Here is a 68,619-nt window from a genome sequence, read left to right as displayed (position 1 = left end):
GGGGACGCCGAGCGTTCTGGGGTGGAATCGGCCTGCAGGACGCCAGCCGCGTCCCGCCAGCCAGCCGCCCCTTGAGAAGTTTCAGGTTGGCCGGTTTCCTTAGACCTCCTCCGTCCCTGGAATTCTCCAGGCAAGAATACTGAAATGGATTGCCATGCCCTCCTCCAGGGGATCCTCCGACCCAAGGATTCACCCCCGTCTCTTAAATCTTTGGCAGGCAGGTTCTTTACCATTAGCGCCACCCGGGAAGATCCCGGTTAGTTCCAGGTGGAAAGCTCACCGGGTCCTCAGGGGTCAGCTGTACCCAGTTTGCAAATTATCCTGGGAGGAAATAGCCTAGACCGTGACCGGGAGACAGGCGGGCAGCCACTGGGGACTGGGTCAGCTGGGAGCGGGTGTGCTGCCCCGTGTCTGCACTCCCCAGGTGTAGCTTGAGGCCTGGCTGTCACTCTGGAGCCGGTCAGGACCGTGGGCAGCTGCAAGAGGCATCAGCCCTGTCTGGGTCACTGCTTTGTCCACCTGCCCGCGCAGTCCCAGCGGCCGGGCCCCCTTAGTTCCAGACCTCGGGGTCTGTGACTCGTACCCACCGTCAGACCACTGCCAGCCATGCTCAGCAGTGTTCCGCGGCTCTTATGGGCAGCCTGCCGCGCCTTAGCATTTTGCTTCCAGACCCAGCACGTTGCTGCCACTTACTACCTGAAGGGCCCTGGGCCGCTTTTCCAAACCTTGGCTGTGTTAGAACGCCTTCTATTCCTCTGTATTCCGGGCTTGTCTGGGTCCCGCCCCTGCCCAACCTGGATGCCCCCTGCCTGGGGGGGCATTTCAGGGCAGGGCGAGTGCCCGCTGGAGAGGAGCTGCTGTCTTCACTCAGCACCCGCTGTGTGTTGAGGCCCTGGTGGCCCCACACCACTGACCTCCTGCGAGGATGGTGCCATCAGCACCCGCACGTCTAGCTGACAACATGGGCCGAGGTGTGTAATGTGGACATCAGCCCTCCAGTGGGCAGCAGAGGGCTTCGAGCCAGGCTGCAGGGTGAGAGGTTGGGGGAGTCTACGGTCTTGCTCCACAGCCAGGGCTTCTGCACACGACCCCCCAGCCTTGGGCCTCCCGGGACCCTCGAGTCTGGGCACATGGGAGGCTCCATTCAAAGTGGTCCAGAGCCCTGGTGACGTCACCTCCCCATTGCCAGGTTCCCGGTCCCCATGGGCAGCTGACTGCATGCAGATTCCTGGGCAGAGTCTGACTCTGGGGGTCCAGGGTCAGGCCTAGGAATCCGCATTCACAAAGCCTTTCGGGCACCCACTCACCCCCGTCTTGACAGCCTACGTTTGCCCTGGGTGGAGAGTGGATCACTCCACCTCATGCAAAGGACTTTGAGGTGATGACACTGACCAGGGAAACCTTCAGAATAAGGTGGAGGCTGCCTGTGAGGGAAGGCAGCCAGAGGGTCTTCACAGGGTCTAGAGGACCAACCGGGGAGGACCCTGGAGGCAGCAGCTTCCTCCTGGGACTGGTGCAGACCGGGGTTCCCGGATTGCATTTACCGAGGCTGTTTCTCCTGGGGCCTGCTGGTGCTTCCAGGACGCCCATCCCTCACCGGACCTGAGTTCCCTGGGAATGAACTCACTAGACCATCCCCAGCAGTCATCCCTAAAGGCCCCCGCATGGAATCAGGGGCTAAGCCCAGAAAAGTCCCAGAAGTAAGAGAGGGTGAGATCACCCAGTCCTGCCTGTTTCTCAGAAGCTGCGGGAGAGGCGTGGCTTGCGGAGTGAGCTCCACCCCCTCCACCTGTAGTTGCCTGGGTTGTTGGGAGGAGGGTACCCAGACCCGGAGGGTGAGAAGTGTGGGGTCCCCTCCAGCCCTGGTGAAGCCTGGGGCCCCTATGAGTCTTTTCTCTGCAAATGTCCTGGTGGAATTGCTAGATTAAATACCGGACTCCGGTTGGATTGGAATGTCAGATAAAAGGTGAGGGCTTAAAAGTGTAAGGATGCCTCAAACATTTTTTAGGACATGGCGTATTCATTGTTTCTGTGATACTGCCCTGGGTTTTACTTGCTACATTTGGCAACTGCAGGAACAGGGGAGGGGGGCTCTTGTCATCTGCCCAGGAATGAAGCACCTTCCAACGTGTTTTAGTGACTCTAGTTCTTGGGATGCCCTGTGGGAACAAGGAAGGAGCTTGTTTGGGCACTTCTGTGTTGAACAAGGGCTTCCCAGGAGGCGCTAGAGGTAAAGAACGTGCCTACCAGTGTGGAAGACACAAGAGATGGAGGTTTGATCCCTGAGTCGGGAAAATCCCCTGGAGAAGGGAATGGCAACCTACTCCAGTATTTTTACCTGGAGAATCCCATGGACAGAGGAGCCCGGCAGGCTACAGTCTATAGCGTTGCAGAGTCAGACATGACTGAAGCAACTTAGCACGCACACACAGCACATGTGTGTTGAACAAAGTTGTAGAACGCTTCCCCACCCTCTTGAAAGGAAAGCCTGAGGGGGGGCCATGGAGTTTGTGAACACGAGGGCTTGTCGGGGGCAGGGGTGGGCATTGAGTCATCTACGGCGGTTCTGCAGGTCTGCACAGGATGCGGAAGAGAAGGTCCAGGGGAGGGGAGAAAGTGGGGGAGAAGGGCCAAGGACAGAGGAGAGGAGGCCGGGGCCTCAGCAGCCCTTGGTCCCAGCCGGACCAGCTGGCGTCCACGCTGGGCACGCCCCGGTCCCCGAGTCCACTTACAGTCCCCGGAAGCACTCCACCACAGGGACTGAGGACCGCCTCGGGCTGGGTGGGAGCCTCAGCCCTGCTGCTGCCCTGACTGCAGTGCCTTCCCTGCGGGCCAGGCGGCTCAGGACAGCCTCAGTTTTCCCGCTCTCTGGTGAGGCCTGCACTTGGGCTGGGGAACGTCAGAGTCAGGAGCCAGGTGGCTGGAAGAAGCCTGAGGCCAGCTTGGGCCCCCGAAGCAGCTGTCTCCCTTTCCCGGGAAGCCCTCGGTGTGGCGGCTCCGCCTGTCTCACAGCTCGGGGTTCTAGGCCCCTGCAGGTGGGGCAGGCCCGTACGTGGGGGCATTCTTCCCTCCCCTAGCCCCATCCCGCAGAGGCCGGGCCTTGGTGGGACGAGAACTCGGGCTGGACTCAGGACTGGTCTTGGAGACATCGGCGGGCTGCCTGGGGCCGGGCTGACGGCCGTGGGCTGGCCTAGCCCCTGACCCCGTTCCCTCCAGCTCCCAGACCTCCATCTGTCTGCTGACCAGCTGGCCCCCGCGGCCCTTCCAGTTTCCTGGGAGGTCCTCGGTTGGGCAGTGGAGAGCGGTGACATTCCCAGCAACAGCGACAGGTGCCAAGGACCCATTGCTTTTTGGGGACAGAAGGCCTTGGTGACCCGGGAACCTCCTGGGGCCATCACGAGTGTTTCAGAGGCAGTGCTGGGGTTCCGAGGGTCGGCTTCAAGGCCTTTGCTCACGGCCACCCCTCAGCAGGGGCCTTCGGGACCCAGCAGGCCCCAGCTGGTGGAGGGCCCTGTTGGCTGGCTCCCATCCTGCTGGCCTTGGAGTGGCCGGCGGGTTGTCCCTGGGTGGGGGCTCCGGCCCCTTGCCTGCGCTTTGCTGTCTGCAGGGAGCTCCAGGAGGAGGGGGCGCGGGCTGTCTCCTCCTCTCTGCCGCGGAGGGCCTGCGTCCCACCTCCTGTAAACCTGAGAAGCGGAGCCTTCTTGCTTGTCCAGTCTGGGTCTCTGGGGCCCTGTACGTAGGTCACCTAACGGCCAAGCCTCAGTTTCCTCCCCGACGGGACTGGAGTTCAGAGTTTGGCTCCCAGGGAGGGCTCAGTAGTGGGTGACTGTTACTGTCCCCTTTGCCAGATAGACAAACGGAGGTTCAGGGCGTTTCGAGAGTGCCTGCAGGAGGCACCCCGGGTGCTCTGGGCAGCAGGGTCTGGAGCCCAGGCTCCTGGGCCCCAGAGATGCCAGGAGGTACCAGAGGATGCTGGGGGCTGGTGGCCGTGCCGGTGGGGGAGGCATCAGATTTGTGGGGTTCCTGATGCACAAAACCTCTACCCAGGTGTAGCCTGGACGCTTTTCCTGGAGTTAATTCTTTCAAAAAGTCCGCTTTTTTTTCATAATACGTGGAAAACCTCCTCATTGCCTGTGCATTTAAACCACACGGGAGCAAAGTAACCCTACTCTTGCCAACCACCCACTCTGATCAGCACACTCTCTTGCATTTTTGCTGATTTCATATTTCCTATTAATTGCTGCACGTGAAATGGCCTCTCAGTGACTTGGGGGGCGCCCGGGGCAGGACCAGCACTAATTATTTATTTTTTGTGTGTGAGTTTCAGTTTCTCATGACTTTTCCTGGCAGTAGAGGACTCATCTAGAGGTTTGCTGTGCAGGGGAGGAGGAAGGTCCAGGTGAGTGGCTGACTTTCCAGGGTCTTCTCTGAGTGTTAATGGCCCAGATGCTTTCAGACAGGATGTCCTGTGTGGTTCTGAGACCCTGTCGCTCAGTGTCGTGTTTCTGAGGATGGGGCGTGTCGCTCAGCCACAGTACAGAGTTAGTGCAGTTTCTTTCTGCCCCACCAAGAGCTGTTACGAAATTGCTGCCGTCATGCAGTTGATGGTGGGAAGGAGGAGCCTGCTTTTCCCTCTGCTGGGTCCAGAGCCCCGGGCAGGCAGGGTGGCTGTCCCCCCTGGCCGTCCCTCCCGGGGATGCCCCCAGGTCGCTCGGCCGAGCCCGCAGGAAGGGTGATGCCGGTCCAGGGGGCGGGTGACCTCTTCTTGGGGGCTGCTATTAATAAAGTGACCGCTGACCCCGGACGTGCGGAGAGTGGAGGGGACCGTGCGTTCCCAGGGCTGGCGCTTGGCCCGAGGCCGTTCGTGCGTGACTGGCTGGCCTCTCGGGCGCTCTGGTCCTGCCCTGGCCCCCATGGCCCCGATGGACAGGAAGCTCCTTGTGGACCAAGCATGGGGCTGCCCTTCCTCCCAGATATAAATATCCCAGGACCAGCTCCCTGCGAGCGTCCTGAGGCCCCGAGGGGGGGAACCAGGCGGGACCCGGACACAGGTCATCTGCTCTCCGCAGGCCGGCTCACGGCCGCTCCAGAACTTTCCCAGGCTGCCGCCAGCTCTGCTTTAGGCTGCAGAAGCAGCCGGGCAGAGGGCTCTGCTTTGTTTCTCCTCAGTCATCTGTGGGACAGAAGGGGGGACGGTGCCCACCTCCAGGAGTCCTGCCCTTGGCTGGGGGGACAGGGAGGATGTGATGGGGGTGTCTGTGTCTCGTGTCCTCTGCATCCGGGCCCGAGCCCTCGGGCTCCAGAAGGGGGAGACAAACGTTCAGACAAGTCACTGCCAGGCCGGCCTGTCCAACGAGCGGCCGTGTGGGCCGGTTCCCGCTGCACTTGGTGCTGCGCCTCGTCTTCTCATGGGTCCACGCACCGACCTACTGCCTCTGTCCACCCTGAGCCCCGTGGCCGCCCCCCGTGGCCGCCCCCCGTGGCCCTGGCTGGGCACCCGGCTCCTCCCCAGAGGCTGCAGGGGTGTGGCCCTGGAGCCTGGGAAGGAACACAGCCCTCCTCGTTCTTGGCCCTGGTGGGTCCAGTTTGGCAGGGATTCTGGGGGACTCAAAATGATGAAACATCTATGCACCCGTTGCGTGGGGGCACCAAAACTCACCCTGTAAGTGAGACTGGAAAGAATTTAGTTTTTAAAAAAAGGCTGCTACACAGAGCAAGGCTGAGCCAGGCGTAGGGGAGGGCACATGCTCCCTGCTGCTCTCCTTCTCAGGCCCATCGAAACCACCCTCACCTCTGCATGCAGCTGTGACCAGGGGGTACATGGAGGATTGCTGCCCTGGGACCTGGGCTTTGCTCTCTCCAGGTGACAGAGGAGAAAGCTGAGATTCAGGGATTTGAAGGCACCTTTTGGCTTCCCTGGTGGCTCAGATGGTAGAGAATCCGCTGGCAATGCAGGGGACCTGGGTTCAGTCACTGAGTCGGGAAGATCCCCTGGAAAAGGGAGTGGCTACTCACTGCAGTATTCTTGCCTGGAGAATCCCATGGGCAGAGGAGCCTGGTGGGCTGCATACAGGCCACGGGCTCGCAGAGCCGGACACGACTGAGCGACTAACACGCTTGGGTAACCACAGTCCAGGTCAGCCCCTGCCGCCTGCCAGGGAACTGAGGCGGCCCTCCATGGGGGTGCAGAAACACCCCTGTGCGAAGTTCTGCTTACGGTTCTCCCCCCGGGCCGGTGAGCAGAGGGCCTAAAAGCTCTAAGTCCTGTGGGAAAGAATTCCGCTCCCCCTTCACCCACCCAGTAGACACTCTGCCTGCAACAGACCCAGGTTCAATCCCTGGGTCAGGAAGGTTCCCTGGAGAAGGGCATGGCAACCCACTCAGTATTCTTGCCTGGAGACCTCCATGGACAGCAGAGCCCGGTGGGCTACAGTTCGTGGGGTTGCAAAGAGTTGACACGACTGAGCAACTAACGCTTTCACCCATCCGGCACTTCCCAAACCCCCATCCCCTGGAGTGGTGCCCGCAGCCCCCGTGGGTCTACAGCTGCACAGACACGCACTTTGAGAAGTGCTGCCCTGTGGAGGAGAAAGGTCGAGTGCACCGGTCTCTCCTGCCTGCAGGTCCGTCCCCTGGCAGGCCAGTGAGGACGGGTGTCGCGCTGGGACCACCAGGGGAGTTGCCCCGGAAGGTCCAGCCCTGTCCTGTAGGTGTCAGGGCGAGACCGCCCCCTCTCTAACCTCTCTTCTCAGCTGTGGGTGGAAACACAGGGGAAGCCCTCACCCTTCATTCAGGGGGTCAGTGCTTGCTGAAGATCCGCTGTGTGTCTTCCCCGACCCAGCCCCACAAGAAGACATTCCTCAAAGACATGTGGCCCCACACTCTGGACCTCCAGGCCTGGGTGGGGGCCAGGGAGCCGGCAGTGAACAAATGATTCCTGGATTAGGTTCAGAAGAGCCTCAGGGGCTGAGGGAGCTTGTCTAGGGAGTGGGCAGGGAAGGACAAGACCTGGAGTTGGAGTCACAGTTTGCCCAGGAAAGAAGGAGAGCGCTCTAGGAAAAAGACACAGCCTGTGCAAAGGCCCTGGGCAGGAAGGAGCAGGGCCCGGCAGGACCGGGAGGGAGGAGACACGCTCAGGAAGACCCAGAGATGGAGTCCGGGCGGCTGCAGAGGCATCGGGGAGGGGCCGGGGGCTGGGTTGGATTCTCAGGGCATAAGTGGGCAGCGTGGAGGATGTGGCCCCCAGGGTCGCCGCAGTCATCAGGTGGGATGCGGGGCTGGCCTGACTGGGAAGAGCAGCCTCTCCGCCTCAGTGCTCCTCCCGGGTCTCACAGCCCCTGCCCTGTCCCTCCGTCCTCCGTCCGTCCTTGTCCGGGGCTCCAGGTGCTGCGCTTACGGAGGCTGGCGGGGCTCTGCCTGTGTGTCTCCGGGGGGAGGGCCAGCCCAGAGCCTGCTCCTCCCAGTGGACTCCACTGGCCCACACGTGGGAGATGCTGCGCTGGAGAGAAGCGTACGTCAGAAATTTGAACTCGCAGCTCTGGGTACGCACGCTGGATGGCGGGGACCAGGCTTGGGCCAGCACTGTGCCTGGCTTGGAGGGGGCTGGGGGGTCCCCTGGGGGTGATGAGCACGAGGCGTCTCCCTGGGGCTGCCCCGGGTGACGCAGGTGGGGAGGTCACCGCTGTCGCCTCGCCCCACTTCCGGCATCTCCCTCCGCCCAGCCTGGGGTGGAAACAGCAGTGTCCACGCACGGGGTCGGCTCTGCACCATCTCAGGCCTCCCCAGAACCCCGAGGTTGGGGTGTCCTCCCCTTTGAGGATGAGGAAGCAAGCACCAGAGAGGGGAGTCACGGTAGAGCAGGGGTGGGTGTCATCCTTGGGGTCACGTGCCCCAGCCTGGACTTCGCGTGCACAGTGAGGGCTCAGCCCCAGAGGCAGGCGTGACTGAGGAGGTCCCACGGGGGCTGGGGTGGGGGGCGGTGGTGGGGGGCTCCTGGATGGTGCTGGCCCCAGCCTGTCTCCTTGAAGCCTCCTGCCCTGACCCAACGACCCCACCCTTGCCCCAGCGGCCTCTGCTATTTCCGGCCTCTCTGAGCCTCGGCCGGTCACGTCCCTGGTTCCCTGCAGGCTCCAGACTCAGCCTGCTGCCCACAGAGGCGACGAGAGCCACACTGGGCCCCTGGGCTTGCTGCAAAGACAGGGAGGTGGTCCCTGGGTACCTCCCACTTAGCTGGGCCGGACGCTGGAGGGTATTCGGAGCCTAAGTAAAGGCAGGCGGGTGTGGTCCTTCTCTCTGGGGCTATCTGTCCAGGGTGGCGCACGGCTGCCTTCAGCTCAGACTCTGGGGTCCCACCCACCGTCCTGAATCTCCGTTTTGTCCTCGGGGGCAAGCGAAGCTGTATGCCTGGGCTCTGGCAACTGCTGTAACAAGACCCCACAGACCAGGGGCCTGAACACCACCGAGGCATACCTTCTCCGAGTCCTGGAGGCCTGAGGTCTGAGATCCCGTGTCATAGGGCATCGCTCCTCCAGGGGCTCCCAGGCAGGGTCCTTCCCACTTCTTCCAGCTGCTGGTAGCTGCAGATGCCCTTGGCTTGTGGCCGCATCTCCTCCTCCGTCTCCACGTGGCCCCTTCTCTTGTCTCTCATAAGGACTTCGGTCACTGGTTGTAGCTCCCCTCCCTCCCCCCATCCCCCCGGAAATCCAGGATGATTCATTTTGAGATCCTTAACGTAATTACATCTGCCAAGACCCTTCCCCCAATAAGATCGCGTATGTCTCCAGGATTCCAGGGACACATCTCTGGGGCCGTCAGGAAGCCCACTGCCCTCTCCAGCCTCGGTTTCTGCGTCTGTGAATGGGCCCCTCTTGAAGGCCGGGTGGGGCTGAGCAGAGCCCGGACCCTCCGGGGCAGCAGCTCCTCCGCGGGGGTCTGTACCTGGGCTTTGGCCCTGCTCTGTCCCCTCTGGACCTTGGGGGAGCTGTTCCTGCATCTTCGACACCGCAGGGCTCCTGCTGGGCGTTGGTGTCATAGGTCTTTCAGACTCTGAGACAAGCCTGTTTCCCAGAAGAATGGAGCTATGTTTCCGGTTCCGGGGGCGCAAAGTTCCGCAGAATCTGGGTTCATTTTGTGCTTTCCGTCGGACCCAGAAGGACACGTGGAGGCTGGAGAGGCTGTGAGGGCAGCTGGCCCCCCAGCCCCACCTGCCCCAGGCCAGCTGCAGCCCCGCAGCCCCTCCAAAAGACCGCGCCTGGAGAAGAGGGCAGACGCCGCCCAAGGGTCCGTCTTCTGGTCTGAGGGCAGGACGGGAGGGGCTGGGGCCAGGCAGGCCTCCCCCAGGGCCCCTTGGCCCCGAGGGGCTTACTGTGGGCCTTGTCCTTGCCAGCGGGCAGCTCCCCCAGCCCGCAGCCCCTTGGCCAGAGCGAACCCCACGGTTCTGCCCACGTCCCTGCAGGCCTGGCTGCTGCACCCGCTGGTCGGCTGGCTGACGTGCTGTGTCCACGCGTCCCTTCTGCCCCGTCCTCTTGTTTATTTAGCCTGGAGTAACCCTGGTGTTGCCTTTGCTCGACTGGGGAGCAGCATCCTCCGCACTTGGCCCATGACCTTGGAATGCTGGGCCCAGTTCTCTCCTTCCATTCTGGGCTGGTGGCCAGAGTGGGCCCGGGGGACCCGAACACGCGGCCCTGGGCTGACCACGGCCGCCAGCAGAGCATGGACTGAGCGTGGCTGGGCACTCCTCTGTAAGAGGGAGTGACCCCACCGGATGTGTGCACAGGAGGCGTGATCCTGAGTGTGCAGGCGCTTCTGTGGGAGTGAGGGCGCGTCTCGGGATCTGGGGCACGGGTGGGCCCTCAGCTGGGAGCTCCTGGGGTGAGTGGACATGTGGTGTGGGTGGGTGCGCCAGCTTCTAGAAGGAGGAGGCCAGTCATAACACGGGGACAGAGGAGGCAGGGACACGGGACAGGTGGTGTCGGGGGCCGACTTCAGCCGGGAGGTCAGAGACGGCATCTCGGGGTTCAGGTTCCATCTGGAGGTGAGGGCAGAGCCAGACATCAGGGCCCTGGAGAAAGCGAATCCAGGCCCCGGCCGGCACGTGCCAAGGCCCTGCGGGGGGTGAGCTTGCCGGACGGACAGAGGCCGAGGCTGGAGCGGGGAGTCGGGAGCTGCTGTCCCCGGGCTGGCCTCCCCAGCCCTGACACCCAGCCTGGGCGCCTGACGTCTGCCATGTGGCCCTGAGTCCGTCCATCTCACTGGCCCTCACGCGCCCCACTCAGCGTCTCAGTCCAGGGAGAAGGTTGGATGGACCCGTGTGCCTGCTTCCCTCTTGCCACCCGGTGGCCCTACCCCGCGGCCTGCCCGGGTCACTCCTGCGGGGTCTGCTGGCTGACGGCCACCCCGTCAGGCCACCTCCCCCCGCAGCGTCCCCGCCTTCACGGCTCGGTCGCACCCAGAATGCTGTCCTCCTGCCGCTCTGCCTGTCGCCCTGCCCCTCTGTTCCGCGTATCCAGGGTCCTCTCGCCGCCCTCAGCCCTGGACCCACGTGCCCAGGAAGCCCTCCCCCGCTGCCCGTGTGGCGGGGTGACACGTGCGGTCCAGCCCCAGGCCCTCCCTGGCGGCCCGTTCTGGCGCTGAGAAGCCGCTCGGTCACCTGGAGGTTTCAGAGTCCACCGCCTGTAACTGAGCCAGTGACGTGGCCTCTGCTCCGGGAGACCAAGTCATAGCCACGCTCCAGTTTCACCCTCAGAGACCCCAAGCAGGGGGGTCAGGTGTCACCCCCTTCCCAGGTGCTGTCCGAGGCCAGTGACCTATGAAGTTCAAGCGGTCAGCTGCAGGCCAGGGGACCTTCTGCAGCTCCTTCCTGGGTTCCATGGAGAGCTTTGGAAACAGGCAAGTTTTGGAGTTTGGTTGTGGGAAAAAACTCAGGTTCAGTGTGCAAGAGATAGAACCGAAAGAAGAGAAAAGTGAGGAAAAAATCGATTTTGCCACCCAGAGAGCACGGCCTGTGGCACAGGTGTTTAAGCCTTTCCCGTGTGTGTGTGTGTGTGTGTGTGTGTGTATCACGTATCCGCACTGAAGTGCCGTTAGGATCGTGCCTCTCTACGATGTCCGTCTTGTGTTCCTTGTATCCATGATGAGCTCTACCACAGGCCTTTAAATAACCATGAGGTGTCACATTATACAGGCTTCCCTAGCGGCTTTGCAGTAAAGAATCCTGCCGCTGCAGGAGATGTGGGTTTGATCCCTGGGTTGGGAAGATCCCTGCAGGGCACGGCAACCCACTCCAGTATTCTAGCCTGGAGAATCCCATGGACAGAGGAGGCTGGCAGGCTACAGTCCACGGGGTCGCAGAGACGGACACGACTGAGCAACTAAACCATCATCGCTGTCACATTACATAAAAACACCATAATTTATTTACCCCGCCCCAGCCCTCGATTTGACTGTTTTTGCCATAACAAAAGCCAGAATTCATTCAAATAGCCTAAGGACCCACTCCAGTGGAGCGAGCCAGAAGTGAGGTGCCCAAGTCAGCAGGTGCCCACACGTGACCGTGTGCGTGTGTGTGAGTGAGATGGTGTGTGTGTGTGTGAAAATTGCCCTGTTTCCTTCCAGGACAATAAATAGGAAAACAGAGTGCCTTTTCCCTCCATTTTATTAGTTTTAGATGTTAACAGTCATGCTGATTTGGGAGGGGTAAGTTCAGTTCAGTCGCTCAGTCGTGTCCGACTCTTTGTGACCCCATGAATCGCAGCACGCCAGGCCTCCCTGTCCATCACCAACTCCCGGAGTTCACTCAGACTCACATCCGTCGAGTCAGTGATGCCATCCAGCCATCTTATCCTCTGTCGTCCCCTTCTCCTCCTGCCCCCAATCCCTCCCAGCATCAGAGTCTTTTCCAATGAGTCAACTCTTCACATGAGGTGGCCAAAGGACTGGAGTTTCAGCTTTAGCATCATTCCTTCCAAAGAAATCCCAGGGCTGATCTCCTTCAGAATGGACTGGTTGGATCTCCTTGCAGTCCAAGGGACCCTCAAGAGTCTTCAACATCACAGTTCAAAAGCATCAATTCTTCGGCGCTCAGCCTTCTTCACAGTCCAACTCTCACATCCGTACATGACCACAGGAAAAACCATAGCCTTGCCTAGACGGACCTTTGTTGTAATGTTGTAATGTCTCTGCTTTTGAATATGCTATCTAGGTTGGTCATAACTTTCCTTCCAAGGAGTAAGCGTCTTTTAATTTCATGGCTGCAGTCACCATCTGCAGTGATCTTGGAGCCCAAAAAAATAAAGCCTGACACTGTTTCCACTGTTTCTCCATCTATTTCCCATGAAGTGATGGGACTGGATGCCATGATCTTCGTTTTCTGAATGTTGAGCTTTAAGCCAACGTTTTCACTCTCCACTTTCACTTTCATCAAGAGTAAGAGATGTCTTTTTAACATTTGCATCTTGTGAACTTAAACAGTTTGAAATGCTTGTTGACTGTAAGTAGATGGGTATTCAGGCGCTTTGCCCACTTTTCGCTGATGGGATAACCGTCCTCATTATGTGCTTGTAGGACCCTTTTTTTCTTTCAATTTTTTTTAATGAACTGGAGAGTGCGTTTTGTTTTTGTATTTATTTATTTTTCGGCCGTGCCAGGAGGCCTGTGGGATCTTAGTTCCCTGACCAGGGATTGAACCTGTGCCCTCTACATTGGAAGCGCAGAGTCTTAACCACTGGGCCACCAGGGAAGTCCCTAGGACCTCTTCTGTTCTAATAATGGAGAATGCTTTCCGGCTGTACACGCAGCAAATATTTCTCCAAGTTTGTTTTTCTTTTGTCCTTTGGGTTTGTCTATAACTTGTCTGTGTTTGAACGTTAATGTTTCTGGACCCACTCAAGTGGCTCTCTCCTCAATAGTGGGGGCTTTCAGCGAGTGGGAGGATGCCCCCGTGTCATCAAGCTCTTCCTGGAAGTGCATTTCGTGGTGGGACAGTCTGGGGTCATCCCTCTTGGCTCACGTCAACCTAAACAGGACATTCTGTGCAGTAACAGAGATCACATTTTGTTTGTGTGTGGGAAAATCAGAGATATGTGAATGGGTGTGTGCGTGCGAGCCTGTGTAGGGAAATGGGGCAAGACTTACCCAATTAGCAAGTTTTAAAAAACGCCCTTTGCCCAGTCTTAAAACTCCACTTCCTTTTCAGCATAGAGCATGGCCTGGCCCTTCCCAGAGCCCTGAGCCCTCCCGAGTCATGGGGGAGCCCCTGGACGGGGAGGCAGCCAGCCAGGGGAGGGTTGACTGAGGGCAGCACATGGCCGTCTAAGGCATCCAGGCTTCCCCCAGCACCCGGGGGCTCCCCAAAGGCAGGCGAGGACAGGAGTCCTTGCGCCCTTTCCAGCACATTGCATCAAGTGGGGTAGAGGTCGCATTTGCTCCAGACAAAGCCTATGCTGGCCAGCAGGCTTCCCAGCACAGTGTCCTGGGTGGTGGCCACTGCCTGGGTTTCTCTCCACACCCACTTCACAGATGGGGAAGCTGAGGCCTGGGGATGACTGTTCAGGAGGCAGACACCCTCTTGCTGCTCAGCTGTGGTTTTGCCTCCGGGAGACACGGGGCAGATGCCTCCAGGCTAGGGCCTTGTTCGCAAAGGTCCCATCAGAACTGAGAATAGAGCAGCTGGCATATGGCAGGTGCTGTGATGACAGAGGAGGAAGGAGTCGAACGCGCTTTCCACTGTGGCTGTTTTCACGTGAGTGATGCCCCTGAGGCCCCGGCCTGGGCAGGAAGGGATGAAGTCATGGTCTCGTGATGGGCCTGCTGGGACACATACTCTGCCTCCCGAACAAACCTTCAGCCACCTGGGAAGGTCAGATGGCCAACCTCCCAGGAGGCCTGGGAGTGGGCCTACCTGATGTGTCCCCACGGTTCCCCTGGGTGATGAGGAGGAGGACATCATGGCCCTGGACTCCTGGGGACCAGCGGCCTCAGGACAGAGCCCTGGCCCTGGGGTCCTGAGACCGCTTTCTGGTCCTGGCATGCCTTCTCCAGCCTCAGTCTTCTCTTCTGTAAGATGGGTCTGAAGCTCTCCCCATCAGTGAGAGGCAGGCAGACTCGGTGTCTGCATCAGCCCTACAGACGCAGAGCGTCCGGTCACTTCCCTGCACATCCCACCTGCCGCTTCCTGGTTCTCCCGGGCCCCAGAGGTCAACTGATGCTCCTGGAACATCAGAGAGCCTGGTGCTTGGACCGCTGGACCCAGAAGGTGCGCCCTTAGGATTTACGGCCGGCCATCTCGAATGGGCACAGACTGGCTCTGAGACCCGAGTGCCTGCCTCATTCCTAACAGCCCAGACAGCAGACGGGCAGCTCCAGGCCAGCCCAGAGGCTTTCTGGTGAGGGGTGCTGGGTGGAGGCCCTGTCGGCACCGGCCGTGGGACCATGTGCCGACCCCTTGGCGTGGTGGCCTGGACCTCTAGCGCGGTCAGACCCAGCCAGGTGGGCAGTGGAGAGGGCAGTGTGCGGCAGAGGTGTGCCCTGGTCCAGCCTTCTCAGACAGGAAGGGGGTCACCCCAAAGTCCTCCAGGGAGTCAGGAGTCCTGGCCCCCAGCTGGTGCTGGAGGCAGTGAGAGGGGCCCCGAGCCCAGGCCCCCCAGATGCTCCTCGGGCTGGCAGAGATGGGGGCGGGCCAGACCCCGCCCGTCTGCAAAGCTCTCAGGCGCTTGGAGTGCTTGATTCCCCCGCTCCCCTCCCCTCCCTGCTCGGAGTCCAATTAATCAATAGAAGAATTCTCTGCTGTCGCACCTCTCTGAGCCCCGCAGGCTCCTACAAGATTGATTAACACAAACATCAATTTCTCGGGCTGCACGCCTCCGAAAACACGGCACTTTTTCAGATTGAATTGCTACTGTGTGCCCGGTGTAAATAGAGGAGAGGGTGTAGAGTGGAGGATTTGTGGCTGCCCCCGCGGCTGTGCCCTCGCAGGCGGCTGTTACTGCAGGTTGGAGGGGGTGCAGGGTGGCGGGGAGAGGAGTGGGGAGGGAGGGGAGGGGAGGGGTGCTCAGGAGCTGGCAAAACCCAGGAGGTGTGACAGGGTCATGCGTCGGGGTCGTGAGTTGGGGTCGTACACTGGGGTCGTGGGTTGGGCGGGAAGTGCTGTTTGTTGGCTTCTGGCAGTCTGCCCTGTGGGGGGTGGCAGCCCCAAGGGGCGTTCTGGCCTTGCAGTCGCTGGTGGGGTGGCCAGGACAATGGCACCGGGCTCCCGCGCCCTCCCTGCTTCCTGCACCCCCCCGCAAAGCAGGCCTTCTGAACGGAGGGCTGGGCCCCAGGAGCACAGGGCCCTAAGGCCTGGCCAGGCTTAGCCTGAGCCTCAGGAGCCAGGAGGCCTCAGTTGCAGCAGGGAGCCTGGGAGCGGGAGCCCAGGCACGGGCCCTGCCCCTCGGGCAGTGGGGTTGAAGACCCAGAGCCTGGGAAGCTGCTTCCCGCTGTTTAGTGCCCCCGCCCCCAGGCGTGCCCTCTCGCTCCAGCCTGGTCCCCAGTTTGCTCCGAGCTTCTGGGCTCCTTGTCCCTGCGGTGGAGACACCACGGGACCCAGCATGGGAGTTGCAAATGTGATTTTAGATTTCCAGCAGCTGCATGAAAAACAATAAAAAAGCTGGTGACATTAGCTTCAATAACATGTTTTATGTAACCTGAGTTACCTCATCTTCCCAAGTGGCACAGTGGTAAAGAATTTGCCTTCCAATGCAGGAGACGCAGGAGACTCGGGTTCGATCCCTGGGTTGGCGAGACCTCCCTGGAGGAGGAAGTGGCAACCCTCTCCAGCACTCTCGCCTGGAGAATCCCATGGACGGAGGAGCCTGGCGGGCTGCAGTCCAGGGGGCCGCACGGAGTCGGACGCGACCGAGCCGCGCACGTCGCCTGTGGACGGCATCTCAGCGCGCTTTCAGCCTGTGATGACTCGGAAACGGCGACTGGCGCGCCGGTTGTTCGGACTTGGTCTTTGGGCAGGTCGGGCTTTGCCTCCCGCCTGGCGTCCTCCTCCTGGCCAGCCCGTGACGGGCGCTCAGTGGCCAGCATGGCGAGGGCCGTGGTGGACGCTGCTGCTCTGGCCCTGGCCCTGGCCTCCCAAGAGAGCGCGCCCCGCTTGGTCCTGGCGATGGCAGGTCAGGGAGCTTCGCAGGCGAGGGGCGGGCCCAATCCCAGCTTGGTGAGGGTGGGGGCAAGTCTGTTGTTGAGGGAAGGTAGGAGGCTTGTGCATGGAGAACCCAAGTTCAAGGTTGGAATCCCGTCTCTGGTCAGCTCCAGGCTGGCCCCAGCCTTGGGGGCCCTGGGTCCTTGGAGGGACGGAGAGCAGGGCTGGCGGCTGGGTGTCGGGGGTGGGGGTTATGTTTATTTTGTCGTCGTTATTTTGTTGCTGCTGTTGGAATCCACCTGGAATCCCTGAGGTGGGCCCCAGCCCCCTCAAGTGGAGCTCGAGGCCCTCCCCTCACCGCCTAGATCCTGAGGGGTGGCTTGGCCTCCGTCTCACCTGTAGGCTGTCCCTCCCGCTCCAAAGGCCGGCTCCTTGCTGTCCCCTCAGGACCTGGCTTCCTAACAGTCTGGTGACATTTGCTGAGGGCGTGCTGGGTGCTGGGTGTGCCCTGGGAGCTTGAGATCTGGGGGTCCTGCCTTCCTCCCAGAGGCCCTTTTCTGTTGACAGGTGGGGCCCCCTGGGTTCCCCTAGGACCTGCCTGCTTGGCCCCTGCATGTCAGGAACTACAGGATTACATGCCCATCAGGAATCCAAGGAGCTGGGAATCTCGACTCGAGTTAGAAAGTGTGGGAAGGGATGCGGGTGGGCAGGGGAGCTTACTACTGGAAGTCCATGCCCTCCCCAGCTCGCCCTCCCACTCCCCAGATGCGTCCTAAGGACTGACCTGCGTCGAGGGGACTTGTATGTTGGCTGTGCCCAAGGTAGCTGTCAGGACAGGACTGAGTGAGGGCTGAGCTCGTGTAAGGGCTGGGTCTGTGGAACATCCTGGCAGGCTTCCCGGAGGAGGTGACTCCTGGGGGTTGAGTGTGCGTTACCTGGGGGAAGGAACCAGGCCCAGGAACTCACAGGTGAGGAGCGAGGGGACTGGGGCTGCAGGCCAGTGGATGGGGGACCGGAGGTCACAGGGGTGGACGCCCAAGAGGGCATGGCCTGGACCACGGGAGGAGGAGGCAGGAGGAGGGCAAGCTGGAGGAATGCTCGGAGGCAGGGGGCTGGCCCGTGAGGGGAACGGCGGGAAGGGGGCCAGTGCTTCCTCTGCCCCTTGCGGAGCCCCTCATTGTGTGCCCTGCGGGCTGAACCTTCAGAGGGAAAACCTTCCAGCCGTCTCCCTGTCTCTCTCTCCCTTGTTCCGAGGCACCTTGAAGCCTACCCCCCACCCCCACTCTGCTCTTAGCTGAAGAGAAGGCCAGGGATCAAGAGGACTTGAGTCCTTGGTGACCGCCCCCTGGGGGCCCAGGGCAGCTTCTGCTGCTGGGTTTCCCGTTATAATCGAGGTCAGTGGGCTCTTGAGAGTCCCCAGCGGGTGGCGAGCCCAGAACCTCGGATGACGCGCCTTCGCTCTTCAGGGGCTTCTGGGGGCTCCCTGGAATCAGGGAGCCTGTGGCCCAAGAACCTGAGGGTCCCTGTTACGTCCCCTTGGCCCCGAGGGGCTGCCTGAGCCGAGAATGCTCTCCGTTTTTTCTGAAGTTTTGGTTGTGCTGGGTCTTTGTTGCGATGCGTGGGTCTCCCTCTCGTTGCGGTGTGCGGGCTTCTTGTGGTGCTTCTCTTGGAATCTTCCTGGACCGGGGATCAAACCTGTGTCCCCTGCATTGGCGGGAGGATTCTAATCCAGGGAAGTCCTCTCTTGGCATAATAAATAAAGGACATGCTCACAACGGTGAAGAGCTGCCCACGAGGGGAGGGAGGGCTCCCAGGGCTGCTATCTGGCTCCTTCCTGAGCTGGCGCCCCCCGCACCCCGCCCCCCTGGCCCTGCCTGCCTGCACCTGTCCCCGGGGCTTTCTGGGTCCTGGAAGCGCTGAGTTTCCTGCCAGAGCAGCACCTCTAAGTCCCTGACATCCCACAGTGGGAACAACCCAAGGTGACCCAGGATGTACCTGTTCCCAGCCCCCTGTGAGCCACCTGTTCTAAACCTGCCTCCCTGAGGCCCTCGAACACTAGTGCCTGCCCTGGGAACGGAAATCAAATGAAGAAAAATGTTTATTTGTTCCTGTAGGGATGGATTTTTGTCCAGTGGGCACAAATGCTAAGCTCTGTGAGACTTTACACGTTTTCTAGTATAATTTTTCAAACAGATTTTAGAAGAGCCTGAGTCATCTCCGCTCTGCCAGGTAGGAAGGCAGGGACACTCCGGACTAGCCCCCCTTGGCTGAGAACTTGGCCCCCGTCCCCGCCCGGCTGTCCTTACCAGCAGTGAGAATCGCGGTGAACCGGTGAGGAGCAGACTCAGAGAAGCAGGAGTCACGGGTGGGAGGAGACCAGACTTGGGCTCTGGACTCGCAGTCCAGTGCTCTCTGAGCCAGTGTGCTGGGTCTCGGGTCCCTTCCCCGGGAGGCGCCCTGGTGACCGGGGCCGACAGTGCCGTTGCCTGGGGCATGCAGAGCCCTGTCAGCCTGCCCACGTCCGTTCCTTCATTCAGTCATTCAACAAACACCCGGAGCCCGTGGTGGTGCCAGGCACTGGGCCGCCTCCGTTAGAGGCAGCAACTCTTTAATACCCAGCGGTGTGGGGACTGCTGTGCCCCTGTGGCAGAAGAGGAAACTGAAGCTCAGCGAGGGCAAGGGACTTGCTCCCGGACAAACAGCTGGCGGGATGGGGCGGGGAACTGAGCCTGGGGAGGTCTTCTCCCCAAACCCCTGAACCTGTTGCCTTAAACATCCACCCTCTCTCTGTGGCTTGGCCCCAAGCAGCGAGACTCCTGCCACTAGCTCAGTGCCATCGGGGTGAGGACAGCCGCTCTGCAGAAGGGGGAGCTGCTGGCCAGGCGGGCAGGGGTCCCGCCACAAGGGGGCTGGGGAGACGACAGGCAGGGGGGCTCCGGGCTGCTGTGTCACGTCTGTGCTCAAGAGGTCTGGTTTGCCCCGAACCCCGGCTTCACGGAGCAGGAGCAGGCCCAGGAGGGGTGCACACTGCCCCTGAGTCACACAGCAGCTAGCTGGGCCGGGCATGGTTGTCTCGAGTGCGGGTGGAGGCAGGGCCACCGCTGCTTGTGAACTTGCAGGGGCGCAGGTGAATGAGTCAGGCCTGCTGCGGGCGCGGCGTGAGGGTGGGCAGGCAGGCGGGCGGGCGGGCAGCAGGCACTTGAGTTAAGTGTGGCTAATTTGGTTCAAGAACACGGACGCTGCTTGCGATTCCTGCATCTTGGAGAAGCTGGGAACATTGTGAGGGGTGCTCAGGCACAGCAAGCGGGGGGCGCGGGGGGCGGTGCGGAGGGGCTGCTGTGCACTGGGTCTGCTCTGTGTGCGGGTGGACGGAGGGCCCGGGCCTCCGCAGCCACGTCCCCCCCGGGCGCTGGGCTGGGCTGCCTGCAGCCAGCGCTAGAGGCAGTGTCTGCCCGTGGCCTCGTGCCCGGGGCGGTCCCGCATGCTCCCGCTCCCTGTTTCTCTCCCACTCTTCCCTCTGAGGGTCCTTGGGACCCTTTGCTGCAGTGCTTGCACCCGGAAAAACATCTCCTCTAGCAACAAAATACAAAGAAACTATAAGGAACTAAAAATAACCACGCGCAGGCACAGTTGGAGCAAATTGCGGACAAGATACAAGAGACCCAACGCCCAGTGTCCACTTCTGAACAACCGAGAGCCAGAGCAGGAACGGTGCCTGCCCCCTGCACATGGCACCCCAGAGCCGTGTACCTCCCGCCGACTGCTGAACACGACACCCCAGAGCCGGGTACCTCCCGCCGACCGTTGGCGTGGTGACTGCCCCCTGCACATGACATCCCAGAGCCGGGTACCTCCCGCCGACCGCTGGACACGGCACCCCAGACCCGGGGTACCTCCCGCTGACCGCTGGACCCACCCTCAGCCTCAGCCTGTACCAGCAGCTCCCTCCTTCTCCTCCTACTGTTTGTCCTCACCCCCCACCCCCACCTCCCCGGTTGCAGCAGGGGCCCCAGTAAAGCCTCGCCTGGATTTCTTGTCTGACCTCTAGTCACCTTCTGTAGGTTAGGGGAGGTCAAGAGCCCTGTTTGCTAACACCTGCCTTGCACGAGGAGCAACCTTGGGGCCCTGGAGCTGAGCCTGGTGTGTGACCCCCCCACCCCCGGAGGGGCCGGCCCCCCAGGTGGGCATCTGCGCCTGTGCTCAGGCCCCAGCTGGCTGCAGGGTGAAGCTGCCCATTCAGGACTTGGCCTTTCTGCTGAAAAACGTCCATGCCCTTGAGTCCAACTTCAATACCCATCCAGGTTCTAGACTGGAAGGAAAGAAATTGGGCGCCGGTGGGCAGGGTGCTTCTGAGCTGTGCCGGGGAACGAACTGGATGGTCTCGGGAGATCTCCATGAGCCGCACAGGCGCACCTGTGGCTTCTGCTCTAGCCCAGGGCCCTGCTGGCCTGGGGACCACAAGGAGTGTGGAGTAGAAGGAACCACACTCACTCTACCTTGAAAAGAACACCGCAGACTCGGGCTTGGCCAGCCTGCCGTCCTGGGGTAAAGGGAGGGCTTCTTGGCTGCTGGCACTGTGTTTGCCCGAGCTGGTGGATAAGGAGCCACAGAGGTGAGGAGTCCCCCTGGAGCACGGGTTGAGTGGCCCTTGGGTGCCATGTGCTGCAAGCGCATTGGGAAAGCTGCGGCTGTAATGCGCACAGATGGGGGTGCCTGAGAAGGGAAGCGCAGAAGCCAGGTGTCCGAGACGGCCCGAGGAATCCAGCCCATTTTCTCCCCAGTGAACAGCACTTTGGGGATTGGCCTGGGGCAGCGTAGAGTCTTAGCCTGGATATTGGACGTGGGATCCCAGAGTCCCAGATGGTGCTATTGTGCTTAAGTGTCCCCCGACACACACCCCAAACTCCTGGTCATCCCATTGGCCCAGGGCCACACAGCCAGCCTAGAGGGCTGGGTAAAGGGCCAGGGAAGGACCAATCATTTTGGATCAAATGCAAATGAAAACCCAACATAGCAGCTTTGTGTGATGCGGGTAAAACAATATCTAAGGGAAAAGTTGACAGCTTGAATTTGCTCAAGGAAAATTTAGATAGCACAAACTTTCTTAAAGGAAATTTTAGAGCTAAATGCTTACATTGGAAAAAAAAAAAAAAAACCAGTGATCTAAGCTTTCACCCTAAGAAACTAGAAGAGGCAAAGTCAAAGCAAACAGAAGGAAGGAAACAATGAGCAGAAATCAGGAAGAAGAAATCAACAGGACAGAAGACAGGAAATGGGAGAAATAATTCATGAAACCAAAATTGCCTCTACAAAAAGGATTATGCATAAGTGGCAAATCTAGTCAGATAGACTGACCAAGAGAAAAAGAGAGAAGGCACAAATGATCAGGCACAAACCTCAGTAATAGAAAAGGGGGCATCACTACAGGCCCTATAGACATTAAAGGCGCAGTGAAGAACATTGCAAGCAGCTTTATGCCCTACATTCTGCAGCTTAGACAGAGTAGGCAAATTCCTTGAAAGACGTAAGCGATCAGGGGTCACACAAGAAAAAGTCTCATACATGTGAGTACACGCTAAAGCGCTTCAGTTATGTCTGACTCTTTGCAACCCTATGGACTGTAGCCCACTAGGCTCCTCTGCCCCAGGGATTCTTCCGTCAAGAACACTGGAGTGGGTTGTCATTTCCTCCCCCAGGGGCTCTTCCCAACCCAAGGATTGAACCAGCACCTCTACATCTCCTGCATTGACAGGCAGGTTCTTTACCAGTAAAGCCACCTGGGAAGCATATATATGTGTATATAAAGTCCCGTATATACTAAACTGCTAGATGTTAAAAACCTCCAACAACAACAACCACCCCTAGAGTTAGAGGACTTTTCTGGTAAATCCTAACAAACACTTAAGACAAATAAGACCAATAATATTTTCTCTTTCAGAAAATAGAAAAGGAGGGAACAATTATCAACTCTTTCTATGAGGTCAGCATTACCCTGATACCAAAACTTGACAAAAACATTACAATAAAACTATAAAACAAGCCCATATCCCTCATGAACTTCGACATAAAAATTCTAGTGAAATATTAGCAAATTAAATCCAGCAGTATCCCAAAGGGAAAATCCATCCTGACCAATGAGATATGTCCTGGGAAGGTAAGTCTGTTTCAACATTCAAAACATTAATCAATATAACTCATCATATCAACAGATTAAAGAAGAAAAACCACATCACTTACATAGATACAAAAAAACACATTTGCTAAATTTGACATCTAGTCATGAAAAAAATTTTAGCAAATCGGAAAGAGAAGGGAATTTTCTCAATCTTATAAAAGGTGTCTACAAAAAACCTATGGTTAATGTCATAATTAGTATAAAATACTGAATAGTTAATGAAGAAATGGTCATGAAGAAAGTTAATGAAGTTGATGGTCCCCTAAGATCAGGACTGGGCTTTCCAGGTGGCTCAGCGGTAAAGAATTTGCCTGCAACAGAGGAGCCGCAGGAGACGTGGGTTTGATCTCTGGGTTGGGAAGATCCCCTGGAAGAGGGCATGGTGATCCACTCCAGTATTTTTGGCTGGAGAATCCCATGGACAGAGGAGCCTGGTGGGCTCCAGTCCATAGGGTCACAAAGAGTCAGACATGCATGAAGTGACTTGGCATGCGTCACACAAGATCAGGACCAAAGTCAGGACACGCAGTGACAGTATTCCTGTCAGTACTGTACTAGGGTAAGTACTGCCAGTAGACTGAGGCAAGTGAAGAAAAAAGAGATGGGCAAGGAAGACATAAAACTGCTTCTTTTTACATTCGACGTGACCTGAGTTTCTCTATTTAGGAAGCTGGTTTTTTGTTTTGTTTTTACTGATTAAATCCATGTAATTGTTATAGGTGCAGGAGTGGCCAAGAGGAGATGCCCCATGTCCAAGGTAAGAGAAACCCAAGTAAGACAGTAGGCACTAAGAGAGGGCATCAGAGGGCAGACAGACTGGAACCACAATCATAGACAACAGGCCGATCTGCTCACACGGACCACAGCCTGGTCTAACTTGAAACTAAGCCATGCCGTGTGGGGCCACCCAAGATGGACAGGTCATGGTGGAGAGATCTGACAGAATGTGATCCACTGGAGAAGGGAATGGCAAACCACTTCAGAATTCTTGCCTTGAGAACCCCATGAACAGTATGAAAAGGCAAAACAATAGGACACTGAAAGATGAACTCCCCAGGTCTGTAGGTGCCCAATATGCTCCTGGAGATCAGTGGAGAAATAACTCCAGAAAGAATGAAGGGATGGAGCCAAAGCAAAAACAACACCCAGTTGTGGATGTGACTGGTGATAGAAGCAAGGTCTGATGCTGTAAAGAACAATATTGCATAGGAACCTGAAATGTTAGGTCCATGAATCAAGGCAAATTGGAAGTGGTCAAACAGGAGATGGCAAGAGTGAACGTCGACATTCTAGGAATCAGTGAACTAAAATGGACTGGAATGGGTGAATTTAACTCAGATGACCATTATATCTACTGCTGTGGGCAGGAATCCCTTAGAAGAAATGGAGTAGCCATCATGGTCAACAAGAGAGTCCAAAATGCAGTACTTGGATGCGATCTCAAAAACAACAGAATGATCTCTATTCGTTTCCAAGGAAAACCATTCAATATCACAGTAATCCAACCAGTAATGCTGAAGAAGCTGAAGTGGAACAGTTCTATGAAGACTAACAAGACCTTCTAGAACTAACACCCTTAAAGATGTCCTTTTCATTATAGGGGACTGGAATGCAAAAGTAGGAAGTCAAGAAACACCTGGAGTAACAGGCAAATTTGGCCTTGGAATACAGAATGAAGCAGGGCAAAGACTAATAGAGTTTTGCCAAGAAAATGCACTGGTCATAGCAAACACCCTCTTCCAACAACACAAGAGAAGACTCTACACATGGACATCACCAGATGGCCAACACCAAAATCAGACTGAAAACATTATTTGCAGCCAAAGATGGAGAAGATCTGTACAGTCAGCAAAAACAAGACCAGGAGCTGACTGTGGCTCAGATCATGAACTCCTTATTGCCAAATTCAGACTTAAATTGAAGGAAGTGGGGAAAACCACTAGACCATTCAGGTATGACCTAAATCAAATCCCTTATGATTATACAGTGGAAGTGAGAAATAGATTTAAGGGACTAGATCTGATAGATAGAGTGCCTGATGAACTATGGACGGAGGTTCATGACATTGTACAGGAGACAGGGAGCAAGACCATCCCCATGGAAAAGAAATGCAAAAAGGCAAAATGGCTGTCTGGGGAGGCCTTACAAATAGCTGTGAAAAGAAGAGAAGTGAAAAGCAAAGGAGAAAAGGAAAGATATACCCATTTGAATGCAGAGTCCCACAGAATAGCAAAGAGAGATAAGAAAGCCTTCCTCAGCGATCAATGCAAAGAAATAGAGGAAAACAATAGAATGGGAAAGACAAGAGATCTCTTCAAGAAAATTAGAGATACCAAGGGGACATTTCATGCGAAGATGGGCACAATAAAGGACAGAAATGGTATGGACCTAACAGAAGCAGAAGATATTAAGAAAAGGTGGCAAGAATACACAGAAGAACTGTACAAAAAAGATCTTCACGACCCAGATAATCACAATGGTGTGATCACTGACCTAGAGCCAGACATCCTGGAATGTGAAGTCAAGTGGGCCTTAGGAAGCATCAGTACGAACAAAGCTAGTGGAGGTGATGGAATTCCAATTGAGCTATTCCAAATCCTGAAAGATGATGCTGTGAAAGTGCTGCACTCAATATGCCCACTAATTTGGAAAATTCAGCAGTGGCCACAGGACTAGAAAATGTCAGTTTTCATTCCAATCCCAAAGAAAGGCAATGCCAAAGAATGCTCAAACTACCACACAATTGCACTCATCTCCCATACTAGCAAAGTAACACTCAAAAGTCTCCAAGCCAGGCTTCAACAATACATGAACGGTGAACTTCCAGATGTTCAAGCTGGTTTTAGAAAAGGCAGAGGAACCAGAGATCAAATTGCCAACATCTGCCGGATCATGGAAAAAGCAAGAAAGTTCCAGAAAAACATCTATTTCTGCTTTATTGACTATGCCAAAGCCTTTGACTGTGTGGATCACCATAAACTGTGGAAAATTCTGAAAGAGATGGGAATACCCGACCATCTGACCTGCCTCTTGAGAAATCTGTATGCAGGTCAGGAAGCAACAGTTAGAACTTGACATAGAACAATAGACTGATTCCAAATAGGAAAAGGAGTACGTCAAGGCTGTATATTGTCAGCCTGCTTATTTAACTTACATGCAGAGTACATCATGAGAAACGCTGGGCTGGATGAAGCACAGGCTGGAATCAAGATCGCTGGGAGAAATATCAATAACCTCAGATATGCAGATGACACTATCCTATGGCAGAAAGTGAAGAAAAACTAAAGAGCCTCTTGATGAAAGTGAAAGAGGAGAGTGAAAAAGTTGGCTTAAAGCTCAACATTCAGAAAACTAAGATCATGGCATCTGGTCCCATCACTTCATGGCAAATAGATGGGGAAACAGTGGAAACAGTGTCAGACTTTATTTTTCTGGGCTCCAAAATCACTGCAGATGGTGATTGCAGCCATGACATTAAAAGATGCTTACTCCTTGGAAGGAAAGTTATGACCAACCTAGATAGCATATGAAAAGCAGAGACGTTACTTTGCCAACAAAGGTACGTCTAGTCACGGCTATGGTTTTTCCAGTGGTCATGTATGGATGTGAGAGTTGGACTGTGAAGAAGGCTGAGTGCTGAAGAATTGATGGTTTTGAACTGTGGTGTTGGAGAAGACTCTTGAGAGTCCCTTGGACTGCAAGGAGATCCAACCAGCCCATCCGAAAGGAGATCAGTCCTGGGTGTTCATTGGAAGGACTGATGTTGAAGCTGAAACTCCAGTAATTTGGCTACCTGATGTGAGGAGCTGATTCATTGGAAAAGACCCTGATGCTGGGAAAGATGGAAGGCGGGAGGAGAAGGGGACGACAGAGGATGAGATGGTTGGATGGCATCACCGACTCAATGGACATGAGTTTGAGTAAAGTCCAGGAGTTGGTGACGGACCGGGAGGCCTGGCGTGCTGCAGTCAATGGGGTCGCAAAGAGTCGGACACGACTGAGCGGCTGAACTGAACTGCCAGCCCCATGCCCCTAGTCCAGAGCCAGGTCCTGAGGTTGTGTCCATGGATGCTGGGGATCAAGCAGACCCAGTCCTGGAGGCAGCAGGCAGCGTGGCTCCTCGCTTCGCTGCCTGGCGTCAGCCTGTCTGTCCCCACCTCCGTGGGGTGCCGCCCCTCTGAAGGACCCTTGGTGTGGGGGCTGCGGTGCTCTGTTCCTGTCTCCTTTTATGGGCCTGTGCCCCACCTGGACTCAGGCACCTGTTCACCACAGCAAGCGCCAGGAGTCCAGGCTCCCAGCACCCGCAGCCTTCTGTTCCTCGTCTCTGGAGGTTCCTGCGTTTTCAGTCCCACCATGCCTGTTGGGTTCATCAAGTGGCTTTTATCACTGGAGCGGCGGATGGGAGAAGGGTCCTCCTGAGAGCTCGGTGCGCCCTTGTTCTGGGATGCAGCCGGCTCCGTGTCTGTCTTGGTTTCTGCAAGTTGGAGTAGAGGAGGTGGTCTTGCCCCGTGGAGCGAATCGGCCCCGCCATCCCAGGATGCAGACGCGGCCGTGGGCTCCGAGCTCATGTTTTCCTTCCCTCTTCATGTATCTCCTCTGACGCGGTTCTGCACGGGTGGCATGTGGAGGCGGTGATAAGATCGGGGCCTCTTTCAGCTTCGCTCAGACTCAGGGCCTCCTGGCCCCTCTCTGACCGCAGCCTTCCTCTCCCTGTCCACCACCCCCATGAAGCCCCTTGCCCTCCCAGTTTCAGCTCAGACATCGCTCCTGAGAGCAGCCCTCCCCCCCTACCCCCGCCAGATTGGCCCCTTCATACTCCCGCCCTCCACGCTCCCCCTTGGCCCCCGCTTGGCCTTGTGGCACCTGGGGGCCTTGCGGGCTCTGGGTCAACCTGCAGGCAGGCGGCGCTTGTCTGGAAGGCTGGCCCCTGCCCGTCCTGCTGCAGGACCACAGCGCATCTCTCTGGCGGGAGTCTGGACGGTCCAGGCCCGGGCTCCCCCGCCTCCTCGCCGTCCTCGGGCGCTACCTCTGTGGGCGAGAACTGGCTGGGACCGCTGATTTGGGTCCTTGTAGCCTCGACCGGGTCTCTGGCTGCGCGGTCTCCTTCTCCAGGGACCGCTCGCAGGCCTGCCCTCCCTGCCCCTCGGAGGGGAGGCCGAGGCAGCTCCACTCTGGCGCACGCCCCGAAGGGCCCTTTCAGGGGTCCAGGGTGACTTCCTGTTTGAAGATCTGCAAAGTTTATGGAATTTGAGAAACGCTCTGTTAATAAAGACAGAAGCAACCTTTGACCCCCTCCCCCCCTCACATCCTGTGACAGGAAGCAGTGATTCTGCCCCACCCACCAGAGGGCAAGAGCACATCCCTGGGAGGAAGGCCGTTGCCTTTTCACCCCATCCTCTATCTGGAAAGTTCTGTGCTCTCTTCCCCGGGTGGCGGGGGCGGCGGGGTGAGTAACACAGCTGCGAGAAGCCTTAGGACTTTTAAAATAAGGGCCAGAGCCCTGCAGAGCCAGGGGCTGGGGGTCCCCCTCTCTGGGCGGGGGGTGCCCTTTAGGAGGCGGGGAACTGGTGGGTCGGCAGGGGGCGCCCAGGAATACCTATCTGGAAGGGAGCTCAGGTCTCCACCCGGGGTGGGGGGCGGGGAGAGGCCATCAATCTGAGAGTTTTATTTACCTTGAACTACTCAGGCAAGCAGACACATTATTTAGGGACTAGAATAAAAAGCCATTCACTTTACTTCAATTGACCATTTAGTTCAATTTGTGTGTTACTGCAGGTAATTACTCCAGTAATAACGTGCCGTAATCCCCGCTGATTGGGAGCTGGCCCCTGCTCCATGTTAACACCGCGTGCAGTATACACTAATTACCCATGTGTTGCCATGGTTATTTGCGTGGACGCCGTGTTAATGACACCCTGGAAACAGAAAGCAATAGAGAGTTTTGAATTAAATCTTTGTGTTCTCTTAGAGCTAAAAGTGCATTTCGCATCAAATAATCATGAATAAAATGAGATCACCTCGGCGGAGTTGCCAGGAAGCTGATTAACTGAATGCAGAAATGTGACTTTACTCTGCTCGAGAATTAGCGCCTCCCAAACGTTGTCGGTTGCTAGGCAACCGCCACGATGACATCACTCACGCAGCCACGCTGCCCGAGATGTCATCTCTGCATATTTATAGCGTCTCCGTGGAGAGGCTGTGCATTATAGAAACGACATTATTTTTCTCCCGGATGATGGGTATGAATGGGGGGCGGGCTTCAGAGGGCCGCGCAGAAAGGGAATTTGGGAACACCTGTGAGCCTCTTTCTCTGGGCAGTAGATGCTTTATTTCCAGCGGTTTACAGTAAGGGGTCCACGTGAAGAGGCGTGTGTCACTGCACGTGTCTGAGAGCTCGAGCAACGGTGGGTCCACCTCCTGCCCGTGAGCAGGCAGCTAGACGTGCGCCCAGCCTGGGGGGCGGGGAGGGGTGGAGTCCCCCAGCGGGGGCGTGCGTCCCACCCCTGGCCCTGCTGGCCCTGGTTCCCTGCTCTAGCTTAGAGCCAACACCAGGAGGGAATAACCAGAGCAGGGACATGGTGCCATGTGTGGTGCTGAGCACCCTGTCATGGGGGGCATCCAAGGGGAAGCTGGACAGTGAGAGCAGAGAGGCGGAGGGGTTAGGGGCCCGAGGTCAGCCCGGCTGACCCCAGCAGTCTCTCCTGGCTGTGCTGTGCTCTGGTCCTGTGGCGGTGTCTCCGCGCTCACTTCCAGCCAGGCTGGCCACGTGGTCGAGGCCTCTGGGAGCTTGAGGTCTGGCAGGGGGCAGAGGTGAGTGGACCCCAGTGAGGCGTGAGCCTGACCTACCTCCTCCCAGTGGGAGGGGGCGAGCTTCCTGGAGGAGCTTTAGGAGGTCACGGCCAGAGTGTGGGTCTCCCAGGGCAGGCGGGCAGGCTCTGGACTTCACCTAAGGGCACTGGGGAGCCACGGCGGCTTTAGCAGGGGAGGGCCACGTCTCCATCCAACCTGAAAATCGGCTTGCTCCAGGGGCGGCGGTGTGAAACTCGCTGTGGGTAGCTCCAGGCACTGAAGTGCACCTGGTCTCAAGATCTGGGCCCTGGACAGGGCTTCCCTGGCAGCTCAGTTGGTAAAGAATCCGCCTGCAATGCAGGAGACCCCGGTTTAATTCCTGGGTCAGAAAGATCTGCTGGAGAAGGGATAGGGTACCCACTCCATTATTTTTGGGCTTCCCTGGCAGCTCAGCTGGTAAAGAATCTGCCTGCAATGAGGGAGACCTGGGTTCAATCCCTGGGTTGGGAAGATCCCCTGGAGAAGGGGAAGGCTACCCATTCCAGTTCGTTGGAAGGACTGATGTTGAAGCTGAAACTCCAATACTTTGGCCACCTGATGTGAAGAGCTGACTCATTGGAAAAGACTGGGAAAGATTTTTCCAGATGCTGGGAAAGATTGACAGAGAAGGCAATGGCACCCCACTCCAGTACTCTTGCCTGGAAAATCCCATGCACTGAGGAGCCTGGTGGGCTGCAGTCCATGGGGTCACGAAGAGTTGGACACAACTGAGCGACTTCACTTTCATTTTTCACTTTCATGCACTGGAGAAGGAAATGGCAACCCACTCCAGTGTTCTTGCCTGGAGAATCCCAGGGACGGGGGAGCCTGGTGGGCTGCTGTCTCTGGGGTCGCACAGAGTCAGACACGACTGAAGTGACTTAGCAGCAGCAGCAGCTGGGAGATTGACGGTGGGAGGAGAAGAGAACGACAGAGGATGAGATGGTTGGATGGTATCACCAACTCCATGGACACGAGTTAGAGTAAACTCCGGGAGTTGATGGACAGGGAGGCCTGGCGGGCTGCAGTCCATGGGTTCTCGAAGAGTCGGACATGACTGAGCGACTCCCTTTCATAGCTCCAAAGCCACCTTGTTCTTGCCTGGCCGTCAGCTGCCCTCCCTGTGGGCTCAGACTGAACAACCTACACCCCTGCCTCCTTCCCCCCACGTCTTCAAACTCCCCCTGCTCACTCCCGTCAACCAGCCCCTCATTCCCCTCACGTCTTCAAACTCCCCCTGCTCTCTCCCGCCAACCAGCCCCTCGTCAGGGAGGCTCTGTGTTCTTGCCCTTGCTCCACCGTCCTCCTCCCTCTGGGCAGGGCCTTCCCTGTGTGGTCCTTCTGTCTCTTTCCCGCTGGGAGCACCGGGTCCAGCCCCATCATGCCGCTCCCCCAGCCCTTTAAACACCATCCGCGTGGAGAAGGCTCCTGGGCTCCAGTCCACCCTAAGATCCAACCACCCACTCCGCTCCCCGATAGTGTCAGCCTCTCACAACCTTGACTGTGAGATTACCTAGCAGCCCGTCCAAACCGAAGCCTGCTGTCTTCCCCTTGTCCATCTGTTCCTTTAACACCGCTGTTCTCCTCCGTCCGGCCTGGCTGACGCTGCTGTCCTGGTGGACACCCTCAGACACTGTTCTCCATGCACCCTCTGCCTCGCTTCGCCCTCCATCCCACCCCAGGGCCTTTGCACCTGCCATGCCCCTTGGGAGCCCTGTGCGGGTGTTCTCACGGCTCCTTCCCTACCTCCCTGGCTCGTCTGCTGTGAAACGCCCACTGCACTTGCGAGAAACAATATTCTTTATTCACAGAGAAGCCACCTGTCTCCCTCCTGAGGGTGGCAACTCTGCTCTGCTCACGTCACAATAGGAGCTGGTGTGTCGGTGGTGGCAAGTGAGACACCAGGATCCCAGGGCCGGGATCCCCGGGCTCCCAGAACAAAGCGTGGACGGCCACCTGGGGTCCTACAGCAGCTCGCTTCTCCCGTCACGGAGTGAAGACCCTCAGACAAGCAGAGCAAACACCCAGCTTCCGGCTGCCGCCACCACGAGTCCATGACACAGAGGCCACCTCTCCCCACACGGAGGGACAGTGGCATTAGTTCAGAGCAGAGGACGGCCCGCCATGCGTCCTGCCCTCGCTTGTCGCTGACGGCAGAAGAGGCTGGTGCCCCTGGAGCCCGGTCTGGGGACCGGGGCTGGCGAGGCCCTGGATCTAACGCGGCCTCGCAGAGGTCCTGGGCGTCGGGGTGATACCCGGGGTCCCGGGACGGCTGCCGCGGTGGTCCCGTCGCCGACGCGGATGGAGCCCACGGTCCTGGAGATGCCGCAGAGCTGTGCACTCGGTCCCAAGGCCTTCGGCAGTGAGGTGGCTGTTCCCGGTGGATTTGGAGCCTGAGCCCGGACACCATCCCCTGTTTCATCAGCACGTCGCCCGTGAGCAAGTCCAAGCTGACGTTCAGGCCCCTGAAACGCTCTCCAGGGTGCGAACAAGCCTGTATTGCTGACTGCCCAGTGTCTTTGTCTTTAGAGGCAGCTCCAATACTCTCGGCCAACTCTCTCCTAAAACCCTCTGTGGCTATTCATCTAACAAGGAAAAACTTGGCGTCGCCTTCCAATCAGGGCAGAGACCCCTGCAGCCCCTGCCGTGAGGTCTGCAGTTCCTGGGGCCTGGCCTCGGGTACACTCCGTGGGGGGCCTCTCCCTCCAGGACCTCTCGAGTCTCCCCTCACCGCGTCTGAACCAAGTTGTCCTGCTCACGGGATATGTCCATCCGTCCCCGGCCCCTTGTCCCTGCTGCCGCAAGCCGCCCCAGCCACGTGGGCAAGCCGAGGCCACCCTCGCTGGACGCTGCTGGGGCTGAACCAGGCGTGGTCCAAGGGTCCGTGCTACCACGGCGGCCTGGCGGCGGGGAGGAGTCAAGACCAGCTTGGTGGATGGAGGCCTTAGAGGGTTTGCAGCAGAGGCTGGGCTTCGGGGTCTAACTCAGGAGCTGGGCCAGAGAGTGGTCCCTCAGAGAGGGTGCCAGAGGTGACCATGGAGGCACGTGGAGAGGACGGGGGTCCTCAGAGGGGTGCACGTGACCCAGGGTGGGGATGTGGGCTGCCGCTCATGAGGCTCTGGATTGGGGAGAGGGCTCTGAGACCAGGAGGGGAGGAGACAGCCTCATGCCCATTGCTTCCGCCCAGCTCGGGGGGCACACTCCTTGCTCTCCTCCGAGAGGCTCAGCCCACGGGCTCTGCACCCTGGTCTGCTTGGCCAGGAGGTGCCGGAGGGTCAGTGCCGCCCCCGTGCTTGCTGCGGCGGTGTCCCCCAGCTCTGGTCCAGAGACGGCCCTGCCTGGCTGGGCAAGGGTGTGCCCCCTGGCAAAGTGGTGACTCCACTCTGTTGGCTGCTGTGGGCATCTGGCAGGAAGCATCAAGGGCAAGTCCTTCTGGACCAATCATGCAGTGTGATGTGTGTGCGCTCACTCAGTCATGTCTGACTGTGCGACCCCATGGACTGTAGCCTGCCAGGCTCCTCTGTCCATGGGGATTTTCCAGGCGGGAATACTGGGGTGGGTTGCCGTGCCCTCCTCCAGGGGATCTTCCTGACCCAGGGATCGAACCCGAGTTTCCTATGGCTCCAGCATTGCAGCGGATTCTTTACCACGGAGCCGTTGGGGAAGCCCTAAAGCCTGGCAGAGGCGCCAAGACCTTGCATTCAACCAAACGGAGGCGAGGGTGTCCAAGACCCACTTCATAAATCACATGTGCTCTCTGTGCGGGGGACAATTAACAGCCCCCAGGGCTCCGGACCTGGCTGAATGGGGCTGGGGGGGATGGGGAGGCTGGGAACCTTGCCACCTGGCCTTGGACTTGCCCTCTGGGGCAGGCGCTGGCCGTGTTTGAGATGGGGCTCTACCCTCTGATGCTTGTTGACAACCTGCCACCTGTCAGGTATCCTGGGGCCGGGGCAGCGTGGTGTAGAGAGCCAAGTAAGAATTTGCCTCTTGCAGGCTGCAGACTGCTCAAGCAGTCTCACCTAGCAGAGCCTCGTTTTCCTGGTCTCTAACTGGGGAGGCCCTCTGCCTCCGAGCTGCCACGGGGCTCCTGAAGGCTGTGAGGAGACGGAGAGCGAGCAGTGCGCTCGGCCAGGCCGTGGGGACCCCCCCGGTGAGTGATGGCTCCTTCCCCTCCCCCAGCCCTGCTTGCCTCTTCTCCTGGGGCCCCCGGGAACATGTGGGTGCCTGGTCTCCGGCTCCCCTGTGGGGGCAGTCTCTCTGTGACTCCAGAAGTTATCCAGTATGTCGGCATTTTTGAGTGCCTACTGCAGGCTGTTTTCCAGGAGAAAGAAGGAGACCACAGAGATGCCGGTTCCAGGGATGTATCACCTTGGGGGAGGAGGTCGGACCGTCCGAGCCTTCTTACGGGAGTGAGCACACGGGCTGTGTGGGTGAGGGGTCCCCAGGGATATTCGGGGTGTGGAGTCTGAGTGGCATAGATCCAGAAGGCTCCCTCCAGGTGGCAGGGCGCCAAGGGAGCCCTTCACGCCTCAGTGTTCCCTTCAGCAGAATGGCAGTAGAGGTGCGTGCCTTGTTCTCAAGGACTGGGGAAACACAGGAAAAAGGAAGGTGGAAGGGGTCTACCCTCGTGGCCTGTGTGACGATGGTCAAGGGCGTGGATTCTGGAAGTGGCCCCACTCCCCAGGAGATGTGTGACCTTGAGCTAAGGAGCTTTATCTCTTTGTGCCTCTGTGTTCTGGTTTGAAAAACAGGGCTGATGATAAGCCCTGCATCCTGGGGTTGCTGTGTGGGTCAGGGTGTTCACAGACCTCTGACCCTTAGGGAGTCCAGGCCCCCAGGGAGGACCCGGACCTGTCGGCCGTCATCACTGGGTGTTTTGTGTCAGCTACAAGTTGGCACTTACCAAGAGCATTGCCAGTGACTGAACGACAAAGGCCTTTGCCATCTGCCTCTGCAGAGATCAGACTCCGGGCTGCTCTAGCTGTTGACCTTCAGCGACCCCAAGGGCGTTCGGGGTGGAGGGAGGCGCTCTGTGCTCCAGGGAATCTGGTGGGACAGGTCTTTAGATAGTTGGATGTCTTTAGGAACAGATTTTGTGATCTCAATCCTTGCATCTCCTCATATCAGAGAAGCACTAACTCCCTTCATGGTGACATCAGATCCTCATGACTAACCTTCTGTGAAATGAGTGTTTCGTGGCATTAAACTCCCCCTTGACCAAAACCTTGCATATTGGCCTTCCCCCACCGCCGCTTTGGAGCACACTCTTGGAGCCCTGCCTCCCGGGCTGCGGCCCTCGTTTTGCCCCAAATAAAACTCGGCTCGAGACTCTCGAGTTGAGCATCGTTTTTAGTTGACATTTGTTTCCTCTCTGCTCTCAAAGTGGGACCAACTGGAAGCCGCTCAGGTGCATGCGCGCTCAGGGGGTGGGGGTCACTTGGAGTGACAGGGAGGCAGCAAGCCGTCAGGACAGTGGCCCTTCTGGGTTGCGCTTGGAGCCGGTGAATCTGAGTGCTCCCGCTTCCCCGAATCCCAGGAGAGGCCAAGGAAGGGGGAGTACAGAACAAAGACGCGGCAGGAGGGGCCGAGCCAAGGTTTCCGGCAAGGTGGCTGGCCTGGTCCGTCGGCCCAGGAGGGTGGGAGGGGGCGTGCTGGCTGAGAGGGTTCAGCCCAGAGAAGCCGCCGTCCTGGGTCTGGTGGGGGGGTGGGGTCTGAAAGCCCTCCCCTGTCTCTCCCCCCTCCCCCCACGTGACTGCAGGGTCTCATTTCCCAGGCGCGCTGGGGACACTGTCTGCCTTCGGGGATGCTCTGGGAAGGGGCATAGAGGGGAGGAAGGTCCCCCAGCTCAGCCCAGCCAGGAGAGTGGGCGCAGGCCCACCTGCTGGGGACCCTCTCCTGCCCTAGGTCCGTGCCAGCTCCCAGCTGGCCAGTGGCTGTGGCTGGAGGCCCCGCCCTGCCTGAGGTTGGACTGGGCGCCCCTCTGAGCCATACCAGGGTCAGCCCGGATGTCTGTGCTTGTAGGGGTGTGGCTGCCCGGGGCGGGGAGAGGGGCTGCCGTGAGGGGAAGGGGGGCCCCAGGGAAGATGATGGGCTCTGCCCTTGGCCTGGACTCTCTGTGGGCCCAGAGATGGGTGCAGACAGAGCAGGGCTGGGCAGAGCCCCCTCCTGCCCGGGGCAGCTGCCGGCCTTGAGGGGCCTGCTCGGGTTCAGAGATGGCGGTGAGGGGGCGGGGCCTGGCGCTGAGCCTGAGCTCCTAGAGGAGAGCTTGGGGCATGAGCGGGTCCTCCCGCCCCGGCCCAGGCAGAGGGTCTGCACCCCGGTTCTGTGCTCACCTTTGTCGTACGATCTGGAGATTGAGGGGGGCGGTCACTCCAGTTTCCTCATCTGAAAATGGGTTGTCGACAGCCCGGGGTCATGGGCTGCTGGGGGGACAGTGGGCACACCAGTGGGTCTTCACTGAAGCTGATGGTTCTTCCTGGAGGAGCCAGAGAGGCCGAGCTATTCAAGATGGGGAAACCGAGGCTGGGAATGGGTGGCCAGTGGGCACTTTGGCCCAGGCTGGATGGAGTGTCCTGGCCCGCTGAGGACAACCCCGTGGGGCTCCCTGACCCCCCGACGTAACAGCTATTCTCAATCTCCCTCCCTACCACCGCTCCACCGAGGTCCCCAAACATGTCCCCAGCTCTCATCACAGCTTGGACCCAAGGTCCCTGGCCATGGGGATCTCTGTCCCTTCAGGGGTCCCCGGCCCCCATCACAAGGGGGCCAGCGTGGCTGGTTGGCCCGCGGTGGGGGCAGGGCGGCCTGTAGCCGGCGGGGACAGATGGACGGAGGGCCACCGCACAGGGCCCTCCCCTCTCCCCCGCTGCAAGCCACAGCCATTCCCCAACTCCTTGATTTTTCATTAAAACAGCCACCGGCTCCGAGCTGCCAAGGTCACGGGGCTGCCAAGGGAGCTGAATGCGGGCCATTACGCTGGCCGCTAATGTCCTTGAGGCAGCGGCTGCTGGCGCGATCAGGCACCCGGGACACTCCAATCTCCGCCTGTCCAGCAGCGATGGTATCGGGGCCTGAGTGATCTCCCCGCGGGCAGCCCTCCCTGGGGAGCAAAGGGATGCTGGTGGGCTGCTGGTCGGCCCGAGGGGCTAAGAAAGGGGCCTCTCCCCACTATCCTCCCCCCCTCCCCCAGCCGAGTTCGTGCTCAGTTCATTGGCTGCTGGGAAACATCATTCATTCCATCCTCTTCTGGCTGGAAGGCCTGGGCCAGGGCGGGCACAACCCCTGCGTGCTGCCCACCCGAGGTGGTGGGGGTGGGTGGGGGACACTGAGGGGGCAGGGGCCTGCCCTTAGGCCTCCTCAGGACCTGGGGTCCCATCACCTCCTTTACAAAAGGGCTGGGATTCTAGGTGGTCCTGTCGCCACCGCAACCTGCCAAGTAAAGGAGCGTGCAGGGGTGGGGGTCCCACAGCCCCCCCAGCAGGAGGCTCGGGGTGCCCGAGCCTCGCTGACCACCCCAGGGATTCTCATGGTGGCCCACATGTCAGCGCACAGCGGCCCATGTGCAAGGGGCTGGAGCCGGGGGCCATGAAGCCTATTCTGGGCTGAGAAACCATTGATCTTGGCTAAGCAAAAGCTAGCAACAGCCAGAATGTCCGTGTCTGGGGAACGGATCGCCGGAGGCCAGGCCAGTGGGGAGCGCCTCTGAGCAGCGAAGAGGCTGCAGGGCCGGGCCCAGACTCTGGTGCCCGCTGGGCCCCGAGGACCAGGTGCTGTCCGGTTCCACTCAGTGGGCTGCCTGCCAGACACAGAGGGCGGTGACCCGCCGCCAGCAGCTGGGGTGGGGCGGGCTGACCGTAAAGGGCGCAGTGGGGGTGCGTGGGTGCTGGTTGTGGCTAGATCTGGACGCTTAGATGGCTGCACAGACGCGTCCCGGCTCTCAGAAGGGTGCACAGGAAAGGGCGCGTTTCTCTGCCTGTAAATTATACCCGAACCGAATGACGAGAAAGCTCCCTTCCCCTGTACCAGACACAGTCGGCACCCGGGGTGGGTCCAGGCGGGACACCCTGCTTGGAAACCAGCCACACTGGAGCAGGGCCTGTGCTGTTCGCCCTTGGGTCCCCACTCTGGGCCCGGAGCCACTGCTCCTTGTGAGGGTGGGAGGGCTCCTGGGGCGAAGGTGGCCTGGCTGCCGGGGCGGCGGGAATGGGCCTCGGTGGCCCGCCTCCCAGTGTCTGGTTCCACCACGGTCTGGGAGAGAGGGGTCTCCAGGAGACAGAAGGCGGGGCTCTTCTGGGGACGTGCTTTCCTCCTGCAAAAGCAGCACCCTCGAGTTTCACCAAACAGGCAGACCACGCCAGAGGAGTCCTGGTGTGGGAAGGGGTAGGCAGAGCTGGCATGGGGTCTGAAAGCCACTCAGCTCCTGGGTTTTCTTTCTGATCAGATGGTGGGGAAGGTAACAGAGTAATGAAGCCTCAGGAGCTCTCTTGGGGAGGGGGCTCCCCTTTGCTCCTGTTTAATTGACCCTTCTCAGCTTTTTGGCTAAGATCAAATGTTGTATGGGGGCTTCCCAGGTGGCTCAGCTGGTAAGGAGGAGCCATCTGCCAGTGCAGGAGATGCCAGAGATGCAGGCTCGATCCCTGGGTCAGGACAATTCCCTGGAGAAGGAAGTGGCAACCCACTCCAGTCTTCTTGCCTGGAGAATCCCATGGACAGAGGAGCCTGGTGGGCTACAGCCCAGGGGGTCACACAGAATCGGACACATCTGAGCACAACGGGGAGGGGTTTGTCCCTCTCCCTGTCTCGTCTCGGGCAACGCCACGACCTCTCAATCTCTCCCCTCCCCTGATAGCCCCCCACGGGGCATTCTGTGCTGCAGAACATAGCCCCCCCTGGGACATGAGGAGGGAAGGGACCGCCATGTTCCCGAGTCCTGGTGCTCGACTCTGTGTCTGGGACGTTCTCATCTCAGATGAGAAGGCTGAGTCTGGAGGAGCACAGGGAACCCACCCAGGCTGGCACTGGGCGCTTCTTAGGCGCTCCCCTGCCCCCCGCTTCCCAGACCAGCTGCGCCAGCTTCCCCGCCCGGGGCCTGGGCACCAGCATGCTATCAACCCCCTGGCGGTTTGCTGGGCAGCCGGGACTCTGCGTTGACCTGCTGTCCCTCATCAGACCCGTCCCTGTAGTGTTTGATATGAAAATCATAGGAGATACAACTCAGCTCATACATAAGTTTGAAAATGAAAGCGGTATAATGTCCCGACTATGATATAAAGGAGGGACTGAAGGGAAGTCATTGATAATAACATTGAAAGTGAAAGTCGACCCGTGGTGTCCGACTCTTTGCGACCCTGTGGACCATCCAGTCCGTGAAATTCTCCAGGCCAGAATCCTGGAGTGGGTGGCCTTTCCCTTTGCTCTCCCAAGTCAGCATAAAAAAGCCAAGATCATGGCATCCAGTCCCATCACTTCAAGGCGAATAGAAGGGAAAAGGTGGAAAAAGCGACAGATTTTATTCTCTTGGGCTCCAAAATCACTGTGGACAGTGACTGCAGTCATGAAAGTAGAAGTCGCTCGCTCCTGGGAAGGAAAACTGTGACAAGCCTAGACAGTGTATTAAAAAGCAGAGACGTCACTTTGCTGACAAAGGTCCGTCCAGTCAAGTTGTGTGTGAATGTGAGAGTTGGTCCAGAAAGAAGGCCGAAGATTGGGTGCTAATTGTGGTGTTGGAGAAGACTCTTGAGAGTCCTGTGGACTGCAAGGAGATCAAGCCAGTCCATCCTAAAGGAAATCCGTCCTGAATAGTCATTGGAAGGGCTGACACTGAAGCTGAAGCTCCAATACTTTGGCCACCTGATGTGAAGAGCCGACTCATTGGAAAAACCCTGATGCTGGGAAAGATTGAGGGCAGGAGGAGAAGGGGACGACAGAGGATGAGATGGTTGGATGGCATCACCCACCCAATGGACATGAATCTGAGCAAACTCTGGGAGACGGTGAAGGACAGGGAAGCCTGGCGTGCTGCAGTCCATGGGGTCGCGAAGACTCAGACAGGACAGCAACTGAACAATAGCAGCAACAACGGAAAGGAATCTGAGAAAGAATGTGTGTGTGTGTGTGTGTGTGTGGGCGAATCGCTCTGCTGTGTGCCTGAAATGAACACAACATTGTCAAACACCTGTGCTTCAGTTTAAAGAAGAGTTAGAATCTCCAGCCCCCGAATGCCTTGGCCACCTGTGCGGTCGGCTGTTGGAAATCCGTCATTCAAGCTGAGCAGGATTGTGCCCGGTTGCCACACCGGCAGCACTAACGTCTTGGCGTCCTCACCTGGGCTGGAGCTCTGCAGATGTGGGTGTTCTTGGAGCCCAGACTGGCAGAAAGGGGCGGAGGAGCACAGCCTCGCTCCAGGCCGTCCCAGCCAGAGCCCGGGTCCCCCCCTGCCCCGGCCGGGGCCCCTCTGACCCTCAGAGCGAGCCCTGTGTGTGCTCTGCTGCTGTTGCTGGGAGCCCGAGAGGGCAGCTCCCCCTGCGCCGCCCGAGTGATCTGCTGGCTGGACCCGCCGCCCTGTCCCCCCCACGGTGATTGCATTTCGCACCGACTGGCTCAGAGTCACTGGGTTATTGGCTCATTTTTCATTTTGCATCTGTGGTAACCAGACTTGGAAATAAAAAGCAGGGCGAGGCCTCGGCCTGATGGGGAAGGGCTGCGTGGATGCCTGGAAGTGGGGTGAGGGCGTTCCACGGTGGTGGTGCGGTGGGGCGGCCGGCTCCCTCCAGGCCCACCTAGGGTCCGGCCCCGGCCTCGTCTCAATGCCAGGCCTGCGTGGTCGGGGTTTTCCCGGCTGCAAAGTGGGAGAGTAAGACCCACCTTGAGAGCTTCACAGCACATAGTAGGTATTCAATAAGTGCAGTTGTTATGGTAATGGCTATAGGATGTTACGACATTATTTTAGAAGTCATGAAAGAATAGAAGTGTTTCACTGGGGGTTTTTTTAGAAAACACAGATACGAGACTGAGCCGTGGAACGGCTGACCTGAGACTAGGTTCCTCTCTGATATTCAATTATCCTCCCCTCGCCCCCTCGCTCCTCCTGTGATTTGATTACTTCGGTGCCCACGAGGCACTCCTGTCGACACATCGGGGGAATTAGTTGCAGCTCTTCTCTTCGGGGTGGGGCTGGTCTCCAGACCTCCTAAAAAAATCCTTTCGTTCTTGAGATTGGCAGCAGGCAGAGTGAGGGTCCATGCATCTCGCTGTCTCGCTGTCTGTCTTGTGGACAAGAAGGACAAAATGATCAGCTCAACCAAGGTGGCAATACAGCAGCCTGGCTGGGGTTCAAACTCAGGTATCTGCATCTCAAGTGTTTGCTGTTTTGGGATCCAGTCCCCATTCAATATTTACCTCCCTCAGGGCTCGGCGCTTGGCAGACACAGCGGGGAAGGCTTCAGGCCCCACAGAGGCTGGGCCAGGGGACACAGGCGGACAGAGCACAGAACGGAGCGACCGGAGAGCTTCTGGGGGCTCTGACGGCGGGCCTCGGGGGGGACGCCCCTGTGGCCAGTGTCGGGGGGGCTTCTTTAGGTGGGACCGTCTCAAGGAGGTGACCCAGGGATGGGACGGAGCCTGCAGGCTCTGGACAGGAGGGGCGGCGAGGCCCAGAGGTACAGAGTGGCCAGCGGGCTGTTGCTGCTGCCAGAGCCGTGCTTAAGGTCACTGTGGGCCTGACTGGTGGGGTTCGTCCTGGCGCTTGAGCCGGGCACCGGGACTAGGGGCAGGGCCAGCCGGCGTGCGGTGCCCAAGCTGGGCTGTCCAGCCCCAGGCTTCAGTGGCCTGGTCTCAGGGTCTTGGGCATCCGGATTTGATGGAACCCACTTCTTTGAGAAAATGGCAAGCCCACTCCAAGAAAAGCCAGGCGCTCAGCAAATCTCTCTCCAACTCCTGTGCAGTTATTACGGGCCGGGAGGGATCATAAGCACTTTTCCGTGACGCTTGCTCGCCTTTGTGGGGTCATGGGCCCGTTAGAGCGCTTGTGAATTTGAAGATTTTGTAGGTTCCTCCGTAGGTATGTGTATTGCTGGTCAAGTGATATTGCAGATCCTGGGCGACTCCCAGCCTGGTCTGGGCAGACCTGGGCACCTGCGGCTCACAGCCTCCCTGAGCCCTGGGGTCCCACTGGGCAGTGTGGTCGGTCAGGCCGCGCCTCACCCGGCTGAGTGCCCACGTGGTCCTCGGGCACCTGAGTTCTGAGCGACAGCGTTGCACCTCCCCCCAACATGGCTGCTCCCCTGGGCCTGGAGGCACGTGGCCTCTTTTCATCCCTTATGCTGGTGGCCAGAAGCCCTGGATGCGGTCCGGGGAGTGGGCCCCTGGGGGGAAGCCCAGCACCGCCTCCGTGTCAGCCGCCGTGGCCAGTGCTTCCTCCGCGGGTGCGGGCGGGGCCGCCTTCTCCCCAGGCAGGTGGGCTCACACCGTGTCCAGGGTGCCTCCGGGCTGGGGGTGGTGGTGGTCACAGCACAGAGATGCCCAGCCCCAGCTCCACGGCCCCCCTCGGTGGGATTGGAACGGGAAATCTGGAGGGATCCAGAGGAGCCAGGATTGGGGCTTGGCTTGGGGGTGGGCAGAGACGCAGAGCGCCCCCAGGGCCTGGGGCGGGTGAGGCAGGGGGTTCCCACTGCCCGTGGCCCCCGGGCAGGGGCTCCCTGGCAGGCGCAGTGAGTGTGCCTGAAAGCGAGTGCTTCTCTCTTTCTAACGAGCCCCCATAAATCACACCTTTCATACACAGCAGCCCTCCAGCAGTCCCGGACGCAGGCCTCTCCAGCGCCCTCCCTGGGGCAGCTGACGGGCACCCTCCCCAGTGCCTGCCGAGTCCAGGCTCCGCCGGGCACTGCCGGCCGGGCTGCAGGTTCCCAGGGCCGGAGCGGGGGTGGTGGGGGAGACGCGGCAGCTCCACCTTCACAGGCTGAAGGAGCGTGTCTTCACAGGGGGCAGCGTGTCTGGGGTCCGGCCCGGCGATCTTTCCACACGCCGTGTTTGTCAACACACGTTCCTTTCTTTAAGAGCAATTTGTGTTGAGGTGGAATTCACATGCCATAAGACGAGCCGCCGCCAAGTGGACCATCCGGCAGCGCTCAGCCCATTCAGTGCTGTGCTCCCAGCCCTCTATCTGGTTCCAGAACCTTGTCATCACCCCAAAGGAAACTGCCCCCTCCCAGGCCTTGGCAACCCCCGGTCGGGCTTCTGTCTCGAGGGATGTCCTCAGGCCGGACACTTCCTGGCCACACGTGGCCGCTCGCGCCTGCTTCTCTCGCCTGGGGGCTTGTCTTTGAAGTTCATCCACGTGTTGGTGATGCGTCTGAAGCCCCAGTTCTGGCCGGCATTCCACATGCTTCACCTGATGTTACCCCGACACCGACCCTGAGAGGTAGGTGTGAACACTTGGTCCCACTTGAAAGACAAGGAAGCTGAGGCTCCCTGAGCTCGGGCGACGCTGCCCGGGGCTGCAGCTGGGGCTTCAGGCTCTCCTGTCCTTCGGACCCCGCTTCTGGCTCCTGCTCGTCCCTGGAGCCCCGGTCCCACCTCCGCCGCCTCCCGGAAGTCTCGGGCAGGGCCGCCTGGGTGCAGAGCCCGCCCATTTAGTTTAACCTGCCGAAGGGAAGCTCCTCGCAGGCAGGGAACTCCTGTCCTTGGTCTTCGTGGGCCCCCCTGGACCTTTGCACGGTGGGTGCTTTATCAGTTAGCAGGTAGTGCCTCTTAACGGGCTCCCCGGGTTGGGGCTGAGCCCCGGACGCGGCCGTGGCCTGCATAGACTTCTGGTGCTCCGCAGCCGCCCAGGGGTCCCTGTGCCTGCAGGGGTGTTCCTTCTGTGAACCGCGGGTCAGCTGGTTTTTTGAACCTCTTTTTGACTGAAAGGAAAATCGTGTGTTTGGAACATAGGATGCTGCCAGGAGGGCCCGAATCTCTCACCTCCCTTCTAGAAAAATAGATCGTTATTTCCCTTCCCTTTTCTTTCCGCCCATAGCGGAGCAGATGTTAGCTTTCCAATAAACAGGGGAAAAAATAGATGAGAGACGTTTAGCAAACTATCACCGTGCAGGCCAGAGTTATCACTCTGATTTCAACTGGGACCATAAAATTTTATGAGCTATTAAATTGTCCTAAAGCTCCTTTAACATACAAACTTGAGTGTCTGAGATTACCCATTAAGAAAAAGTGGGTTACATCAGGAGAACTTTTACTGCTAACACTCAATTGTGTTCAATCAATAAAACTTTTAACTAGCTGTGTTGCTCTGGGCGGATTACACGGGTCCTGCTGGGGACGGGCCAGCCGGTGGTCCTAGACCCATCCTTGAGCGTGGCCTTGGCTGGGGAGCAGGACTCTCAGCCAGGCCCATCACCTCTGAGCATTCCAGAAGGTTCTGCTTCCTGCCTGGGCATCTGTGATCAAGCAGTAGCTTGAGCTGGGAGGTGGGCTCAGAGGCCAGCATGTCCTGGGGGTTCCCACCAAGAACTCGGCAGGGAGCCCAAGTGCCAGGCCCCACTGTGGGTGGGAGTTACGCCTCTCATCGATGGGGAACTGGGGGGCTCCTTGGCTGTGGAGGCGCCTCCTCTGGGGTTGACCCCTCAGCCAGAGGGCCGTGTGAAAGGAGCCATTGCTACCCGGACAGTGCCCCTGAATCCAGGCGGGACCCTGACCTCAAAAGGGGACGGGGGCCCAGGAGTCACCGTCGCTGCGGGTCTCCCGGCCCTTGGTCCTCCGGCAGGGCTGTGGGCCTGTGTCCAGTCTGCTTTGGCTGGGGCTGGGCCACCCTGGGCTGGGCTGCTCAGAGAAGATGCAAGGCCCGAGGGCTGCCCTACTGGGCCAATGGGCAGGGCGCCGCTTGGAAGGAGGAGGAGGGAGGAGGAAGGGCTTGAACCGGGGGCTCTGTGGTCCTGGCTGGACCCTTCCCCTCTTTCTCACCCGTAGGGTGGGGCGGGAACCTCTGCTTCCTGGCCTCGTACCTATTGTAAAGTGCTTGGAAACCGTGGGTGGACCAAAAAAAGAAATTAGATTCTGCAGAACAAAAGGAGGGATTTGGTAAACACCTGTAGAAGGAATTGGAGAAGGAAATGGCAACCCACTCCAGTGTTCTTGCCTGGAAAATCCCATGGATGAAGCCTGGTAGGCTGCAGTCCATGGGGTCGCACAGAGTTGGACACGACTGTAGAAGGAATGGGGTTGCTTTGCCCCTTCCCCGGGGAGGTGGGGCAGGGGCTGGTGGATGGGGGCCAGGCTGCCCTGTGTGACAAGCAGGTGAGGCCAGGGCATATGGCCTCCCGGAGTCCTCGTGAGCCCAGAGGGCCCTCGTGAGGCCGGAGGGCATGTGCTGGGGCAAGTTTAAGATTGCTTCTGTGGGCAGCGCGGTCATCTGCCTCCACCCTCTGCCCCAGGGTCCACATGACGGAAGACAGCAGGGCTGCAGAGGGGTGGGAGTGGGTTGGGGAGCCCCCTGGGCCAGGGCTGCAGAGCTGCAGCCGGGGCTCATGGTCGTCAGGCATGGGCCTGGGTCTTCCGTGTTTCCTGGGGGCAAGTGGGGGGCATCTTGGACTGTCCTGGGGTGAGAATGGTTGGCCCTGAGCTGCTGCTGCCCCAGAGGCCTGATTCCTGCCCCTTGCCCCAGCCACAGACAGCAGGGCGTGGGGCCCAGGAACGCTGGGCTTTCCCCATGCCGGGCAGCCACTGTCCCCACACCCTTGGTGCTCAGGGCAGCCAGGAGGCCCGGCCTGGGCAGCCATCTGCAGGGCTGACCCTGGAATCCTAGCCCATTGCAACAGTCCAGTTGGGCAACTCCCGGGGGAGAGCTCTGCCTGGAGCTGGGCTTCCCGTCCCCGCATCTGGGTCAGTGCAGACGCGTCCTCCTATCCGTGTTTATGAGCCGCCTCTAGTCTCCCCTGCACGCCTCCGGGGCCCGCCTCTGTCTCCGGTGGCTTTGCTGCAATGCTCTGGCCCCGAGGTCAGGGAGACACATCTCCCAGGCCCGCAGCCCAGCCGCTGTGGTGCCTGCCGGCTGGGAGAGGGCCCGGTCAGAGGCTTCCCGGGGCGGCCCAGGCAGTCGGGTTTGGGGGGCTGTCGTAGAGGCGGGTGGTCAGCTTGCAGACCTGGCAGGAAAGCAGGTCGGGGTCGAGGAGTGTGCTCTGCCAGACGCCAATTAGCCTGGAATTCGGGGCCTGTGGTGGGGCCTGAGATCCACTCCCCACCAGACCATCCCTGTGGGACCCTCTCTGGTTCCTGAAGTCCCACGACCCAGGGGCACGTCCGGGATCAGAGGGCCCTAAGCCTCGGGTTGGGAATGAGGGAGGGGGGTGTCTGGAGTGCAGGCCAGACCCCTGCCGGCCTGATCCAGCCCTGCTGCCAGCTCTAGGAGGGGCCCAGTGAGGTGCTGGCCACTGTGGGCCTTGGAAACGAGGGGAGCAGGAGAGTGCCCCCCAACTTGAAACCTAAACTTCCGGGCCTTTGGCTCTAGGCTGACTTCTAGGAGCTCCAGATAAACAGTAGTGTGTTTCCAGAGCAAATTCACCCCGAAGCCACTTTTAGCTAATTCCACTCTAGTATGAATGAGCTTTCCAGACCAGCTTGAATGCAGAGCTGGGAGGGGCCCGCTGTGCTTGGGCCCCTGTGAAGAGGGGAGTGGGGCGGACCGGGAGGTACCTCCTGGCAAAACAGGACATCCCAAGGGCCCTCGGGGGGAAGGCCCAGGAGGAGGGGGAGGTGTGGCCTCAGTGTGGGGAGCTGGGTTGGGAAGGAGAGTCCGGCACTGGGAGCGATGAGAACATTCATGCGGGGGTAATGGGGAGCCAAGGAGGGTTGTGTAGCAAGGGGGTGGACCTCCAGCAGCATATTTCGGGGAGGTGATGCCGGAAGGTCGCGTGAGGGCTGCAGGTGGGAGGGATGGAGGTGGCACCCTGGCTGGGCTCTTAAATGTCCACTGAACCTGGTGAGAAATGCCCAGCAGGGAGGGTGACGGTGAGGACTTGGGCTCTCCCCGCCCTTTAGCCGAAGTGGCTGTTTGACTTGGTGGCTTTGTCTTATGGAGTTACCCCCAAACTCTCAAGGACCCCCTGCCCCAGAAGATGAAGCTCTGTGTTCCCTTGGGGGCAGGGAACACACCCAGCTGCCCTGAGGCTTCCGGAAGCTGTTCCAGGAACACGGGCTCCGTGAGGTGTTAATGGGGTCCCCGGGGAAGGGCTACGGGGCACGGAGGTCTCGGGCATCCAGTTCAGTTCAGTTCAGTCGCTCAGTCGTGTCTGACTCTTTACGACCCCATGAATCGCAGCACGCCAGGCCTCCCTGTCCATCACCAACTCCCAGAGTTCACTCAGACTCATGTCCATCGAGTTGGTGAGGCCGTCCGGGTTCAGGTCAAACCCTACGTCCACTGTGGGTTGTCCAGCCTCAGTCAGCATCTCCTGGGCTGCCCAAGCCCTGTGCTGGGCAGGCCCTGTTCCTCAAACGTGCGCACGGCAGGGAAGGCCGGGAGCTGCTGGCTGCAGGGTGCCCACGCTCCTCCCCTGGGCGGAGTGACTGACCACTGCAGCTGGGGGATCACGGCCCCGACTGCCGGGCCTGTGACCCAGCCATTCAGTCCTTGGGGGCAGGGGCAGACCCGGGCTCGCGTCCCTCTGTCCATCCGCCAACCGCGTGGCCTTGGATGCGTTAGGAGGCCTTCCACAGCATCCTCGGGGGACGTGAGGCTGCCCCCTGCCCGGCGTCTGTGGCCTTCAGGACAGTGACAGTCGGTCCCGTATGGGCACTCTCGGAGACCCAGCCTGGCCCCTGGGGGAGCGGTCAGCCCGGGAGGAAGGCCGCCACGGTGCGGGGCGTGGTCCCTGAGAGGCCAGCACGGCCGCGCCACGGCTCCTCACCCCGGCTTCGCCCCGGCCCTCTGGCTGGGACGACACTTCGTGGCTTTGTCCCTTTCCTGGCACGTGGGGCGCGCACGGGGCGTCAGCGGGCCGCTCGGGCCGGGACCGGCACAGGACCTACAGAGGCCCGTCGCCCGTGTGCCCCGGGGCCGAGCGCTGGGGGCAGCTCAGGGTGTGCCCCCCGCCCCCACGCCCTCTGCCGCCCCAGCTCTCCTGGGCCGGGCGAGGGGAACAGAGCGCCGGTGTCCCCCTCTCTCTCCCGGGCACTTGAGAAAGTGGCTTCGTTTGGCCTGCGGTTGCGGAGCGGCTTGGCTCGCAGGTGCCCGGAGGCCCGGCCGGCCAGGGAGTCCCCCGCCAGCTGAGGGGTGGAGGGCCTGGCGGTGCTGGCATTGGCTAGCAGTCCCTGCGGCCCCTCCCTGCTGCCCGGCTCCCAGATGGGCCTCCTGGCCGGGACTCCGCCCGCTGCAGCCAGGCTGGAGGACGCTCCCCGGGCCCCCGGGGCCGCCCCACGGGTGCGGGCAGGAATTCAGGGCCTTGGCTGCTCCCATGCTGCCTGGCTGGCGTGGTGAGGACAGAGAGGCTGCTGGCGGGGAGCCCTGTGCCTTGGGAGGCTGTCGCAACCCTCTGAGACACACGAGCGGGCGGCGGGGGGACCCGCTCGCCGGGCACCGAGCCTGGGAGCCTAGTGTCTTGGGCAAGGAGGGCCAGAGCCGTGGGGCCAGGCGCACAGGCCCCGCGGTCAGAGGGACCTGCGTGCTGTGGGTCTGCTCCCTCCTGCCTCACATGGTGTACTCAGTCACCCAGCAGGCATTCACTGAGCACCTACTGTGCACTGCCTGCAGTTCCAGCCCGTTCTCCGGGTCTACCTGCCTTTCCCCTTGCTCCCCCTACCCGCTCCCTGGTCCTCAGGCCTCCAGAAGCCTTCGCTGTCCTCCCCAAAGCCCCACCACGGCCCCAAGGCCACTGTGTCGCCCCGGCCCTGCAGTGCGTGCATCGCCCTGGTTTGTGCTTGTCCGGGACAAGCCAGCCTGAGTGGGGTGCCATCCCTCCAGGGCCCAGTCCTGAGCCGGGCCGACAGCCAGCCCTCGAGGCTCCTGAGCGGGGAGGATGGTGGACTTGGTGGTGTGGCGGGAGAAGGTGATTCCTCCCCAGGGTGAGGCTGATGGTCCCAGGGAACTCCAAGGCCAGGGCCCCACCTGGCCGCCTTCCTCCCGGCCACGGTGCAGAGGTGGGAGAGGGCAGGGGTGGGGAGGGGTGGGGGCAGGTTTCTCTGCTGCGAGCGCCTTGCCCCTACACTGGCTCTCATCTCTGTCTTGGGATGGAGGTGGTGTTCTGCCCATTTTACAGATGAGAAGACTGAGCCCCAGGTGGATCGAGCTGGGAGGGGCTGAGCTGAGCGGGGTCCTGCTCTTTGCCAAGAAAGTCAGCCTTTGGCGTCTGAGGCCACACATCCCTAGCACCCGGGGGCGCCCCTTGGGAGCTTCTAGGCCCTCAGCACCATCATTACTGTGTAAAATGCTACCGGAGGAGCCAAGAGACCAGCAGGTGAGCAGGTCTGGGCCCCGGAGCGTTCTTTCCCACCAGGCTCGCCTCCCGCCCGTGTCTCACCTTCAGACGCCAGGTCTCCCTTAATTAGCTCCCCAGAGAGCCGGGCTCCCTGCTTCCTTCCGAGGGTGGCGCTAACCTGGGTCTGCTCCAGCTGGGTTCCTCGGGAAGGGGTGGGGTGAGCTAGGAGTTGCTGTGTGCCGCAGGCGAGCCACACGCACAGACATGGGGGCACGCCCACAGGCACAGAACACCCACAGGCACTGGCACGCTCTGTGCTCTTTCCCAGAGCTGTGTATAGACATGCATCCTCCCGGTGAGGCCTCCACGCGGCCCCTGCATCTGCACACGCAGGCCGTGGCCCGGAGCACGGGCTCGCAGGGCATCGGCCCCACAAGGCGCCCTGAGAGGGCGGTGGGCCGCGTGGAGGCCCTCCTCCCGCCCACACTCCCCACCCCCCACCCCCACCCCCAGCAGCTGGCCCTTCTTTTGCAATTCTTGCATTTACTTCACAGTCCTTTATGTCGGCAGAGGCTTTCAAAACACTTTAGGCTTGTTTACTGAGCTGTGCAAGAACATTTTGTCTCCTTTCCAACTCAGCCTTCCAGAAGGACCAGGAACGTGCCCGTCTCTGGCGGGGCCAGCTGTGCGCTGTGCCAGGAGCAGCCCCCTCTTCTTAAAGGGCCAGCTGGGCTCCCCCTCCATGCCAGGCGGTGCCCACTCGGACCCTGGGACTGCTGGCCCCAGACGCCGGGGCCGGTGAAACCGGGCGTTAAAACCCTGAGACTGGGAGCCAGTACAGGGCCCGGGGACCGTGCTGCTGACACTTCCTTACCATTACCTTGTAACCGAGTTGGGAAGGACCCCAGCCTGGGAGGGGGCTTTCCTGAAGAATCTGCCTGCAATGTGGGAGATCCAGGTTCAATCCCTGGGGTGGGAAGATCCCCTGGAGGAGGGCATGGCAATCCACTCCAGCATTCTTGCCTGGAGAATCCCATGGACAGAGGACCCTGGCGGGCCACAGTCCATGGGGTCGCAGAGTCAAACACGACTGAGCAACTAACACTTTCATGCTTTTTTTCCTGCCAGGGAACGGTCACTTGGCCGCTTCCTGAAATACGGTTGGGACAACGTGGGCAGCAAGACTCTCTTCTCTGTTCCCCTCTGGAGGCTGAGGCCAGTTGTCGCCCCCACCGTGACCCGGGGCCAGGCACTGTCCCCAGGACCCGCCCTCCAGATGGCTGCAGAGGAGGCTCTGGAACCCACCAGCTGGGGGTCCTGGATGCTGGAGGTCCCAGTTGGAAAGAAAAGCAGAGCTGTCCTGTAGAGGATGGGGGGGCCCTGGGGACAGCTTCCCACTGCCCACCCCCTACTTGGCTGTTGGTAATTGAAAGACGGTCCTTTGCCTTCATCTTTTTATCAGACCTCTTTGACACGAAGCACCCAGACCTGCTTTCCCAGGACCCATGCCCACCTGAGCTCGTGTGGGGCCCTTGTGGACATCAGCCTCCCTGGTGGACATAGCTCCTTTGTGTGCACGTTTAAACAAATGAAGCCTGAGTGCACCTCCCTCTTCTAAGGTCTGAGGAGGTCTGCCGGGGACACACACCCATCAGGGAGGATGGGGGAGGCAAAGCTGGCCCTGGAGGGCGGGGTCCGGGGGGAGTAAGCAGTGTGAGGTGTGGTTGGGCTGGACTACAGTGCTGAGCTGCCGGGCAGCCAGGGCAAAAGGGAACTAGGACGGAAGAGAGCCCACCTGACGGAGAGAGAAGACGTTTAACTATGAAGCTCTTACAGGGAATGCGTAGGAGAGTATAGTTTGACCTGGCAGGGAGGCAAGAAAGGAAGCAAGGGGAAGAGAAAGATGACACAGGTCACAAAAAACAATGATCATAAAATATAAAATTCTTCCATGATTATTTTATATTCTTTGCAGCCAAAGATGGAGAAGCTCTATACAGTCAGCAAAAACAAGACCGGGAGCTGACTGTGGCTCAGACCATGAACTCCTTATTGCCAAATTCAGACTGAAATTGAAAAAAGTAGGGAAAACCACTAGACCATTCAGGTGTGACCTAAATTGAACCCCTTACGATTATACAGTGGAAGTGAGAAATAGATTCAAGGGCTTGGATCTGATAGATAGAGTGCGTGAAGAACTATGGGCAGAGGTTGATGACACTGTACAGGAGGCAGTGATCAAGACCATCCCCAAGAAAAAGAAATGCAAAAAGGCAAAATGGTTGTCTGAGGAGGCCTTACAAATAGCTGAGAAAAGAAGAGAAGCTAAAGGCAAAAGACAAAAGGAAAAATATACCCATTTGAATGCAGAGTTCCAAAGAATAGCAAGGAGAGATAAAAAGCCTTCCTCAGTGATCAATACAAAGAAATAGAGGAAAACAATAGAATGGGAAAGACAAGATCTCTTCAAGAAAATTAGAGATACCAAGAGAACATTTCATGCAAAGATGGGCTCGATAAAGGACAGAAATGGTATGGACCTAACAGAAGCAGAAGATATTAAGAAAAGGTGGCAAGAATACACAGAAGAACTGTACAAAAAAGGTCTTCACGACCCAGATAATCACGATGGTGTGCTCACTTACCTAGAGCCAGACATCCTGGAATGTGAAGTCAAGTGGGCCTTAGAAAGCATCACTACGAACAAAGCTAGTGGAGGTGACGGAATTCCAGTTGAGCTATTTCAGATCCTGAAAGATGATGCTGTGAAAGTGCTGTACTCAATATGCCAGCAAATTTGGAAAACCCAGCAGTGGCCACAGAACTGGAAAATGTCAGTTTTCATTCCAATCCCAAAGAAAGGTAATGCCAAAGAATGCTCAAACTACCGCACAATTGCACTCATCTCACATGCTAGTAAAGTCATGCTCAAAATTCTCCAAGCCAGGTTTCAGCAATATGTGATCCGTGAACTTCCTGATGTTCAAGCTCGTTTTGGAAAAGGCAGAGGAACCAGAGATCAAATTGCCAACATCCGCTGGATCATGGAAAAAGCAAGAGAGTTCCAGAAAAACATCTATTTCTGCTTTATTGACTATGCCAAAGCCTTTGCCTGTGTGGATCACCATAAACTGTGGAAAATTCTGAAAGAGATGGGAATACCAGACTACCTGATCTGCCTCTTGAGAAACCTATATGCAGGTCAGGAAGCAAGTTAGAACTGGACATGGAACAACACACTGGTTCCAAATAGGAAAAGGAGTACGTCAAGGCTGCATATTGTCTCCCTGCTTATTTAACTTCTATGCAGACTACATCATGAGAAACGCTGGGCTGGAAGAAGCACAAGCTGGAATCAAGATTGTCAGGGGAAATATCAATAACCTCAGATATGCAGATGACACTACCCTTATGGCAAAGTTCCTCTTGATGAAAGTGAAAGAGGAAAGTGAAAAAGCTGGCTTAAAACTCAACATTCAAAAAACTAAGATCATGGCATCTGGTCCCATCACTTCATGGCAAATAGATGGGGAAACAGTGGAAACATTGACAGACTTTATTTTCTTGGGCTCTAAAATCACTGAAGATGGTGACTGCAGCCATAAAATTAAAAGATGTTTGCTCCTTGGAAGAAAATCTGTGATCAACCTAGACTGCTTATTAAAAAGCAGAGACATTACTTTGCCAACAAAGGTCCGTCTAGTCAAAGCTATGGTTTTTCCAGTAGTCACATATGGATGTGAAAGTTGGACTGTGAAGAAAGCTGAGCGCCAAAGAATTGATGCTTTTGAACTGTGGTGTTGGAGAAGACTCTTGAGAGTCCCTTGGACTGGAAGGAGATCCAACCAGTTCTTCCTAAAGGAAATCAGTCCTGGGTGTTCATTGGAAGGACTGATGCTGAAGCTGAAACTCCAATACTTTGGCCACCTGATGGGAAGAACTGACTCATTTGAAAAAGACCCTGATGCTGGAAAAGATTGAAGGCAGGAGGAGAAGGGGATGACAGAGGATGAGATGGTTGGATGGTTATCACAGACTCATTGGACATGAGTTTTGGTAAACTCCAGGAGTTACTGATGGATAGGAAGGCCTATCATGCTGCAGTCCATGGCGTCACAAAGAGTCGGACAGAAGCGAGTGATTGAACTGAACTGGAAAGATAAAAAAAAGTTGAATTAGATCTCATCAGAATTTAAACTTTTGCTCATTAGGTATGGAGGCATTAGTTACAAAAGGTGGATCTGACAGAGAATTACTATCCAGGATCTATGAAGATACCTCACAATTCCATAATAAAAATACCAAAAACATCATGCAACAAAATGGGCAAAAAGTTTGAGCAGACACTTCACAAAGAAGATGCACAAGCTACCAAAAAGAAAAAAGAAGAAAAAAGTGTTCAATATAATAAAAACAGAGAAGCTTTTTAAGACTTTGTGTGCAGAAGGTCCTTCCGTCTAGGCCTGGATGGGGAGGTGGTCTGGGACAAGATGCGGGAACTTTCCTTCTGGGGCTCTGCTCCCGGCGGCCGTGGGGGCCGTGGCCCAGGGCCCCGTTTTTGAGTCTGCATTTCAGCAGGGAGGAGCCTGGGAGTCCAGTCTCAGCCTCCGAGCAACGTGGAGCTCCAAGTGGAAAGGGTCAGGGCCTAATGCAGTTGAAGCAGAAGGTCCTTGGGGCCCCGAATCCTCAGAGCCTGGGTGTGCCAAAGCCCTGCCCGGGGAGGGGGGCCCTGGGCCTGCAGACGATCCCCGTGCTGTGGAGCTCTGGCCCACCTGGGGGGCGCCGCGGGGACTGCCGGACCACAGGCGGTCAGGAGGCCATGGGCAAGCAGGCTTCTGGGCCAGACCTGGAGGCTCGTTGACCAACCGCGAGGCCTCTGACGATGCCTGCCTGTCTGGGCATCTGGACCTTGCCCCGGCCCACCCTGCCTCGTGCCCGGGGACCCAGGGCTCTGCCTGCCCAGACGGCCTCCGTCCGCCTCTTCACCCACCTCCGCCTCCTCCTTTCCCGGGGCCCGCACTCCATGCAGGTGGGTAGGGACCAGGTTCTGCCAGGGTTACTTACGCAAGCGGGCACCCGGCCCCAGCGCGGCAGCTCCTCAGTGCCTTAGCCCACGCCCTGAGGCCGGGCGCGCAAGGCCCAGACGCCCGCCGGGCCGCCTTCTCCAGGCCCCGCCCCAGCTCCGTGCCCTCACGCTGCTCTCCGCGGTTCGCAGGAAGGTTTTCTCTTTTAAAATTGCCCTTTGGCTCCCCGGAAAGGCAGCCACTTCGGTGGGTGCTGGGCAGGGGCCAGAGGGTCTCGGGACACTCCCACCCCCCCGTGCCCCCTGGGATGGGCGCCGAGGCTCTGCTCTCTTCTTCCCAGACAGTCCGGCTGTCCAGGTGCCCCCTGCCCCGTCCCCCAGAGTGTGGTGTGGCTCCGGCCTGTCCTGGGAGCAGGGCGCTGGCCTGCCCAGCTCCAGGGGCCCCAGTCAGTGTCGGTCCTGGAGGGAGGGCAGGACTTCTGAGCGAGGGGCTGATGTCTGTCGGGGACCGGCACCCACCCGAACCCACTGGCTGCTCCTCCGGGCTGGGGCGTGGGGACTGCACGGTGTCAATGTGGGGAGCCCAGGGCCTTGGGGCTGGGGTGTGGGGCCACAGGGGGCTGCTCCCTGTGCCTCGGTTTCCTCCCTGGAGGGGCAGCGGCCGCCCAGCGGGGCCCAGGGTGGGGGCAGGCATTCAGAGGAGGCCCGGCTGAAGACTCCAGCAACGCCTTGCTGGCGAGGCCAGCAGGCTTCCTCCTCGGAGGTAGAGGACACGGGAGGGCACAGCCCACCCGCAGGCGGCAGGCCCGCAGCCGCCCGTGTCTGGGGCTCCAGGACCAGCGGGAGGAGCAGGGGTTCTGCAGCAGGCGTCCTTCCCGGCCAGAGGCAGCCCCGGGGGTCACGGCTGCCCTCCCCCTAGGCCCCCCGCACCCAGCACGCAGATCCCTTTGGGGCCTGTAGAGAACTGGAAAAGCAGGACCCCTGCGGACCCTTCCCCACCCCCGGGGCCTCTCATGGAGCGGGGGTCCCATCCAGGGCAGGAGGGCTCCATCCCCCCTGTGCAGTGACCCTGGTGCCCCCCAAAACGAGTGTCAAGGAGGAAGGGTCCTCTGAATGCTGGCCGCTCGGCCTCCTCAGCTCTGCCCGGAGGACCCGTCGGCTCTGGCGATCACTTACCTTTGGCCGTCCCTTCCTGTCCTTCCCACTGCAGCCCGCAGACCTGACCTCAGGGCCTCCATTTCTGCCCCCTGCCCTCTGAGGACGCGCGGAGGCCCCCGGGACCCAGCTGAGCCGCACCCTCCCACCTCCTTTAGCACCTTGGTGCCCCGAGGCCCACTGCCCTGGGCGTGACCCCCGAGGGGGCATCTGCCTCCCCCGCCCAGCGGACCCTGTGTCCCCCTCCTCGCCTGGCTCGGTGGGCTCCTGCCCAGAGTGCCCGTCCTGAGAGGCCCCGCCCTGTCCCAGCCGCGGCTCACCTCTAGGGCACCCGGTCGGGGCTCACTCCCGGGACCGCCCCACACTGGCTCCCACACTGCAGCCTGGTCTCTCTGCATGTGGCCCTGGGCGGGGGACAGAGGCAGGGTTGGGGGGCCTCAGGCCAAAGTCGTGGGGGACCTGGGGCTCAGTGTACCCAAGAGGAGCCCTAGGGCGTGAAGTGGAGCTGGAGCCTGGGCCCAAGGGGGCCCCGGGGCGTCCAGGGCTGAGGTCGGGCAGCGCTTAGTGAGCCACGTGCTGGGTCCACACATGAGTGCCACCTTGATCAGGCCTCCAGAGACCCCGGGACGGCGGAAAATCCTCCAGAGGCCCCGGGACGGCGGAAAATCCTCCAGAGGCCCCACATTCCGGGGCCTGGGCCCTGCACGAGGCCCACTGAAGCCTCTGGCTGCCGTTCTCGTCAGTCTTAGAGGTGGGGCTGAGAACTGGCCACGGATGAGAGGCCAGCCTGCTGCGAGGTGCTGAGGCCCATGTGGCCCTTTCCCCTCGCGGCCCTGCCCCCCTATGTGGCCCTGCCCCTGCATGAGGGCCTCCCAGGCCCTGGAAACTGGCAGGGCCCTCGGTGATGGTCACTCTCGGGCCAGGGTGGGCACTGTCTTCCCAGCATTTGGGATCCACTTGTTACTTATCTCAGTGGGCTCTTTACAGCCTGCTCTTGATGTCTGTCTGTCCCTGTTTCTGTGGTGGGTCCTGGGACGTTCTGGGAGGGCCTGGGCTTCCCGCTCCTGGGCTGTAGCTCTCCTCTCCCATGCTTCTCCTTGGCACCAGGGGGCCTGGGGCCTGGGCTGAGGTCGGGAGTGTGCCCAGTGCCCCGAGGGATGGGCTATGGTTCTGGGCCAGACCCTGGCCCTGCTCTTGGCGTCTTGACCCCGTTTTCTTGGCTGCACAGCCCCCTGGACCTGCCCCCGGCTCTCGCCCTGACTCCCCAGCACCCTCTTCCCTCACCCCTCTCTGTACTCCCCTCCGTCTCGCCCACCTGCCTGGTGCCCCGGACATGCCCCCGCTGCAGCCTGTGCACGGCTGCGGGACCAGTGACCTGAAGCGGGGGGCCCATCTTGGCCGGGCCAGGGGCGTGCGTGTTCCACCGGCCTTGCGCTTGCCCTGCCGGCTGATGAAGGAAGAGGCGTGAGGGCTGGGTGCCCAGGAGGGTCGAGGGCGTCCCCTCTTGGCAATGCCGACACAGGCAGCCCCAACGGCGGGGTTTCCGAGTCACTGACTCACCGTGACGGAGGAGAGACAGGCTCTTGTCCCGTCCACGGGGCCGGGCGCTGTGAGTAGCCGACCTGCGAAGGTCAGTGACACTGAGCAAGACGCCCACACTTCTGAGGCTGGCCTCCTGCACCCCTGGGCTGTTCTAGCAACTGCTGGTGCTCCTACTGGACAGTCAGGTAAACCGAGGCCCGGCACTCTCCCAGGAGAGGGTGTGGGCTGTAGCCGCCCCAGCCTTGGCTCGGGCCTCGAGTGCCCGCGTGGCCCCTATGGGTGACTCATGCCATGGGCACCTTGGGCCTCATTGGCTGCACACCCTCCCGCCTTGGCCTCCGCCTGCAGGCTGCCGAGTCCCCAGAATGAGTGCAGGCTGTGGGGTCCCCGGGGAGCTTTGTTCCGGAACCAGAGTCGGCCCTGGTTTGTCTTGCCCTTCACACATTTCCCCCAAATGTCCGTACCCTGGCGTCATGGCGAGACTGTGTGGGTATTTCCTCCGCCTGCTTCTGGTTTATTCACACGAAGCTCCTCCGAGCTGGCGCTGCTGCTGCGGGGATGGGCCTCTCAGAGGCTTTTATCTTGGAAACAGGAAGCTGTGAATTTTGCCAGAAGAAAATGAAGGAAGGCACCTCAGGCCCTGACCCGCGATGCTGACCTCCGGGTTCACGCGGCCTTAATGTCAGACTCGGGGCCTCTGCTGCCCTAGCTCCCCAGGAGCGGGGGCTCAGGGAGTGGGAGTGTGCCCAGGGCAGGTCGGAGCCCGGGCTTGGAGGAGGAGTGTGCCTAGGGCGGGTCGGAGCCCGGGCTCGGAGGAGGCCAGGCTTCTCCAGGCTGGAGCCCTTGCTGGGCCTCGGTTCCCCGTCCGTACCAGGCGAGGGGGATGGGGTCACCGGGCCCCAAGCAGGACGAAGCCTGGAGCCTCACCTGCTCAGCAGGTCGTGCCCCTTGGCGCTGGGGCCATGCCCGTCTGTCTGATGGGTTCACTCCGTGTTGCCATGTGCGCCCCCGGAGCAGGGCCTCAAGGGGGGCCAGGGGTGGGGGTCCTCGGGTCTCAGCCCACTGGTGCGGAGCCGGGGAGCAGAAACGAGTGTTATCTGCGCGTGGCAGCCGGGGGATGGAAGTCTGGGGCAGCGAGGTGGCCTGAACCAGGCTCCAGCGTGGGCTCCAGTGTCAGCCCATGCTTGTCCCGCAGGACCGCCCCTCCCAGGAGAGGGGCCGTGTGCCGGAGGGGCTCCTGGGGGCTGGGGACGTCCCCGCGGGGGGAGGTTCTGGGGCTGCCCTCTGGGGGGGACCAGGAAGGGGCTGTCCTGGCCTCACTTCCTGCCCCCACACCCCTCCGCGACTCGTGGCCACTGTGCCCCAGGGGGCCGCACCCTAGACTTGGGACTAAAATCCCACTGGACTTCTCTGCCAGCGCCCGCGGACCGGCTGGCTGCTGCTGCCCTTCTGTGGAAGGACGTGGGCTCAGAGAGGCTGGGGGTCTGACGCCGGGCCCCGCAGCCCATGGTGGGCGTGGGCTCGCCCCGCACAGAGCACTGCCAGCCCCCTCCTCTCCCACCTTGCCCCCTCAGGCCCAGACTCCCTGACTGACAGCGGCCACTGAGACCCTCTGCGGCCCATGACGCGGGCTGCAGTGTGACTCCGACCCCGGGGGTCAGCAAGGGGCTGCGGTTCTGGCCAGGTCTCCCCCCGGGGGAGCCCTCCCCCACCCCATCCCACTGGGCAGCCTGCCCCTCCCTGTACCCTCCTAGAGCAGGCCGCTCCAGGCAGGCCCCCACGGAGCCGGGCTCCGGGCTGTCAGCCACGGGATGCAGCCTGTCCGGACAGTCCTCGGGTGCGGGGCTCCGCTTCTGTGTGCTGCTGGGGTTACCTCCTCCTCCTGGGGGGCAGAGCTCAAGGGTCACTCTGGGCTCGGCTCTGGGCTGGACAGATGTGGACAACGTACCAGCTGGGTTCTCTCTCTGCCTCAGCTTCGCCTGTAACATGGGGTCGCCATCTGAGCTGCCTTCAGTCACCTCCCAGTCCAGTGAGTAGCTGTCTGTGAGCCTGCAGTGGGCCACCGCCACGGCTCAGCACCGTCCTGTTTTGGAGGAAATATCTTTAAAACTCACAGTTTTAAAGCACACGACGCTCACAGTGTGCCAGCTTTAGGGGTAGGACCTGCGGCAGTAACGGGAGCCCCCCAGCGGGGTGGAGAGGTTAGGGGTACCTGCGGCAGTAACTGGAGCCCTCTCAGTGGGGTGGAGAGGTTAGGGGTACCTGCGGCAGTAACGGGAGCCCCCCAGCGGGGTGGAGAGGTTAGAGGTACCTGCGGCAGTAACGGGAGCCCCCCAGCGGGGTGGAGAGGTTAGGGGTACCTGCGGCAGTAACTGGAGCCCTCTCAGTGGGGTGGAGAGGTTAGGGGTACCTGCGGCAGTAACGGGAGCCCCCCAGCGGGGTGGAGAGGTTAGGGGTACCTGCGGCAGTAACTGGAGCCCCCCAGCGTGGTGGAGAGGTTAGGGGTACCTGCGGCAGTAACGGGAGCCCCCCAGCGGGGTGGAGAGGTTAGGGGTACCTGCGGCAGTAACGGGAGCCCCACTGGGGGTGGCCTGGCAGAAGGCACTGCAGGTCTGACGGAGTGGAGGCAGCGTCACCCCAGGTGGGGTCGTCGGGGGCCTTGGGCAGCCCTCGTGTGCCTGCTGGGCCGTGTATGAGTCCCCCGGGGCACCAGGGAGCCATCGAAGGTGAAGGCGGGCAGGACGGGCATCGTCAGCGCCCCTCTTTGCCCCTCTCCTTCTATGGGTGAGGCTGGCTGGTGTCCCCTGAACTGTGCCCTCAAAGAGACCCCCCTGCAGCTCATGAAATGAGAGAGTTCAAGGAGACCCCCACCCAGGCGGATCCCCACCCCTCTCCCCGCCTGGACAAGTGGATTGGGGGCTGCTGTCCAAACCACCTGAGGGAGGCCCCTCCCATGCTGCTTAGGGCAAGCCCATCCCTGTTCTCTGAGCGGTCAAGAACCGCCTATGATGCAGGAGATGCAGGCTTGATCGCTGGGTTGGGAAGATCCCTCGAGGAGCAAATAGCAACCCACTCCAGCATTCCTACTTGGAAAATCCCATGGATGGAGGAGCCTGGAGGGCTACAGTCCCTGGGGCTGCAAATGAGTTGGATACAGATGCTAAACAATGACACCCCCCGCCACCCCCAGCCTGGACCTGCCCCACACCAGGTTGCCTAGCTCACCAGGACTGGCAAAGCCCCTCCTACTTTCTACCTGAACTTGTTCTGGCTTCTGCTTGGCTTCTGCTTGGTTATGGAAATGAGGGGGTTCCCCACTCGCTGGGCGGGGCCGGCGTCCCCCTGTGCGGGTGGGCCTTGGCTCAGGCTCTGCCCCTCTCTGAACCTCTGTGGTCACTGGGGAGGGGGTTTGTGTGCGGCTGGGGCTCACCGCAGACTCACAGGCTGTGCTGATGACCTGTGTGGACCCCAGGCCACGAAAACAGAGCCAGCCAGAGTAGGGCAGGCGCTAGGGCCTCCAGAGTCCCAGGGCTCGGGGCTGCGGGGCCGAGCGGGGGCGGTCCTGGCCACGGCACCGCCCCTCAGTGGTTCAGCGGTCGCTGTGGATCTTTGTGCCGGGGCAACTTTGAGGTTTACGTGGGGTTAAGAACAGGGCGTCTGTGGGCGATCCGGATGCCCCTGAGCTGGGGGTGTGCTTCTCCTGGGTGGGCAGAAGCTGGGAGTGGGGGACCTTGGGAGCTCCCCAAGTCGTGGGCAAGCCGAGCCAAAGAGACAGGCTCGAGGGAGCAGCTGAGCCTAATTAGACCGCAAGCGGAGAGGGACTCCAATCAAGGATCAAGGGAAACTTCATTCCTTTTTTTTTTTTTTTTAGAAACTTCATTCCTAATGAGGCCAACAGCGTGGGTTTCATCTCCCTGTGCCATTCAGTTCAGAGACGGTTAATTAGGCACCTACTGTGTGCCAGGCTTGAACGGGCTTGGCACTGCCAAAGTGCACAGTTCCGTATGGGTGGCCCCAGGACAGGGGCCCGGGGGTCAAAGTGCAGGACGGAGGGGAGAGGACCCTGTGGGGGAGGCGTGACCTCTGCCCGGGGCCAAGGTCATGAGTCCCGGCGGCAGCAGGCGCCCCTGGAGGACAGCCGAAACGGGCACCTCACCCCTGCGGTCTTCCTCCCCAAGCCCACCACCCACCCCAGTCTCACCACGAGACACCTAGTTAAGGGACATTCTACAAAAACCTGAGCAGCCCCCCTCAAAACCGCTAAATTCACGAAAACAAGGCAAGTCCGAGGAGCTGTCCCGGCCCAGAGGAGCCCAGGGAGACGTGATGGCCCTGTGGGGTCCCTGATGGGGTCCTGGGGCAGAGACGGGTGTCGGGGGAAATAGGAAAGCCGAATGAAGACTGATTCTTGTTAACGCGTCAGTATTAGTTGATTAATTGTAGCCAACGCCCCACACAGATGTAAGAGGCCAATAGGAAAACTGGGGGCAGGGAGATGGGAGCTCTACAAACGTCTCAGCTTTGCTGCAAATCTTCAGTTCAGTTCAGTCTCTCAGTCGTGTCTGACTCTTTGCGATTCCATGAACCACAGCACACCAGGCCTCCCCATCCATCATCAACTCCCAGAGTCCACTCAAACCCATGTCCATTGAGTCAGTGAGGCCATCCAACCATCTCATCCTCTGTCGTCCCCTTTTCCTCCTGCCTTAAATCTCTCCCAGCATCAGGGTCTTTTCAAATGAGTCAGCTCTTCGCATCAGGCGGCCAAAGTATTGGAGTTTCAGCTTCAACATCAGTCCTTCCAATGAACACTCAGGACTGATCTCCTTTAGAATGGACTGGTTGGATCTCCTTGCAGTCCAAGGTACTCTCAAGAGTCTTCTCCAACACCACAGTTCAAAAGCATCAATTCTTCGGCCCTCAGCTTTCTTCACAGCCCAACTCTCAAATCCATACATGACCACAGGAAAAACCATAGCCTTGACTAGACGAATCTTTGTTGACAAAGTGATGTCTCTGCTTTTTAATATGCTGTCTAGGTTGGTCATAACTTTCCTTCCAAGGAGTAAGCGTCTTTTAATTTCATGGCTGCAGTCACCATCTGCAGTGATTTTGCAGCCCAAAAAAATAAAGTTAGCCACTGTTTCCACTGTTTCCCCATCTATTTGCCATGAAGTGATGGGACCAGATGCCATGATCTAAGTTTTCTGAATGTTGAGTTTTAAGCCAACTTTTTCACTCTCCTCTTTCACTTTCATCAAGAGGCTTTTTTAGTTCTTCTTCACTTTCTGCCATAAGGGTGGTGTCATCTGCATATCTGAGGTTATTGATATTTCTCCCGGCAATCTTGATTACAGCCTGTGCTTCTTCCAGCCCAGCATTTCTCATGATGTACTCTGCATAGAAGTTAAATAAGCAGGGTGACAATATACAGCCTTGACGTACTCCTTTTCCTATTTGGAACCAGTCTGTTGTTCCATGTCTAGTTCTAACTGTTGCTTCCTGACCTGCATACAGGTTTCTCAAGAGGCAGGTCAGGTGGTCTGGTATTCCCATCTCTTTCAGAATTTCCCACAGTTTGTGGTGACCCACACAGTCAGATGGTAAACTGCTCTAAACAAAGGTGGATCCAGAGTGAGCACAGAGGCATGGAGGTGAGGTGCTGAGGCCCGGCGGGGCTCTGTGGGGAAGGCCCAGTTTCACTTTGCCCGACCCCCGAGTCCCACCCGCATTTGCCTGTGGAACGTCTTCCCCACGCAGGACCTCCGTGCCAACAGATAGCCGGTTCTCTGAGCCGTGATCTGTGAGGAGCCCTGGACTGGGCGCTGGAGCCTCATGATCAGCGGGCCCCCCCCCAGGCCCAAACCTTCCCAGGTGGGCAGAAGGATGAACCGCCCCCTCAGGTGTCAACCCTGCCCCTCGACTCCCTCCTCTGCACTCCTGGGCACGACAGACGAGGTGGGGTCAGGATGGAGGGTTTTGGACTCGTACTGGAATCTCAGAAGAGACCTTGGCATGTGCCCAGCTCTCTGTTTAGCGTTTTAGCTGTATCCACACATTGAATAAAATGAAAAGACGCTTGCTCCCTGGAAGAAAAGCCGTGACAAACCTAGACGGCATGTTAAAAAGCAGAGACATCACTTTGCCCACAAAATTCCATCTAGTCAAAGCTATGGTTTTCCTAGTAGTCGTGTGTGGATGTGAAAAGTGGACATAAAGAAGGCTGAGGGTCAAAGAATTGATGCTTTTGAACTGTGGTGTTAGAGAAGACTCTTAAGAGTCCCTTGGACTGCAAGGAGATCCAACCAATCCATCTTAAAGGAAATCAACTCTGAATATTCGTTGGAAGGACTGATCCTGAAGCTGAAACTCCTATACTTTGGCAGCCTGATGGGAAGAGCCGACTGACTGGAAAACACCTTGGTTCTGGGAAAGATTGAAGGTGGGAGTAGAAGGGGACGACAGAGGATGAGATGGTTGGATGGCATCGTTGACTCAGTGATCATGAGTTTGAGCAAACTCTGGGAGATCGTGAAGGACAGGGAAGACTGGTGTGCTGCAGTCCATGGGGTTGCAAAGAGTTGGATGTGGCTTTGCAACCGCACAACAATAACAGTTTAAATTCTCATGCCCTCCCCAGGCTGGTGTGACTGTCTTCACCTTACATGTGTGCAAAGGCACGGAAGTGGTGGCAGGGCTGGGAGTCCCAGGCAGGTCCTCCCACTCGAAAGCCCGGGTTCTTACTCAGCTCTCCCCACCCCCCTTGGCAGCAACAGGCGGCTGCAGAAACAGCCTCTTTCCAGGCGCAGTGAAAACCTTGGTGGCCACATGCCCGTGTGTTAACTGGATCCTCTCCAGAGCTTGGGGCTTGGTGGGGCTTGGTGACACTCTGTAATTCACACACTATGATTTGCTCAAACTTACTTGTTTATATTTTCACAGGGAGCATGTATTTCCTTTATCATGTGAAGTTGTTCCACTGAGGGAAGGATGTTTGAGTCAGCCCAGGGCAGTGGGGAGAGAGAGAGGGAGGTCTCTTTCCATCTCCCTCCCTGCAACAGGGTTTCAGAAGTCCGCCCCCTGGAATTTCTGTCCTTCGGGGGAAGCTTGAAACCCAACAAGGGCATCTTTGTCCCTCCAGGCTGGCCGCCAGTGCAGCCTCTCTGGGGCATGGGGCAGCGGGTGTGATTCCCACACACCCATCCAAGAGGGATAAAGAAGGATAAAGCCACCTCGCTGTCAGGCATCAGCTCCTCTCTGCAGACTGCTCTTGATAGTCCAAGGGTTTAAATGTGGTGTCTCCAGGCCATCAGATGCCCCAGTGGCACATGAAGGTCTGCACTGGTGACCTTCCTCAGGGGCCGAGGAAGCCAGGACAAGGCAAGAGAGCCCCCAGGCTGGGGGGCAGGAGGCCTGGGTTCTAATCTCATCCTGCTATAAACTTGAGGGGTGACGCTGCGTAAACATACCCGTGTTGACGGGGGACTTAGCCGTGGACTTAGCTGTGACCTAGTAACGGGCAGGGCCCATGTCAGAATGGCTCAGCACACAGAGTTTAGAATGGGGAACAAGTCCCCAGGGTGCTGGAAGGGCAGAGAGCCCAGACAGGAGGGGAAGCAAGGCAGAGAACAGCACTGGTGGGGGCCGAGGGTGTCCTGGGGTTCCCCAGGGCCCCTGTGGAAGAAGGGGCCGCCTGGCAGCTGAACTGCAGGAGAGGGTGCTCTGATGCACGTCCAGACCTGCACCTCAGAAGGAGTTCCTGTTCTTCACGCTGCTGGCAACCGTGCCTGCTGATGCTTGGCAGCTAAGTATGTCTCCAGAATTGCCTCGCCTGAAGCAGGCTGCCTCGCCCCAGCTTAGGTCTGCATCCAAGCCTGGTGGGCGTGGGAGCATGGAGTCCCAGCCTCTTGCCTTGACCGTGGACATCTCTAAAGGGGCTATCCCCGCCCCATAGCCTCCCACGAGGTCAGCCGAGGCCTCTGTTGCAGCCTGCTCTCTGCCCCGTCCTGCATCCCTCACTCTTTCACAGGTCTTCTCCCCTGCGTGCAAATCTCCACTTCAGAGTCTGTCTCCTGGAGAACCCGACTGAAGGCCGTTGGTACTGAGAACGGTGCCAGGGAGAAAATTGTAAATTGGGATTTTGGAGCCGGGCAGTAGGTGGTGGGTGAAGACACTGGCAGCTGACTGTGGCGACTGTTAAAACATTAGCCGGTGGGGAGCCGGGCTGGGGTCCTGCGCTGGTGTGTATCTCAAGTGGTTGCCATCCGGGGGGGAGAGTCAGTGCAAGGGCTACGGAATTGGGTGCTGTTCCTGGCTGTGGTCAGTGGATGGGAGAGAGAGTGGCAGCCTGATTGCTCATCGATTTAAGACGAAGTGTGGGGTGGTGGCAACAGAAGCTGTGGCCGAGGAGCTCCACATTCCGTAACACAATGAAAAAGGGGCAAAAATTGTTAACGTCTACTTTTTCCTCCCCCAAGAACTCTGGAAATTAACCAAAGGCTTACAACAATTGACGGATTTACTTAAGAAACATAGCTGGTTCTCAGTAAAATCAGTTAATTTCATAGTCCCCGCCCCCCTCTTCTTCAGCTCAGTGGTAGCTCGCAATACTGATAAATGCGGAACAGAGCCCATTCCCAAAGAATCGTGATTAGTTATTTGTTCTGACTTGTCCTGTGTTCTCTGGAAGGCCAGCCCAAATGTTTGTTTGTGTTTCGTTTAACTCAGAGTCGGCCTAGAGCACAAGCAGCACCGGGGTGTGTGCCCAAAGCGTTCGCTGACTGCGGCGAGAGGTGATGCCGTTGGGAAAGCAATAGACTAATCACAAAGTTTGGGAGGAAAGGCGAGAAACGAGATCCTTGCTGTCCAGACACTAAGTCGGGTCCCACTCTTTGTGACCATGGACCGCAGCACACCTGGCTTCCCTGCCCTTCCCCATCTCCCGGAGTTGGCGCAAACTCACGTCCATTCAGCCTTCCAACCACCTCACCCTCTGCCGCCCCTGCTCCTCCTGCCCTCAGTCTTTCACAGCAGCAGGGTCTTTCCCAGTGAGATGTCCTCATGGCTTTGGAAAGCTTGGAAGTATTCCCACGAGTCTAAAGGGCTGAGCGCACATCCTCCAGAGACTGAGCAGGCCCTGAGCCCTCACCTGCCGACACTGCCTGGGCAGCAGCAGGAAGCAAAAGCTAAGGCAGAGCTGGAAGCCGCCTGGCTCGGCACTGAAGGCTTGGCCTGAAACACACAGAGCCCTTTGGCAAAGACTGGGATATTTTTTTGCTGTTCCAATCCTTCAGGGAAATCTCTGTCCAATCAATACCTGACCATAAGCCAACAAAACAGAGATTTCAGGGTCTACATATGACGAATAATATAGACTCTACAGAAAGTTCCTTAAAAAGATCCCAACTACAAGAAGGAACAGCAACAACAAATCTTGGGGAAGGGAGAGAATCTGGTTTCCAGAGTTGCCACATGGTAACACTCAGAATGTCCAGTTTTCAACTAAAAACTACAAGGCCTGCAAAGAGAAAACAAAGTATGGCTTATAACCAGGAAAAAATGACATCACTATTCTCTATCACTGAGTAAGTCTAGATGTGAGACTTTTTAGACAAAGACTCTATATCAGCAATTTAAATATGTTTGATCAGCTAAAGGAAACTGTGTCTAAAGAGCAGAGGACAGGACTTCCCTGGCGGCCCAGTGGTAAAGAGTCTGCCTTGCGCTGAAGAGGGTGTGGGTTCAGTCCCTGCTCGGGAACTAAGATCCCACACGTTCTGCAGCAGCTAAGCCGGTGTCGCTGCCACTGAGCAGGTGCTCCAGAGCCCGTGTCCCACAGCCAGAGAGTCCGAGTTGTCTTGTTCCTAAGTTGTGTTCGACTCTTTGCAACCCCATGGTCTGCAACATGTCAGGCTTCCCTGTCCTCCACTATCTCCCAGCGTTTGCTCTGACTCATGTCCGTTGAGTCGGCGATGCCATCCAACCATCTCATCCTCTGTCGTCCCCTTCTCCTCCTGCCCTCAGTCTTTCCGAGCATCAGGGTCTTTTCCAATGAGTCAGCTCTTCCCATCAGGTGGCCAAAGTGTTAGAGCTTCAGCTTCAGCATCAGTCCTTCCAATGAATATTCAGGCTGATTTCCTCTAGGATGGACTGGTTGGATCTCCTTGCAGAAACAAGGGACTCTCAGGAGTCTTCTCCAACAGCACAGTTCAAAAGCATCAGTTCTTCAGCACTCAGCTTTCTTTACAGCCCAACTCTCACATCCATACATGACCACGGGAAAAACCATAACTTTGACTAGACGGACCTTTGATAGAGGCAAAGAAGAACAACTTTAGTACACTCTTGAAAATAAATTGTTATTAATCCAAACCAGTGTGTTATAAACTAAGATACTGATTGTAATCCATAGGGCAACCACAAGAAAATAACTCAAAAATAAAGTAAAAGAAATTACAATGGCATTAAAATAATACTTTAGAAAATATTTAACATAAAAGTAAGCCGCGATGGAGGAGCTGAGGAACAAAAAGGACGCAGGAAAACAAATCACAAAACGATGGAAATTGGTTCTTTCTTATAAGTAATGATTAAATGTGAACAGATTCAAACTCTTCAATTAAAAGACAGGGATTAGCAAACTGGATTAAATAACATGGCCAATGAGGTGCTGTCTCTGAGACACTCATTTTATTTCTTTATTTATGGTGGTGAAGCAGAGAATAGCTTTATTGTTTTACCAGGCAAAAGGGGGCCACAGCAGGCTAATGCCCTCAGAACTCTGTGTCCCAACCTAGAGAGAGAAGTGCGAAGTTTTATAGTAATTGTTCTAAGAGGCTGTTTTCAGCGCCTGGACATTCTTCTGATGGGTTGGTGGCGAAGTAAGTAGGAGTTGAAGGTGAAAGTGAAAGTCGTTCAGTTATGTCCAACTCTTTGCGACCCCATAGACTACACAGTCCATGGAATCCTCCAGGCCACGATACTGGAGTGGGTAGCCTTTCCCTTCTCAAGGGGATGTTCCCAACCCAGGGATCAAACCCAGGTCTCCCGCATTGCGGGCAGATTCTTTACCAGCTGAGCCAAAAGGGAAGCCCAAGAACACTGGAGTGGATAGCCTATCCCTTCTCCAGGGGATCTTCCCGACCCAGGAATCGAACCAGGGTCTCCTGCATTGCAGGCGGATTCTTTACCAACTGGGCTCTCAGGGAGTTACCATCATTAATCTTCGGGTTTCAACCAGTCTGGGGTCTACATGTGTGTGGGCAGCAAACGGTTAACTTCCCCCGCCTGGTGGGCGTCTCAGTGAGCAGACTCGCTTTAGAACCAGACACAAATTGGCTGAAATGAAAAGGGGGGACACGGGGAGTTCACGCGAGCTGTGTTCAAAAGAGGGTTGGAGCGGCTGCACTGGCATCGGCAAAAGGGACGTTCTTACAGACGAAGAAGGAGATCAAGTGGCGAAAGGGCCGATGCACGGAAGAGAGTCAACAATTGCAGACGCATATGTGCCTGAAAACAGAGCCCGGAAAACATGAAGCAAAAAAGAAAAGACCAAATTGAGAGAAGTAGAGACTTCAACTATAATAGCTGGAAACTTCGATACTCCACTTTCAATAATGGACATAACAGTTAGGCAGAAAATCAGCAAGGAAATTAAAAACTTCAAGAAAACTATCTACCAAAGCAGCCGAACAGATATCTACAGAACACTCCATCCAAGAGCAGCAGAGCACACGTTCTTCTCAAGGGCATGTGGAACATTCTCCAGGACAGACCATGTATTGCCGCATGCATATGTCTCAGTCCATTTAAGAAGACTGAAATCAAACAGAATATGTGCTCCGACCACAATGGAATGAAATTAGAAATTAATACGTAACAGAAGGAAATTCGGAAAAGTCACAGATTTGTGGGCATTAAATAAAACACTCTTAAATAGCCAGTGGATCAAAGAAGAACGAGGGAAATTAGAAATCGCTTTGAGGAGAATGGAGACAAAAACACGACAAAGCAGAACCATGAGGGATGTAATTAAAGCAATGCCGGGGGGGTGAATGGCTGCAAATGTCTGCCTTAAAAGGCTCGCAAGTCGATAACCTCGCCTTCCACCTTAAGAAACCAGGAGAAGAAGAACAAACTTTATGACAAAGGAGGTCTGGCAGCTGATGGCCCGGGTGAGACGGGACAGCCTTATGAAGGCACAGCTGGTCCTGGCCTGGGGATGCTACCTGTGAAGATGAAGGGCATCTTCTAGGGTGATCCTGGGCCCCAGCCAGGCAGTCCTGGGTCTGGGATCACCACCACTCCCACTGTACTACTTGGGAAATTTGTGTTCTCCATCCCCACGGTTCCAGGATCTGTGATCCACGAG

The 68,619-nt window shown here is 58.3% G+C and overlaps 4 long non-coding RNA genes across 6 annotated transcripts; 2 read left to right on the top strand and 2 right to left on the bottom strand.

The window, feature by feature from the left end:
- Window positions 1-5,667: 5,667 nt before the first annotated feature.
- LOC147362276 (uncharacterized) lies at window positions 5,668-9,499 on the bottom strand. 2 transcript variants are annotated; one of them, XR_015136071.1, is made up of 2 exons: window positions 8,470-9,499; window positions 5,668-7,493 (listed from the first exon to the last, which is right to left on the bottom strand). It is a non-coding gene; the product is annotated as an uncharacterized LOC147362276 (long non-coding RNA). The 2 variants fall into 2 exon arrangements; XR_015136070.1 differs by having other exon boundaries at window positions 5,668-7,498; window positions 8,470-9,494.
- Window positions 9,500-9,580: 81 nt separating this feature from the next.
- Window positions 9,581-12,599, top strand: LOC147362275 (uncharacterized). The gene is made up of 2 exons (XR_015136073.1): window positions 9,581-9,870; window positions 10,785-12,599. It is a non-coding gene; the product is annotated as an uncharacterized LOC147362275 (long non-coding RNA).
- Window positions 12,600-39,735: 27,136 nt separating this feature from the next.
- Window positions 39,736-48,762, bottom strand: LOC147362274 (uncharacterized). Of its 2 annotated transcripts, none has more exons than XR_015136067.1 (2): window positions 48,632-48,762; window positions 39,736-40,391 (listed from the first exon to the last, which is right to left on the bottom strand). It is a non-coding gene; the product is annotated as an uncharacterized LOC147362274 (long non-coding RNA). The 2 variants fall into 2 exon arrangements; XR_015136066.1 differs by having other exon boundaries at window positions 39,736-43,024; window positions 48,632-48,731.
- A 492-nt stretch (window positions 48,763-49,254) lies between these two features.
- On the top strand, window positions 49,255-52,959 carry LOC147362273 (uncharacterized). The gene is made up of 2 exons (XR_015136068.1): window positions 49,255-50,148; window positions 50,505-52,959. It is a non-coding gene; the product is annotated as an uncharacterized LOC147362273 (long non-coding RNA).
- Window positions 52,960-68,619: the final 15,660 nt, after the last annotated feature.

This window comes from Bos grunniens, chromosome 11, assembly GCF_055505025.1.
Source record: "Bos grunniens cultivar Pamir isolate PY7600 chromosome 11, Bosgru_T2T1.0, whole genome shotgun sequence".
Lineage (NCBI taxonomy): Eukaryota > Metazoa > Chordata > Mammalia > Artiodactyla > Bovidae > Bos > Bos grunniens.
Note: the sequence above shows the minus strand (reverse complement) of the source record. Positions and strands in the feature narration are given on the sequence as shown.